This window comes from Haemaphysalis longicornis, unplaced genomic scaffold (genome assembly GCF_048455015.1).
Source record: "Haemaphysalis longicornis isolate Haplotype H1 unplaced genomic scaffold, Haemaphysalis longicornis Haplotype H1 scaffold_4, whole genome shotgun sequence".
Lineage (NCBI taxonomy): Eukaryota > Metazoa > Arthropoda > Arachnida > Ixodida > Ixodidae > Haemaphysalis > Haemaphysalis longicornis.
Window position 1 is genome coordinate 148,868,464 of NW_027526361.1, and position 72,089 is coordinate 148,940,552.

At 48.0% G+C, this 72,089-nt stretch overlaps 1 protein-coding gene across 3 annotated transcripts; it reads right to left on the reverse strand.

Annotated features, from left to right (window-relative positions):
- Nucleotides 1–28,041: 28,041 nt before the first annotated feature.
- Nucleotides 28,042–44,358, reverse strand: LOC144179429 (uncharacterized). 3 transcript variants are annotated; one of them, XR_013324226.1, is made up of 6 exons: nucleotides 43,170–44,358; nucleotides 42,342–42,393; nucleotides 38,283–38,393; nucleotides 32,218–32,309; nucleotides 28,686–28,848; nucleotides 28,043–28,114 (listed from the first exon to the last, which is right to left on the reverse strand). XR_013324226.1 is itself a non-coding variant. In XM_077707780.1 (5 exons), the coding sequence occupies exons 2-5, from the start codon at nucleotides 42,356–42,358 to the stop codon at nucleotides 28,057–28,059; spliced, it is 330 nt and encodes a 109-aa protein (XP_077563906.1). In that variant the 5' UTR covers nucleotides 42,359–42,393; nucleotides 43,170–44,358; the 3' UTR covers nucleotides 28,042–28,056. The 3 variants fall into 3 exon arrangements, 1 of the variants encoding a protein (XP_077563906.1); XR_013324225.1 differs by having other exon boundaries at nucleotides 38,283–38,433; XM_077707780.1 differs by lacking the exon at nucleotides 38,283–38,393 and having other exon boundaries at nucleotides 28,042–28,114.
- Nucleotides 44,359–72,089: the final 27,731 nt, after the last annotated feature.

Below are 72,089 nucleotides of genomic sequence, written 5' to 3' on the forward strand. Positions count from 1 at the left end.
GGCCTATCCGCAGCCTAGCCAGGGCGACTTCAGTGTATCTGTTGTGTGAGTCAGTTATCTAGCGTCCAAGTTGTGGTTTCATTATGTGTAGTTTGTTGTCTGTTTGTTGACTCCAGTGTAATTGCCATGTGTTACGAAGCTGTCGTCTGATGTGTGTCTTTAGGTCGGTGTAAGGTACTGTTGTAACGTCAACTGTAGTCATGAGAGCAGCATCACCAGCCATTTGGTCGGCGGCCTCATTGCCAGGGATTCCACAATGCCCTGGTACCCAGCATATAGTTATTTCAAGATTTGAGGCATATGCAGACATTAGTACCTTGAAAAGAGCATTTATGACATAGTTTTTAGATGACCTTCCTAATGACAGTGCCTGTACAACGCTTTGAGAGTCTGTGTACACAATGGACTTGGGAATTTTATGTTTGATGATGTGGTTTGTTACGAGTAAAATGCCATATGCTTCTGCCGTGTAAATACTGTTATGAAAATTCATTGTTTTGCTTACTCTAAAATTTTGTCCGTGCGCTGCACAAGATACCGTAGAACCAGTTTTCGACGCGTCGCTATAGAATTCTGCGCACCTGTACTTGTCCTGCAGGAACAGGAAGTGCTGCAAAATTGCAATCTTGGGTACCCTATTTTTTTCTACAAGAGTGAATGACAGGTCGCATGATACAGGACGAAGATGCCATGGTGCGATGAAATTTTGAATGGGTGTCTTGTGCGTGTCTGAAAGAGGGACCGTGAGTGCAGAAGCCTCCTCCCTAACTCTGAGAGAGAAAGGTAAGGAAACGGATGGCCTGTTTAAAAAGAGTTGCAAGTTTGATGTATTGTTCATGATGGGATTAAAAGGATGGTTGGTAAGGGACACAATCTTAGATGCATACAGCAGGTTAACATACTCCCGCTGATGCCCTAGACACCACTTGTCGCACTCGACATAAAGGCTTTCGACAGGGCTAGTGCGGAAAGCGCCGCATGAGAGGCGAAGGCCAAGATGCAGCACTGGGTCGAGCATTCTCAGTGCGGTCTTTGTCGCTGACCCATACACGACACTGCCGTAGTCGAGCCGGGACCCCACCAACGCTGTGTACAGGCGCAGCAGGAGTTGTTTGTCGGCCCCATAAGATTGATGTGAGAGAACCTTAAGAATATTCATTGCCTTTAGGCATTTACATTTGAGCAGTTTGACATGAGGAATGAATGTAAGTTTTTCATCGAATAAAATGCCCAAAAACTTGTGCTCCTTGTTCACAGGAATTGGCACATTCGCAAGAGTGATGTCTGGGTCCGGGTGGACCCCACGCTTCCTGGAGAATACAACACAAGAGCTCTTTCTGGGATTAATTTTAAAACCATTCTTGTCTGCCCAGCCGGCAAGCTTCTTGACGCCGAGCTGGACATGACGTTCGCAGATGGACATATTACACGATTTAAAAGATATCTGCACGTCATCTACATACATGGAGTAAGAAATTGTAGGCGGCAGTGCCTTCCCAAGGGAGTTCATTTTTACTATGAAGAGAGTGCAGCTTAGAACTCCGCCTTGCGGCACGCCATTTTCTTGCACGTGTACCTTTGACAGTGCAGAACCAACTCTGACGCGAAAGGTTCTTTCCGACAAATAGCTAGCAAGGGTGTTAAACATATTACCAGAAACACCGAATGACTTCAGGTCAGTAAGGATCCCATAACGCCAAGCGGTGTCATAGGCCTTTTCTAGGTCGAAAAACACAGTTAAACAGAACTGTTTATGCACGAAGGCATCCTTAATATACGACTCTAGTTCCACAAGTTGATCATTCGTGGATCGCCCCGCCCTGAAGCCTGCCTGGCAGCTCTCGAGAAGGCTGTTATACTCCAAAAAGTACACAAGCCTCCGGTTTATCATCTTCTCGAGAAGCTTGCACAGGCAGCTGGTCAGGGCAATGGGTCGATAGCTAGCGGGAGAAGGAGGGTCCTTCCCTTCTTTCAAGAATGCTACAACTATGGCATCCCTCCAAGACTTTGGAATGTGCCCCGAAAGCCATATCTTGTCGAAAAGGTGAATAAGTGTTACAAGAGTGTCCGTGTGTAAGTTCTGTATCATTGTATATGTAATGTTGTCTGGGCCTGGAGCTGAGGGTTTACACGTGCTCAGAGCAGTCCTCAGCTCATGTAGTGAAAACAGGGAGTTGTACGAAATCTGTGATTTGTTGTTGTCGTGTAGGGACTTCTTTTCACAAGAGGCTTTATGTTTCAGGAAAGTGTTCGTGTAGTGTGCTGAACTGGACACGTGTTGGAAGTGTTGTGCGAGTGTGTCAGCCTGGTCTTCCAGAGTGTCCCCTGTTGTACTGACCAGGGGCAGGCTGTGTGTCTGTTGTCCTTTGAGTTTGCGTATACGTGTCCATACTTTCCGTGTGTCTGTGTAGGAGTTTATTGATGTTATGAATGTACGCCAACTCTCTCGTTTTGCCTCACGGCGCCCACGTTTTCCTAATGCCTTGGCCCGTTTGAACAACAGGAGGTTTCCCGACGTGGGGTACCGACGAAGGATACCCCACGCCTTGTTCTGGGCCTCTCGCGCCCGCCTACAGTCCTCATTCCACCACGGCCTCCGCTGGTTGCGCGGGGCACCAGAGACGTGGGGAATGGACTTTTCGGCGGCGTCGAGGATGTGCGCCGTGAGGAGTTGGGTAGCTTCTTCAACGTGTAGGTGTCCTATGGATGTGTGGTGTAGTTTGGATGTCTCTGTAAATGTATTCCAGTTAGCTCGTGCTTCATTGAACCTATTATGGGAAGATGGACTGCATGGCCCTTTACCTATGTATGTGAGTGAGGTGGGGAAGTGGTCACTACCGTATGGGTCAGTGCCCACACCCCATTCAAGACATGGAAAGAGAACTGCGGAGCCAATCGCCAAGTCAAGACATGAGTATGTGTTGTGTCCTATGTTATGGTATGTAGGCTGTTTACTGTTGAACAGGCATGCTCCTGAAGATGTAAGGAATTTCTCTATAAGGCGACCTCGGGCATCCGTGCGAGAAGAGCCCCAAAGAGTGTTGTGAGCATTAAGGTCGCCTGTCAGGATGTATGGTTCGGGCAGCTGGTCAACCAGCGCCTCGAAGTCAGAGTTTAAAAGTGAAACATCAGGAGGAATGTATATGGAGCATACCGTTATCAACCTATTAAATATTATCGTTCGAATTGCCACAGCCTCAAGGATTGTGTTCAAGGTGACAGGGTGGCATGCTAAGGATTTGCGGGCGATTATGGCCACACCGCCAGAAGAGTGTGTGCAGCCAACCCTGTCCTTTCTGTATACCAGGTAACTATTCAAGAAATTTGTGTTCTTGGAATTCAGGTGTGTTTCCTGAACACACATTACACTTGGCTGATTAGCATGCAGGATCTCATAGACGTCGTCAAGATTACTTAGAAGGCCTCTGCAGTTCCATTGAACGATATTTTTTCTTCCCATTATTATGTATTAGAGCTACTGGAGTGTGACTATTTATGTAGGGTCTTTCGGGGCTTGGACTCTTGGACGGGGTTTCTTTACCTCCTCTGGAGGTTTAGATGGAGGGACGCGTTCCTTCCGCTGCGAAGCAGACAGGAAGGGTCCCACATCCAAGTCATCATCTGATTTGGAAGGGGTACCCGGCGTACCGGACCCCCCGGACCTGGCACCCTTTGCGGTGCCCTTCGTTTTGGCCGCGACCGCCGAGGGCGTCAGGAGCGCCCCAGGTGGCACAGGCGGTGCGGCGGAGGTGGGAACTGCTGCGGTTTCCTCCAGCTCCAGCTCCATCTCCTCCGGGCCTTCGCATGTGCTTCGGGCCGGTGGAGAGGAGGAAACCGAGGGTGCAGCAGCATCCCCAACGGACGTGGATGCCACCACAGCCGCTGCTGACTTAGCAGGCGGTGCGGTGGCGGGTTGGGTCGCCAGAGGCAACCCAGGGGGGGGCGGAGGCGGGACCAAGTCCGACTCGTGGTACTGGGTCCCCGCCGAAACAAGACGCCGCTCCGCCCCCCGGCGAGCTGCGTCGGCGTACCTCCCCAAGGAGAAAGAGGCGAACCTCTTTCGCGCCTCGGGGAAGGAGATGTTCTCAGTTACTTTCACGTGGATGATCTTTTTTTCTTGGTGAAACTTCTCACAGCTACGGGAGTATGCCGCGTGCGGCCCCTGACAGTTTGCGCAGGTGAAGGTGGTGGAATCACATTTTTCAGTGGGGTGGTCGTGTGCGGCGCATTTTGCGCAGGTCTGTTTGCCGCGGCAAGAAGTCGTCGCGTGCCCGAACCGCTGGCACTTGTAGCAGCGGCGCGGGTTAGGTATGTACGGACGTACACCACACCTAATGAAACCAGCATTGATGTGATCAGGAAGTTTTGAACTGCTGAATGTTAAGATTATGTGCTTTGTGGGTATTTCTACATTGTCGCGACGGATGGTGATTCTCCTGACAGCTGTTACGCCCTGATCCTTCAGACCTTCTAGAAGGTCGGCCTCTGTTTCACTTAGCAGATCTGGTTGATATATCACCCCCTGCGAGCTGTTGAGGCTGCGGTGGGGTGTGACAGTGATGTCCAGATCTGCCATGCGGGTTTGGGTCAGGAGATTTGTGGCTTGCTGCTGCGTCTTGACTTCAACCAACACTTCGCCTGTTCGTAGTTTTTTTGCCTCGAAAGATTTGCCAACAATTCCTTCAAGGAACTTGGAGGCGAGGAATACAGATTGGGAGGAGACGGGTTTGGATTTGTCGATTGATTCAAGGACCAAAAAACGGGGATAGTTGTCATGTTTCGGAACGTTGATAGTTGGTAGGGGTGGAAAGGAAACTTCGGTGCGGCCCCTCTTCGGGGGCCGATCACGTCTGGGGGGGGGGGTTTGAAAATTCCATATGATACATTGGAAAGCAGGGAGACGGGGGTACTTTCTCCTTTGACCTTACCCTGGTAGTCAAAGAGGTCCCGGAGCTCCCTGCCTGGTAGACAGGCAGGGAGCCCATCGGCCGGAGCTTGACCAAGGTTCCGACGGCCACCGTTTACGGCTTCTACCCTTCACATTAAAAACACCTCGCCACGGTTGGACACGGCTTATGTTGGGAGCTCGGGGTCCGCGGTGTCGCTGCTCACCGTCACCATGAATACTCAAGGTGCCCCGTGCGGGGGCAAGAATAAGTAGAACATCATTCGTTGCCTTATTGATTCCGACGACAGGAGCAGAGTGACGCAATGACAAAACCTAAGTATGGTTCTCCATCAGTTTCGCTTCACAGACAAAGAACTAGTAAAGGCCAATCAGGGCCTTTATATTGTCAACTCTGCCGCCGAGATACTGCCCCCCTACTTCCCTAATCGGGCCTGAATGACGCCCTCCTCGATGGCCTTATTACGTCGAGCGAGGTAAGCCATGACATTTCGGCTTTGCACACAAAATCCACTACAGGGCTGAAAATCATCACAAAAAAAGCGCTTCCTAATTTGGATGATGTACCTGTGGGGGCCCTCACGCGTTACTTCGTTGCGTGTTGGGATAGAGGTCCCAGTCCGGAACAAATGGAAATCGCTAAAATAGTTCTCATCCCTATACCGCAAACAAAAGCTTCGCGTTGTAAGCGTCCACCCGATACCCCTCACCTCGTACAAGAACAAGCATCTTCAACATTTGAGTTTTAAGAGGGTTAATACCTACGTGAAGGAAAACTCTCCCTTTCGGCATGCTATGATTGATTTCAGGAGTAAACGTTTCACAGAGGACGTCGTGCCTCAACTAAAGCATGAAGTCATCCATGGGTCATCGCTAGATACTCGCGCAATTCTTGTTCTCGACCTTACTAAAGGCCCTTGGCGTCAAACAGTCAGCGATATTAGGCAACCTAAATACTGTTGGTCTCGGCAAACGGGTGCACGATTACACTCAAGGATTCTTTTCTATTCACCTGCCGTGGTGGCTCAGTGGCTAAGGCGTTGCGCTGCTGAGCACGAGGTCGCGGGTTCGATTCCCGGCCGCGGCGGCCGCTTTTCTGATGAAGGCGAAAAGCAAAAACGCCCGTGTGTACGAGATTTCGACGCACGTTAAAGATCCCCAGGTGGTCAAAATTAATCCGGAGTCCTCCACTACGGCGCGCCTCATCGCCTGCGTTGCGTCGGCGCGTTAAACCCTACAATCAATCAATTCTTTTCTATTCTAAGGGTATTTCTTGCAGTAGGTGGACTACAATCCGGCATCATTATCTTAGGCGGTAGGGGAACGCCGAAAGGGTCGGTTGCACCAACTTTCCTCTTCAATGCTGCTATGATCGTAATACCCGGACTGATTAACCATGTCAAAGCTTTCCAACACGGTCCAGCGCCGACGAGGTAGCGCTCTGAGTCTCTAGAGGTAGTGACGTCTATACCCGGCCAGCCCGCGGCCTCAGATGCTTACCTGAGAAATCGGAACTCTTGCTTTACCGCCCAATCAGTCATGTAAGCAATCTCCGGTCTCCTACGCGTTCTGTTATAGCCTTCACGACAGGTTGCATTGCAAGCCCATCATCTCTAGCATTCGTGTTTTACGACTCGCTATACAAGGGAATGGCCACAACTCTGAAACGGTGCTGGCTCACATAAACGTCGTACACCAGACCACCGGGTTGGCATCTCGAATCGCCAGTCGCCATCATGGAAAGAAGGAGGGAACCCTCATTCGTTTGGGTCCAGGCCGCCGTAGTGAGCCAAGTGACCTACATCGGTCCTTACCTTCGCGTTCGCCGGGATGAAAAAATCCATATAGATACTCCGCTCAAAAGAGCGTACAAACAGGCCACCGGCATACCACCTAGTGGTTTGGGGCTCTCGTACTAACTAAGAGTTTCGACGACCTCAGTGAGGTCTAAAGGTTAGCGCAGCACGGGCGTTTATCTAATAGCCACACCGGACGCCGCAAAGGCCTTAGCCGAACCTCTGCACAAACACTACGCAAAACGGTGAGGGCATAGTTTATATGAACTCGGCTGAATATTTTGGTCATTACGCAATGTCGCTTGCTGTAGTCAATGATCAGATAGATTCTATTGCCTCCGGCTGTCTCCGCACTATCTTTTCAATGGTGGGCGAAGAAGCGGCCATAGAACTGACGATTGTAGCCTCCACAAAAATCAGAACAGTAATCAGTGACCCCAAGTCTGCAATCCAAAATTTTACCCTAGGGCAGATCGTCAAGGAGACGTCCGCAAAATTAATTACCGGTCTCAACCCGGAGGACACTGCTAATCTGGGCTCCTGCTCTTTCCCCATAATGAGTCAACGCACAACGTCGCTCGAGGCTTCACATTCTGAGCGAACGTCAATCTGGACGAGGATTTTATCTCACTGTCTGGCACGGGCAGAGTCGTGTCCTAGAGGTATATTACAAAGCTTCATCGGCTGATGCGGGCCCGCTTCCCGCCTGCGCATCCCTCCCTAATTAAACGCTAGTCCGATGTCTGGTGACTCCTCCTGACTAATTTATATCCTAGCCTGATTAGCTGCTGTTACCCAGGGCCTAACTCCTCCGAGTGCCACAGAATGCAGGAACGAGCGGAACTAGCAGACATGATGTGGCAATGATCGCAGGCAGGAACACTAGGCCGCAATGTTAACAGTGAGCAGTTGGATACCGTGCTGCGCAACTCCAAGCCCCAGGATAAACTCTGGCCAGTCCAACTGGCTGAAAACACAGCCAGAGCCCAGAGGCTTCTGGCCGAAGCCTAGCAAATCTAGTTGCAATAAAAATAAAGTTTTGTTCTCTGTCTCTGAAGCCTTGCTTTCCACATGACGCACACGAACCCGTGGGTGTGAGCATCGGGCGGCCCTTAGGTTGTAGGCATATTTAGGTAAGGAAAAAATTATATGAGCTTGATGGCCTTGACGTCGCGAACGCTCATGGCACAGAGAAGCTGTCTGGTGCTCCGGAATAGGATCATCAAATGAAACCTCTGCAATCAAAGCGTTTTAAAGCCAGCGTGTCGGTTGTGCTGCGTATCAATTCTTTTGCGTCGTGTTGTACTTCTGGCGCTTTCTGTTGAACTCTTAATTTGCTGTCATCTTTAAACATTGCCACGAGAACGCGCCGCGACCGCTTGGTGTGGCTTCAGGTCAATGCATTTTTCACTGCGTAGTGTTTCAGTTTCTTCCGCTAAAATCATGCAGTCCTTTTTTTAATGAAAATAAAAATACGAATATCGCCTATGTTGCGATGTCTTCACGCAAACATGCCGAATGTTTTTTTGCGTAAAAATGCTGATGAGCAGATGCATTGGAAATCAAATGTAGTAGGTTAGAATAGGTTTGCCTTTACAAATGTACTGTTCAAGATAGTGTCCTTTGCTGTACGTGTGCTTGGCGACTTCTCTTTCCCTCGCAAGGCTATGCCCTCTCAACATGGCTGCGCCCGCATTACCACGCCTGCTCCAATGAAAGCCTCGACCAAAAACCCCTACAACGTCAAAAATGGTTAACAAAGGAATCTTAACCACGGAGGCTCAAACACATTCAGGCGTCTCATTTCTCTTCGATGGCTCCTTCGTTCCCTCAGTTGAAAGGAGGGACGACGGTGCCGGGAAACCGAAGGAACGCGCAATTTTGTGCTGCAAACTAACTCCCAGATATACGTCCTTTCTCCCCATCCCCGTCAATGGCCCACGTGAACGGCCAGACTACCGATTCAAAGCGGGAATGGTTCGACACTCCACGGACAAAGGTTAGTCAACCGTCCATTACTGGCACACCGGTGGTCGTAGGGGGAAGTGCAACAAGCTCTAAATGGAGAACGTTCTAAAAATTTAGAGTGTACAAAAAGTCGCAGGACACATCGCCACCAATATAATACACCTCTTTTTAAACGAAAGTGTTTTATGCCGGGATACACCAAGATTTCACTCACGTCATAACCGTCATGGAAATTACGCCAGTACACCTTTGCCGAAGCGACCCGCCAGCACGATGTCGCTCGCCAAGCACACCCCCAGGACAGCCGCCGACCCGCAAATAATGCTGAGCTGTAGGTTTCCCTGCGAATTTCACTTTTGTGTTTTAGTGATTTCCGTTTAGAGTAGAATCAACCACAGTTTTGCAAATTTAACCCCTAGTTGCGCATTTCGCTTGTCACAGCGAACCGTCACTGTGGCATCATTACGGAAAAACATTTGAAAAGTAAGAGAAGGAGAAGTATTGGCTTTTGCAAAGCAACCTTTCGGTTGTAATGCGCTAAACACAGGGTAGAATAGTTAGGTGTAGGTTAAAAGATTTATTCAATGTGTGAAGACTAAAAACAATTTTGTGAAAGAATTTAGTATATATGTAGCTAAAACCGGCGTAGATGGCCGGTTTCTTCACGATATTCGATAAAATTATTAAAATACACCAATTGTAAATCACTAAACTAAGTAAGAGCATAGGACGTAAAGGGATGCACAAGGTGTGTGAGGCTGGAAAAACTCTGATGCATGCTGCTTTAAGGTGTGCGCAGCCTAATAAAACACGCAGTAGGATAACAGGATCTCTACTGTGATGGTAAGCTAGTTCTGTACTTTTTGCATCAGTAAGGTGTGTGGGAGCTCATTGTAACATATTTGCAGCAGGCATAAAATATCCTCAAAAACGAAAATGGTAAAAAAATAACCTAAAAATGGTATGTATGGTTTCACTAGGTATAACATATTTCCGGTTTGCCTATCCCGTTGAGTTTTCTAGAAAATGTGATTCACTTCTGTTTTGTGTTGAGAAGGTCTTTGAATGGAGCTTAAACATTGTTATTGCACGATGCTTGGTACTATACGCTGCTCTTTTGAGTGTCATTCTTTGGAATACCAATGTTGCTTTGTATCCAAAAAAACACAACACGAACCCCTGAAAATGTAAGGGAGCACCGTACATGTTTTAGCGTACCTACAGCTGCACACTTTTAAACGACAAGTAAGATTGTAGCATGTATAAAACTTAAGGAAACAGTAAAAATGTCCAGTATAACTATTCCATTTGCTATTAAGTCTTTATAGCGGAGTTTATGCCGAATATTTCTGCAGTGAAAACACTTTACTCGTCACCAGTCTCCTCTGCTACGGTAACCACAAAGTTTAAAAAGCGTAACAAGTGTGACCAGCAGTGTTAGGGGCGAAGTTCCTTTAGCTCGGGCCCTGTCCCGGCCGTACACGGCACATTGTACACGGCACATTGATGATGATTGTGGCAGGATACCTGTAGGGATTGGCCAACCAAAGATTGGCCGAAGAGGTGCAAACGTTCAACGGGTTCATTGCTACCTAACAAGGAGGAGAGGAAGAAGAAGAGGTTGTCGTTCGTCGCCTGCGAGCTGAAGACACGTACCGGGGCTATGCGACACAAGACACACACAGAAAGTGACGGCCAAGGTGGCTAAAATGTCACACACTGAATTCGCCAACTTACCCATGGAGATTCACATCATCCCAAACAAGCCCTGCATAATCATTGTTAAATCTCGCGCTGGGTTCTTCCGTAATAATCACCACGAAGTGGTGATTATTACGGAATCAACGAAGTGGTGGAAAGCTTGACGTGTGGAGAATGCTTTACGGTTTACCGATAAGCATTTTAGCTCAGCCCCTCTCATCATCAGTTAATGCGTGGAGATGGCGGGATTTGTTTGAAGCATAGGTGAACTAGTGGCAATAGCTACGGAACCTGTCTTAAAGTGCAGAAAGTTCTTGGCGGACAAATTCGTTTTTTTTAATTTGTCATATTTTAACCGATTTATCACATTTGACGGCTCCGTTTCGGAGGGGGTTACGGCGTCCGAGAAACTAAGAAGAGTGGTCGCGTATACCTTGAATGAAAGCACAGACATATACTCCTCTAAAGGAAGGGCCAGAGGGCGGACCACTCCCAGCTTGTTTTTGTACAACTTCTTTTATATATTCCCAAACAATTCACCACAACGAGGACGATCATTTACGCATAATATTTTGGCAACACACTTAGGTATGCTCGGCGGTACGGCAGGGGCCACTCATGGAACACAAAGTAAAGCCTATCAACACGGGAGGTACGGTATGCACTTGAGGCAAGTCTGACTTCCAGATCGTGCACTAGATTCAGTTAGGTGGGAAAAACTGGCGCACTGACCCAACACACAACGCAGCCGTAATAAAGACGAGACCGTACACGGGAACCATACATTCCTACCATATACATAAGGCCGGCACCCCATTCCTTGTGCGACCGAGTTTTCAATATGCTAAGTGTCCTCAAACCGGTCATTTGGAGTTTCTTCACGTGCTCCAAATGCCGATTTGGACTTATCAATATTGCTTTAGAATTTGTGCTCACTGAGAACTGGAATGGGCATATCCCTTGTCGCTTGGTATGAATACCTAGCTTTCGTCTAAAACACACATATGCACACTTCTAAGGAGGAAAGCAGAAACAATTGTCATCTGCCAATTATTTTAACCATTTGAAAGCAGTCTGGACTTGTTTTCCACAGACTGGCTTGTTTCATTACGAAAAGGCAATCTGCAGGTCATTGACGTAAATGGATTACATAACCGGTCGAGGGATAAGGTTTGCCAAGGCATCTATTTTATATTATTAAACGGACTCATAAACTGAAACCCTTCCCGTTCCTCCGAGAAATACGAGTAAATAAATACATTGAAAATGGATGTTTTGCTTTAAAATTAAAAAATTGTAAAAAGGTAAAAGATAATTATCACACTTGCAACGCTGCTATGAGGAACTTCATTTTCCTGGCAGAAAGAACGGGAGAGTGCATCGACAAGTCTCGCAGTAAAGGTTCGTTCTTGAAGAAAATCTTGTACGTATGAAAACATTCCCCCGGTGATTTCCGTATGCAGCCATATCCTGCAGAATCTCATAGCGCCAAGTGGTATCACAAACCTTAGCCATATAAAAAAATCCCGCCATATCCACGACTGAATGATGATCAGTGGGGCGAAGCTACAATGGTTATCGGTAAAACCATGAAATATTTGCCCACACATCATATAAAGACTCGACACGTTGTTATAGGGGTGATTGTAAATACACTTATATACACAATGTTTAATATTTGCATATCGATGCAATTATCGATGCATCGATGCACTTATTGATTCACTGATGCATATTGATGCATATGCATATAAGTGCATCGATGCTTATCGATGCATCTATATACACGCAAGACGTAATCATTTACATATCGATGAAAATATATACAAGGACCCCTCTAACTAGACTGCGCACCCGAGTATTTATCGGAGCAGCGGAGACGGATGAGTACCGGTGTGTGCTGCGCATCCTTGAGCGGTGGCGCGTAATCTAGCGGGGGACCTATGATGATGATGACGATGACAATGATGATGTTGATGATGATGTTTGCTATTGGTTTCCCCTTTGAAGCGGGGTGATGACATTTCACCTTACCAAAAAGAACTAATATAACCATGTTTTACACTCTTGGTTTAATACTAGCGCTGCTTAGGGCAGGCACTAAAGCTTATTAGGCACGAAATACTTTTTTTTCCCTGTTACAAGTGGTAACTGTCCTACGCAGTATTCCCCTCTCTTCATTTCGTCCACCGGCATTCTAATCTTCTATTCGTCCCTTCGACAGCCATGATGTTAACTTCCTCTATGATACCCTTAAATCCTAGGGCTTCTGGAAGCCAAATATTACCTTCATGTAGATTTGGATGGATACCCTCACATTCTAACACTATGTGCCGCATAGTTTTTTTTTTGCCGCAGACCACGCATACCTCATTATATTGTGAATACTTCCCGACAAAACTCTTTGTTCGCAGGCAACCTGCTCTAGCCTCAAAAAGCAAAGCACTGCCCTGGGAATTATCGTAGAATTTTTTTCTTTCTGATGTTAATTTTCTCAGTCATATACATCTCTAACGACGTTTTAGCTTCCATTCTTTCCCTCCATTTATTCGTTTCAATCTGCCTTGCCTCTTTTTTTGGTTACCTTGGCTGTTTTGGATTCTCCATTGTTCTTTCCGTATTTCATCGTTAGCCTTCAAGTCTTTCTTAACCACTGCGTGTCCACGCTTTTCAAGTATAGGTACCTAAAAACCTTAGCTGCCCACCTTCGTTGATCCATTGTCCTCAACCTCATCTCAAAGCATATTTTACTATGAGCTTCTCTAACTTCAAATGGCGCCCAGCCCATATCTCCCTGAACTGCTTCGTTAGTTGTTTTTCCATGCGCGCCTAAGGTCAAACGTCCTACCATTCTCTGGTTTACCTTAAGGCCTGATAGAACGCCTGATTTTAGGCAGAGTACAGCATTCGCAAACGTGAGACCTGGAACCATTACTCCTTTCCACATTCCTCTTACTACTTCATATTAGTTATACCCCCACAGAGCTCTATGCTTAATTATAACTGCGTTTCGCTTTACCTTAACCTTAAGGTGCTCCTCGTGAGTTCTTAAGTAGTTATCCCCTTCGTTTATCCACACTCCCAAATATTTATAATCCTTCACTCTAGGTAATTCGCTTTGCTGGATAGACACTACGTCAGTGGTAGCGTCATTGAAAACCATTATTCCTGATTTTTCTGCACTGAAATTTAAACCGAGGTGGGTGGCTTCCTGGCCGCCAATATTTATTCGCTGCTTCATATCGGTTTGGTTATCAGCTAAAAGAACAATGTCGTCTGCGTATAACATTCCCGGAATATGCTGTTGTACCACTTCGCCTTGCAGCTGATGGGTTAGGCTAAACCCTACTTGACTTTCATCCAGTTTCTTTTCTAACCCTGCCATGTGAAGCATGAACAGTATTGGGCTCAAAGGGCATCCCTGTTTCAGTCCCCAGGTGGATGTTGACCTGCGGGGCGCATTTCTGTCCTTCCTAAGTAGGGTGCACTCTATTATCTTTATAGTTTGCTATAAAGAACTGTACCAACTCGTCATCGAATCCCTGGAGTTTCAACATTCTCCACAGCCGTTCTCTGTTTACGTTGTCATGCGCCCCTTTATTGTCCAAGAACGTAATCCATATTGGTATATTCTGTGCTTTCGCAATTTCAATGCATTGCGTTATCACGAACAAATTGTCATCCAGCCGCCGGTCTTGTCTAAATCCATTATGCAGTTCCCCAAGTATTTCATTTTCTTCCATCCATGCTTGAATTTGATTTTAACGCCTGCATTACGAATCTATACACCACTGACGTTACTATGAGTGGTCTGTATGAATCAATACTGGCTTTGTCTCCTCTGCCTTTATATATAAATTCATCCTACTTTCTAGTCAGTCCTCTGGTATTTCTTTGGTTTCTATCACCTTATCTATTTCTCTCATAAACTATTCCTTACTTTTAGGTCCAAGCAGGTTGATCAGTTGCATTGCTATTCCGTCTGGGCCCACAGCTGTCTGGGGGGAAACCTTTTCCAATCAAGGTTGCTCAAACTTATTTCCCTTTCCGCAGTCTTCTGTGGCGCTGATGTTATCGGTGCAGGTTTTCCTACCACTATTGTCCTGAACTTCTCACGAATCACTCGATGAATATGCGCCACCGCATGCTCTCCTTCTAAATGTTCCCCCTCCTCATCAATCAGGAGTTTTTGATGGTTATCGTTTTTTCAGCTTAGTGATTTTGCATGGTTCCAAAACTTCTTGGATGCGCTTTGTCCTTCTTCCGTATTTCTGCCATCCATTGCTCGCTTTTCAGCTTGATTTTTGCTTGCACCATTTTCTGCACTTCTAGTTTTTTCCCATGGTAGATATCCCATTTCGCCTTCACTACCTCCGGTTCCATATCAGTTCTTTTTGCTTCTCTATGTTCTCTCGACGCCTTTCTTCGCTGGTCAATAGCCTCTTTTATTTCCATATTCCACCAGCTTCTCGGCTTTCTCTTCCCTTTCCATCGGTTTCTTTGCTTTTCTTCATTCATCTTACCCTTTATGAACGCAATCATTTCATCGCAATCCCAATTTTTGCCTGGATATTTATTTGATTTCATCTTCCAATCTATCAGCGATGATCTTTAACTGCTCATTATTCAAATGAGTTCCTCGTATTGTACCTAATTCTACATTTGTCCGTGTTGCGCCTCCATAGTGCAAACTAAACCGCTGGTGGTCGCTTCCTAAGCTGTCTGTTCCATTTTTATCTATCTTCATTTCCCGCAGCCTTCCGTATACTGTCTGGGATACTAAACTGTAGTCTATGCTGGACGGTCTGTTATGGCTTTCCCACGTTATTTGTCCGTCACACTTGCTTTCCGTGTTTACTATTACAAGCCGGTTTTCCTGACATAGATCTATCACTAGAGAACCCTTGCGGTCTGTGTAGTCATCCAAACCTTCTATATGGGCATTCATATCTCCAACTATGATTATTTCGCCCGAATCTTTGAACTAGTTTATATCTCTTCTCAAACAGTTTACCATTTCCCCATTTTCGTCCCTAGCACTACTTCAGGTCCACAGATACACCACTCCTAACCATGTATTTTTCCCCTCTTCCCAGACATAATTGCTTATGATAGGTGGGGCTTCTAGGTCGCGGAGGTGAGTCTCGGCTAAAGCGTACACGCCTATTCTTTCCCGTTGAAGTTGCTTTTAGATTTCCACCCACTTATCGGTCTTTCTGCTTCCGTGCATATTGATGCAGCTGAATAAATATTTATTGTATTTGTTTTTCCCTTTCCGCTTACGGAGTCTGTTTTTGTCTTTTATAAAATTGTTCGCTCCATTGTTTCCACCTAAATCGCTTCTGTCAACGCTCTCAGTTACGTCTGTGGGTTCTCCATTTAGCTCTAGGCCTGGTTGCCTCCCAGCGATGAGTGTGCATGTGTCCCTTGCTTCCCCTTGGTCTCCTAGTTTGCCTCCCTTAGCTGGCCGGGGCCCCCTAAAAAAGCTACCGCTCTCCTAACAAAACACCACCCCACCTTGTTTCCTAGCCTGGGGCTGAAGTGAATCCCGTCCCACTGAAAAGCTTGCCTATATCCGATGCTGCCCGCTACCCTGTTCACGTCTATCACTTCAAGCCCAAGTTCCCAGCCGCACATCACGATCTCGCTGTTAGCAGCGAGTACTGCCCGTTCAGTGTGCACGCCCTGCTTCATCACCTCCGGCACGGTGCAGACTGCAATGAGCACATTTGGGGCCGTTGCCCGCAGGTCCTTTACCCCCTTTGCTATCTCCTGGCCAAGTTTTCCCTCCTCTCCCTTTAGAACATCGTTAAGCCCCGCGGCAATCACCACAAGGTTTCTAGCTTTACTAGACAAGGCCAGCTACCCTTCCCTGCATCATCACCGTCTGCATCGTTTGACCTGGGAAACACCCCACCTTCACCCGCTTATCCCCCTTTACCCTTTCCACTATGGCAGCGCTGCTCCTCTTCATATTAGAGTCACCCGCAATGATTACCACCCTATTATCTGCCACGTGCCGCTCTTTACTGATGCCCGGCTTATCGACTGGTTTTGCTGTCCTATCTTGCAGCACGTGGGAGTAGCTGTTGCCTTTCGTTGCTTCCACCCTGGTGTCACCTCGGTGCATGCCTCCGCTTCGCTGCATGGGCCGAGGTGTTCGTCATTTGTTGTCGAAATGACGCTCCTTTCTAGCATCTTCTCAGCTGCTTCTAACTTTCCCTGAATGGTCATCCGTTCATCGCGCTTGTTACTTAGCGTTGCCTCCAGTTCTGCAACCCGCTTAGCTAACACGGAGTTATCCGCATCTACGTGTTCTAGCCGCGACAACACTACGCATAACCGGCACGTACCTGCCCCTTCGTCTGCCTAGCCGCCATCCCGCTGAAACTCTTCTGGGTCTACCTGCAGCGGACAGCTACCACACTGTACCAGCTTTCTACGCGTCATCTCGGCTGAAAAACCAGACACAACGAGGAAGAACCGTGCAGGTAAATACTCAGCTTCGGCTGTCCTCCGCTGTTGCACAGCTGCGCCTCTAGCGGTCGCCTTTTGAACAAGTGTACAGGGCGCACCGAGGGACTTACCCCGAGCAACAGGAGCTTCGGACACGGTGCGCCGAGGGACTTGCGCCGAGCAAGAGGCGCTTCGCTCCCAAAATACGGCAGAGCAAATGTCATTGCTAAACCAAGCACCTGGTATCATTGTTTCAAGCCGAACGAGGGGGTCAGTTGTACACCTCCACAGCCGGAAGCCACATTGAAAGCTATCTAGGTAACAATGACGTTCAAGAATGAAGGGCGATCTTAAATTTCTTATCAGCTCAAATGCCTCTCGCGCAAGCAGCTGGTGAAAGTTAGGGGTCGGAAGCTTGATGGGCAGTCTGGGTGTTTGCAATTTTTAGTGACCGAATGCGATGGCATTCTTCAGGGCTATGGGGAGCCTACCTGTTTTCCGTATTTTGAGGCATACTGTAAGAACTTGCTATTCAGGTGCTGCAATAAGGCGAACGGAATAACGTGAGGGCCGAAAGAAGTAGCCTTGCTCTGGGCTAATGCTCATTTAAGTTCCTACAGTGTAAATTCTTGGTGATTGTCTCCAGGGTTATTGCGACTATATTTTATGAAGAGCTTTAGAGTAATAGCCATTGGTCTCACAAAACGTTGTGTGCAATTTGTATTGCTAGAAATGTTTGAAAAGTGGGCACGAAAAATAAACGCTTGCGTTTGCAACAAATCGTACCCACCATCGGTATAGTAAAGTAGTCTATTAAACCAGTATGTAGCTGCCTTTGAATTTGCGCACATGGGCCGAGACCATTCTTGTGAGAGTGGTAGTGTTTATTGCGCTTACAAAGCTTTGCCACGAGTTTTTTTAACAGCGAAGCTGTTTTGCAAATCGTAAGTTTTCGTGTCCGCAGATACAAAAGCCAAGAAATTACCTAGCGCGCTCAGGTGTGCGTGGGCCTCACGCCGACCTCCCGGCGATTAACGAAACAAAAAAAAAGCCTAGGGCTCGTCTGTGCGTGCCTCGCCATGACTTCCCAGCGTCCCCGGCGCACGCTTTTCAAGAAAAGCATACCAACTTAGGGAGATTGGCCTAGATTGTGGGGACCACCTGCCGATTAAAAACACCAAGAAACTGCCGACCGCTCGTGGGCGTGTTTCTCGGGGCCACCGTCCAGCGGCTCCGGCGCACGTTTGTCAAGCCAAGCATACCCACGTAATCATGAAAACGCTTGATCGGAACGAGAAAGACATGTCTACCATACATGCATCCAAAGTGATGTCCAATAATTGACACTTGCAAAAAATGAAAGAAGCTCACACGTATTGCAACAATGATGGAGTGAAGGTCGTTGCTGCAGCGAAGCAAAAAAAATAAGCTGTAATCGTAGGCTTCAACCTTCGTGGTGGTCGCGAATGTTGCGTACAGCTTCCCTACTTTGAAATCCAACGCATTGGTGCGAACTCCCTAATTATTTGTTTGAATCTTTTTTATTTTTGTGGCAACAGCCTGGGCAGATATAAAGCTCAGGCAGTTCTCCATGGTATGGTACCGTCTGAGCACACGCAAGGCCTTTTACTGCTTTTTAAAGACTTTGCGACCGGCATTGTTACACCACGGCTTTGGTTGCTTAGGTATTCGCCCAGATGTTTGTGGGACGAACACGTCACCAGCTTTAAGGAGTTCCTCCCAGAGGTAGGCATTTTCCTTTTATATCGACATAGGGCTCGTGTCAGATACTAAAAACTGACCGCATCCCTAAATTTTCCCGTGTCTGCTTTTGAAAGCCACAATAGGTGTTGACACCTTTCGAGGGCAGGAAGAGGCTGCACTCGTCGCAAAAAGGCCGCAAAGTGGTTTTTTCTGTGTGGATTGTTCACTGTGCTCTTCTCAAAGTATATTTGGAGGTCTGGCTACGCAACACAACGCTGTTCGACGGAAGAGCTTCCGGTAGTCGTAGGAAGTGTTTTGTCTTTATTATTGAACGCAACAGGACTGTTAGCAGTTACTCACTGTTCGATTACTTTTCCCCAGCTGTCAATTTTGTAATCAGCTTACAGGCGTTATTGGGCAATATATAGGGTCACTCAATGCAAGGGGCTTAAAGTAAGGGCCTCCCAGAGCCTTTAGAAGGTACTAGTACGAAAGACGTCGAATGCCTTTCATGGTGCTTTCCGGCCCTGGAAGCGAGGAGGTAGAGGGAATAACCTCCACGTCCTCCTCCACCACAGCAGAAGGGGCAGGTTCGTGCACAGCCCCTGGTGCCAAAGCACTTGCACTCAGGTATAGCTGTGGTGTCTGCTGCATATGGGAGGCTGGGCCGGGGTAACATCAGCGAAGCTAACCTGCGTCCCTACCGATGCCAGAGGCGGGGGAGGGGGCGGCCCCCCGGCGCTCCACCTCAGCCAAAGTGCCTGTTCGCACAAACGAGAAGGGTCACCGCAATTCTTGAATAGACATAATTTTTGTATCTTAAGACATTTAGGGCGCTATGTCGGGCGAGAGGAAGGAGCCTCGGGCATTACGACCGTTCGTCGGCAAGAACAAGGAGATTCTACTTTGGGAGCACACCGCAAGACACCGTGTCCTCGTGCCCTCGCGCGGCCGCGCCTGTCCCGCCATGTCGCTTGGGCTGCCGAGCGAGGTGCGGCGATCGATCTAGCGATGTCGCTGGAGCTGCTGCTACAGGGCTCCCCCCAAGAGAGGAGCGGTAGTGATGAGCGAAAAATTCATTCGTGTTTCAAGTGGACACACCGAGGTTGTCTTGCTAAAGGGGGCGGAGCAGGTTCCAACGAAGTTTCTTTGGGCGGTTCGAAGTACGCGGGTTTCATGCGTTCAATTGCGACGGTGTCTTGAGAGCCGTTGATGTCCAGTACGAATGTCGACGCGCGGAGGTGTAGGACATGGTACGGAACAAGGTAATAAGGCCGCAGTGGTCCTCGAACGGGTCCGTAACGAACGAAAACGTGCGTGGCAGTTTTGAGGTTTGGGTGCGTGTAAGCCGTCTGGTACTTTGCAAGGCGAGTTGGTTGAAGCTGAAGGTGCCGAAAAACCTATCGTAGTTGATCGACATAGTCGCTTGCAGGGGCGGGTTGTGAAAACTCGTTCAACAAGTCCGCTGGCAAACGCAGAGAGGTACTATAACGAGCTCAGCAGACGTGCACGAGAGGTCCACTTTGTACGCGTACCGGATGCCAGAGATCGTCAGGGGTAGTTGTTGGTGGTACCGACCGTAGCGCTACCAGGACTGCTCTGAGCTCGTCTTAGGGCTGGGGCTCCGGGCTTAGGCAGGGTGGAGGCTAAGCTTGACGGTAAAAGCTCGTACATCAGCGCGTAACGGTCCTTCTGGGCTGTGAAGTGGTAGAGATCGAAAAAGCACTCCACCTGCATAAGCCAAACCTCGGGGTTCTTAGGGTACAACGGTGGGTGGGGTTGCAAGGTCGCCGCACTGAGTGCCGTGGTGGAAGCACTTTGGCTGGAGTGAATGGGCGCAGCCGGGTTGCAGTGACCCGTAGAATGACGTTCAGCGAAGCCTGGAGGTGGTAGAACGCCTCTACGCGCTTGAGTCGGAGAGTCGTCTTCAGGGTGCGATGGAGGCTAAAAGCCGGGGAGCGAGGTTCCCATTCCGTCGTGAGTCACGGTGTGCGAGAAAGAAGTGGCAGGAGGCGATACAGTGTCATTGGGGGGAAGGACTCGTGTAGAGGCGCGCCATCACGTAGGCCTTCAGTGTATCGTAGGGGCGCTCGAAGCGTTTTAGGTTCTCACCGCGTAGGTCGACCGGAAGCAGGGCGGTGGTGATGCGGTAGCGCTCGACCTGTGAGTCTATACGGCTAATGAGGAAGTGCGCTTCCATTACGAAGAACCAGGCTTGGGGGTAGGGTCGCTCGAAGGCCGGGTAGGGTGGCAGAGGGCTAGCTAAGTGGGGCTCCATGCTGCCGGCGTCCGGGTCACCAATTATGTAGGCGGCCGAATGAAGTGGTGAGGCCTACCCGACATTTATTCACAGTTGCGTCAGGACGACAACATGGCCCGGGAATCGGAGAGCGCCCATGGAGTGGGCCGAGCAGCGCGGAAGCCATGATGTTCTGTGGCGCGTGGCTCGTCCTGCGTGTCGACCACGTGCTGCTGACGATGGCACAGCGGCCAGGGCGATGATAGTGGGATCTTTCAGCCGATGGCTTGGTGGCCATGGCGAAGTGGCCGCTACAGGTCCTGTAGCGGCCACTTCACCATAGGCTGAAAGCGCCCACTATCATCGCCAAGGGCCGCTGTGCCATCGTCAGCATGGTGTGGCTTCGACACGCAGGACGAGCCACGCGCCACAGAACATCATGGCTTCCGCGCTGCTCGGATTGGATTTGATTGATTAAACTTTATTTAAGCCGGCAGAACGGCCGCACTCCACGGGCGCTCTCCGATTCTCGGGAGATGTTGTCTTCCTCATTCAACTGTGAACAAATGTGGGCTAGGCCTCACCACTTTATTCGGCCGCCTACAGAGACATTGAATATTTCTCATCTTAAGATTTCTGACACTTTCTTGAATGCGCAAGTGTGGCCCAGCACTGTTGGCACACTTTCCCTCCAGCACTACACGTCTCCTTGCCAGGACAAATCTGCATGATATGGCCCTAACTTCTGGCACCTAAAACACCGCTGCGGGTTTCGGGTATATCCACGGAGTGGATTGGCCACGTAGTCAAATTTAAAAGATTTAGGAAGCTTAGTATAGTTTAACGTCAGGACCAGGGCGTTGGTATGAACTGATTGATTGACTCTCAGGTTTAGCACACGTATTCTACAGAGATGTTGAGGCGCGCCGTTGTTGATGGCTTCGTGAATGTTTAACGTACTTGGAAATCCTGGGTAGGTTGGTAAGGATGTCTATGTTGCTACATCGTATAATGATGCGCCTGACGGCAGCAATGTTTTAAAGCTCAGGCACTCCAGGGTTTCATCTGACGTGCGCTCTGCAAAGTCAGGAACCATAATTACTCCTTGGTATGAGTTGAGGCTTCGGTGACATGAGACTTTGCACCTACATTTGCTAGCCTTTGTATTGATAGCACTGCATCAACATGGGCTTTGTTTTCACTTCAATGAGGCTACGTCAAGATGACAGCTTCGTAACTTTAAATAAACCCCTGAAGACAGCTTCAAGCTCTTCCACTACTACAAATGGCGAGGCCTTTTGTAGCGTGCGCTGGCTGCCAGGGAATTCAATGGCAAGAAAGTTTGCCAAGCTTCTTCTTGTAGTGGTAAAGATACCCATTATACATGGCAGTTTACTACTCTAGGGAATAGTTTCTAAGGCTAATTTAGAGAAGGTTTTGCTGAAGCCATAGACAAAGAATTGAACATTCAGCAGCCATGGTGGCTGCCCAACTTTGTGACTTACGCGGGAACGCATCCCTGCGTTAGCCATAGGTTGCCACTATAGCCCTGGCTAAAAAAAACTAGGGTGGGTATTCACACTGCTTTAAAACCCTTGTCGGCTGGAAGTGGAGATGAGAAAGCAGAAAAATAGAGAGCAGTAGAGATGAAAAAAGAAGACAGAAAAACGAGGGAGTCGAGAGGGGGATACTAAACACACGCCTTTTTCGGAGCATTTCGAAGAGATTAAAATGTGTTCAGCGCAACAGGAACACCGTGAAACACCAAAGGGGAACCAAGAAACACTCCAGAAGCATCGACACTTTGAACCAATTTGAGACCCACCCATCGGGCGTTCAGTATACTTTGCCATCGTGGCAACGCGACATCGGAGGGAATTCGTTTGGCTAGGACAGAACTTCAAGACTTGATAACCAAGATGCCAAAACGACGACCGTGAAAATGGCGAAGCTGGACGGTTCTACGACAAGCCTGTTCCAATACCCCAAATAAAGCTCAACCGAAACGCTTGATAAAGTACATACTGATAGATAAAAAATTAGCAGTGGCTAAGCAACGCTATGCCACTGAGTATTGAATATCCTCAGATGAACCGGTATTATTTAGTTTTACTCCAGTCCCCAGTATCCCGTCCAGTACCCCGTTTAGTCCCTCCAGTGCCTTTAGTTGCATCGCCTCTGTGTCATCCAATTCTGTTTTGTAAATGGAGTGTCGTTGGAGCCGCCGCGCGCTTGGCAATAACAGTAAGTCCTAGTGGCATACAATAACGCTGTAGAGAATTAAACATCATAAGGCCAAACTTTCCGCTAGATCATGAGACTTCTGGAATTATGCTTAAACAACAGGTCAGCGTAGTGAAAGAAAAACAAACTGGCCCATGGCAAGGTTTTGTATTCAAGGCATTTAAAACGAAAAAAAAATGCCCGGGATCTATCTCATTGGTGGTTTCTCAAGCATGCGGGGGATTAGCAGGAGCTTTGACCATGGCAAACACGTTTGGTCATTTTTTTTAGGAATATCCTTCGTGAGTTGGAAAGTGGTGTACGGGAATGCAGCTGGAAGCAAAACAATACAACGTTTCAACATATAGAGTGTATTTTCCGGAGCACGTTTCTGAAGACTGTCGACTGAACCTTGGTGCCAAGAAAAGGCAGCCCGTCATTTGAAGGCTGGAGCAATACGTCAGCCGCTTTGGGAACAGTTCTCTGTTGCCACCACTTCACGCCTTTTACAAAGGTAGGGCGGCCAGGCGATATTGGCTACGGTATTTACTTGGGCTCTGTCAAGGCTAATAAATAAGGGAGGGTGTTGTTGTATTCCCTATTTTGAAAATTCCAGAAAAAAATCGGCAGGGCAAAATATACGTGATGATGAGCCTTTATTATTTCATTTGACAGCACTCACTGGGGTACGGCTTTGGGCCTGTTGGTATGACATGACGGAACCATGAAGCGCTAGGACACAGGGACAAGCGAGTGCGACACACAAGGCGCCTTGTGTGTCCCACTCCCTTGTCCTTGTGTTCCTATGCTTGAAGGTTCCGTCACTGGGGTAACCCCCGATCTGCTTACAGATTCGCGTTGACTGATTCCTCTTCATCGCCACTGCAGCAAGCTGTGGAGTTCCTACACAGCCTGCAGCTTGTTGGCCACCGTGGGGCCAGGGTCAATTTTGTAGAGATGGGCGTGGTTGAAGCCGCTCCGCTCTTACGCCGTAACAGATCAGACAACTGAAGCGAAAATGCTCCCATTGCCATAAAATAGCGAACTAAAGAAGAAAATATCCTTAAACACATCACGTATCAGAGAAGCATCAAGGCATACACGCTCCAAAATGTAAATGCATTCGGTGAAAAAAACGACTTCAACACGAGAAAATTAGCTCCAAAATAAAGCAAAAAACCTTGCACAGGGTTCTTTTTGCATGCGGTGCTATAAGAGAAGCACTCAACTTTGAAAAAAGGTTTACTGGTAGGGTGGGAGAAAATCGTGTTTTAAGAAAAAAACTAATTTTAATGTCATCGGCACAGAGAAGAAACAAAATAATTCCTTATAAGACCACTCTTGGTGAAGGAAGTGCCGAAGCTGACGCGCTGACCAACCTCCATTGCGAACGCACGGCTGATTGAAGGAGCTCAAAAGGTTCACGTTTTATCTGAGAAGCATTTATCAAAAAGTAGAAGGCAAGCAAGTTGTCGTATCTGGGAAATAACTTGGTATTCATGCTAGTCGAAACACCAAACTGTGTGCGCTGACAACGAGCGTCTCCTCGACTTTAAATATGTTGCCGTAGGGTGATATATATCATATGGAGCCACAGTCTCGCCTGCACTTTTTAAGTTCTGGATTGTCGATACATCCCGGGAACCCACTGCGAAAAACCTCGGTCCTCGCATCATCTTCTCACACAGATCAGTAATGCTTTTGGACATTTCACGGAAAGCATAACCCCAAAGACGCTGTGGACACGGGCCTAGGCAAGATCTTCCAACACCACAAACTGACGACTGTTAAAGTGTTTGTAACATGGAATACCTCGGCATTCAGGGTTCTGAAGTGCAGCCAGCCGAGGTCCAGTTTGCCGTGAATGGGAACTGAAGGATTGAACGAATGAAGGATTGCAAGATGAAAGTTCTTCCCGTTCCTTTCCATGGGACGGGCACCCACAACAATGTAACGTCCTAGATTTTAATTCGAGGAAGTCCATATATTACGCTGTCAAGAACATCGGCAATGGGTAAGGCAGTCCAGAAACCAAAGTGGAACCCTGGTGGTCATGGTCCTCACAGCGTAAGCGTCATGCGCTATGATGACCAGACCATTGACCTGACCAAGGCAGAAATACAGAGTTAGAATCCTTGCCCCGAATCTTTTTTCATGTATTCACCGGCCACCAATGTCATGCGAAGACTGATGAACTTAATGAATACGATTGACCTAATTCATTGTGCACTTTACTAATGAATGGGTCATGCCCTCTCTGCTTCCACTACCACCTAAGACGCCAACGTGAACGGGCACACTCGTTATTCAACAACTTCAGCATGAATCCTCAAGGTGGAGTAAGTTTCTGTGAGATAAAATTTGACATCCATCCGAAATGCTGCCGAACGCAGAAGAAGAAAGCCTAATTGCTTTCTTCGAATCATCGCTGTTGAAAAAATACTCTAGAACAGAGCGACTTTTTCTTCAAATGCAAAGTTTCTGACAGAGATCAGTAATTTCACAATGTACACCCAAGCAGCACAAGCCTGTACGGCTTAAAATCAGCCGAAGAATTTCAGCCAGGTAATTTCTGCCCGGCCTTTCTCCAGTCAAAGTGTAAAGCGCGCACTCAAAGGTGGGCCTCTGCCGTGTGTTTAAAGTTAACTGCTGTACACCCAATGGCCACTCTCCTTTTACCAATTCACTGCAGAGGGGTCCACAACGGTCTCCGGCCGTACAGCTTTGCCGGAGATCAGCCATTACCTTTTGCCGGAGGCTGGCTGATGAACTATTGCCCGAGGCCGGCTGTTAAACTTTTGCAGGAGGTCAGCTGTTGACCTTATGCCGATGGTCGGCCGTTGAAATGTGTCTAATCAATGGCCCATAAGCTTTTGCCGAAGTACGGCCAGTCAGCCTTCCCTGGTGAGCGGCTGGTGCCTGGCTGTTCAACTTTAGGTATATACTAGCTGTTCAACCATAGTACATTCTGCCATTTACATCCCGGCTGTCCAACCCCAGCAGCTTTCAGTTCGAATTGCGCACATGGGTTCCTAAAAACGGGACATGCTGTATATTCGTAATGCATGCATAAGCATTTGTGCCCTTTTAAAGAGCACTGTTTGCCCTTTCAGGGACAAGTGTAGTGATTTACAAAGTCTGTGGTGATTAGGTTTTTTGACTTAATTTATTTTGCTCAGTTCATGCTGTCCAGTGTCTTCCGGTTCGTTATTTTGCTCAGTTCATACTGTCCAGTGTCTTCCGCTTCGTGCGGCCGCCATCCCAGTCACCGGCGGAGTATACGCCTCGAGCGCGGCCTGTATGGGCGCCACTGAAATCCCCCTAGCGGCCCGTTTCGAAAGCAGGCGCGGGAGTCCGCGCCCCGCTCCCCAGTGCCGCCGCTGCTTTTGCGGCACGTTCACGACCGAGATTTACCGTTTGTGGCCGTTTGAAATTCATGTTTGTGTGGAGCAGTCACTCTGTTCGAAAATGGGGTGTGTTTACGAGAGTGTAAATGTTTCCGACGCGACCTTAGTGTGGTATTTTCGGTCTGTATAAGCGCCAGGTGTGTGTCACAGGCCGGCGTCGCGGAACCGGCGTATCATGGAGCCGATTGTAGTTACACTGACCTGAATTTACTAGCCGTGTCTCCGTAACCACCGGTTCCTCAGATGTTCATGCTACGGCTATACACTACGATTTAAATCGGTTTTGTGCGCTTACATATTCAGCGGAGCACTCATACCTGACAGCACACCAGTTACGTTTGCCAATATTATACCGCAGATACTGATCACCACCATTTACAAGCCAGTCTGTGTTAATTTCGGGAATATTCAACAAAAGTACGATGGACAATGCATAATTATACTCGGGGATCAGCACACGACAGAGTCGTCTTGTTGTGAGGTGCGCGCCCGCAGACCTTCATTTGCTACATATATCCTCTGCGAGGAGCGCGGAGACGGGCTTACAATATAATCCGCGTCCGCGACTAAATGCTTCTTCGAAATATTGTCATATGACACAGGGAGCCTGCAGAATAAACCAGAAACTGAAATCAGAGGGCATTATCACATACCACACTCTTCCAACGACACATTTCATCGCTTGTTGAACAGCCTACCCTGCCAAAAATGCGTCCGCCGTACGATCAGCTCTTCGTTGAAGTAGAAAAACAAAAAGAAAGTGCACGTGAGATTTATGTGTGGGATTACTAAAACGTTCATTGCTTGATTCCGCTCCGCATTTGTACACGGCGTCCCCCTCCCCGCCCCCCCCCCCCCCCGCACCCCTTGATTTCTCGCGAAATAGCAGTGCATTTCGCGTATAGTTGGTCTAGTGAAACCTACCTGGCTTAAGTTTAGACGAAGGTCTTTAGCATGCCAGAAGCTGCGCTGTTTTTTTTAATTTCCGTTAGAGCTATTATGTTTCTAAATTCCGCATTGGCACAGCATTTATTTTTCTGTGGTTTCATTTCCTTGGTTCTTGCTATATGGCGTGTGTGGGCACATATTTAACGACGCACAGGCTTGGAATATACTACTTTACATTTTCGCATAGTTTATATTATAAAAGGCATAAGTTATTGTCCGGGATTCGGTAATCACATCCCCGAAACATATTTTTTTGCGGCGTATATATGCGAAACGAAGCCGCATTCGTTGTCCACGCTGAAAAAAAGCCAGCCTCTCATTGTGCCAGTATCAGGTCTAAACGAGGCGTCAGTAGAATTCATTTGTGCCTGATGTTTTGGAGGTGACATGGGTGATATGTTGCTGCCGTCGCCGACGCCCGGAAGAGCGGCGACGAAGCGCGCAGAACCGCGTCCCCGGGTAGCTCTTGCAGGCGATCGCGTACTCTACGAAGACGCAGCTGCTTTTTAAGTGACGTAAACGTACTCTTTGCCTATAGTCGTCACCATAACAAGTTTTTTTAGGGCGCGGAAAGGCGAAAAGAAGCGAAATAGAACCAAAACACTGCACGAGCCCCTATCAGTCACGCAGCGCAAATCCCGTCAACGCCGCGGAGAAGCGGCGGCAGGCGGCGCAGCGATCGCGAAGCTCGAGGCGTATAGCCGTTTCTTAACAACAGCTGCCACAGCGACCTTGTTTGCGTCGGGGTACCTGGGCTGTATTGACACTGAAACAAAATTGAAAACAGACAAATAAGTAACATACTGCACTGTAAAAATGTCCACAGGCTTAGCAATGGCCTTCCTGAAAAAAAAAAATTCAATTGATTGATTGATTATGAGGTTTAACACGCCGAAACTACGCAGGTTATGAGGTGCGCCGTAGCAGAGGGCTCCGGATTAATTTCGACCACCTGGGGATCTTTCACATGTGCCGAAATCTCAACACACGGGCGTCTTTGTTTTTCGCCTCCGTCAGAAAAACGGCCGCCGCAGCTAGGATCGAACCTGTGACCTTCAGCACAGCAGCACAACGCCTTAGCCACTAAGCCACCGCGACGGGTGAAAAAAAAAACTATTACAAGCTTGCTTAATGCAATGCCTCTAGTTTTCACAACGTACAACTATTCCGGAGAGCCAATATTTATTACGCATTACCAAACAGTATCTGTATTCATTCCTGTAAACAAGAACATTAAAAATAAGCTCTAATGGTCGAACAAATACCCTGAAATAAAGTAGCCCCTGAAAATATTATAATGAATTCCTTGTGCATAAAATAAAATCAGGGCAGCTTACCAAGAACAAGAGACAATGTTGTCTAGCTCGTAGAAGGCCTCTTTCACCCCCTTGGACCCTGCCCAGCTGCAGGACAATGCCACTGGCTGCCCAATCACCATGCCCAACACCGTGCGGGCCCCGCCTTGAAGTCGTAGCCACCCATGTGGCAGAAGTACTGGGCCTAACAGGAGAAAGGAAATTTGAAATACACTTGTAAGTTGAATGCATCGAGGCTGAACATATGACGCAAAAGCATACCTTTAACGTGAGCACATGAGAAAGCAAACAATTTGTTGTCGTAGATAACACAATCAGTTCTGCTGCCTTTTGGTTATGGCACGGCACAGAGCTCTGGCCTTTTCTTTTTAACAGCAGAGCTGTCAAGCTTGTGCTCCTCGGAGGGATGTTACCAGGGCGCTACAGCACACAGTCCGGCAGCCGAGTTTGCAAGGGGGAGGAGGGAGGAGTGGAGACGAGGACCGGTGCACGTACAAGGGTCCTCGTGCAAAAGGTTTAGCCTTGCCGAGCGCACATGGTATGACGTTAGCAATGACATCAGCATTCCGCGCATAACTTTCGCGAGGCTGTTTGCGACAGCAAGGCCACGCCTTTTCTCGCCTCCAGATCATTTTCGCGGGTCTGCACCTTGTTTCCCGCAGCGGACTACTTCGATGGCGAGTCCGCCGGGATGATAAACCCCGGGACATTAGTTTCCCTCTCGGAACGCGCTTTGTCGGGCCGCGCTCATGTTTAAGTTGCTCGTCGCAGTTCCGGGTAAATACTACGGCGTTGTCGAGGTAGACTAGGAAGGTGTACCATTTTCTGAGGCTTCCCCTCAGCTCCACTGGTCACTGCTGTTTGCAATAGCAAAGCCACGCCTCAATTTTGTTCATAATGTTTTTGAAGTCCACATTCTATGAAAAAAATTCTACATGCGCAAAAAGAATGATCAAAGCGGCGCAGATATGAGAAAGTTATTCTATTTTTTAGTCTAAAAATACAAGCACATGCAGTACTGGCAACGTCACACTTGAGGCCTCCGGATATGACGACAAAGAGCGGTGGCCCTACAGTTGGCTCAGCTTGAAAGTGTGTATATACCATTATTTTGACCAAACGAGCCTAAATGTTGCCTTACTGCTTGTTTTCTTTAAAGTAAGCATAAAAGCTTAACCGTGGGCTCAAAGAATACCAAAATCTATAGAGACAGTAACAGAGCCGCACTATGGCTCCACTTCGAGCACGTGTGCCTTTCCATGGCGTGTTACGATGCACCACTGTTGATATCGCCTGGCGTCAGCGCGCGTCGCCGAAATACACGCGAACTCGTTCATTCGCACGCCGTATGCTGATGTCTATTCACGGCAGATATTGGCATCGATGGTAGAGGAGGCGTGGTCAGGGAGCATAGCAAAAGTGGACGGCAGCTTCCAGGTTATCAGTCCGTCTCTATGTCTGGGGACATGTTTTAGCACTGGGAAATGCTGTTTCGTTCACTGAAAAACAGCAACATTTTTTTCTCTAGCGGTGATTGGCTGCCTTGAGACAAATTGAACCAAACTGTTTTTGTTGGCAAGCTATTATCCCTTGGAGACAGATATAATTCTGTGTGGCACATTCTGTACTTCGCTACCTTTGCTTGCGTCGGAGAGATTGCGATCGGGTGATGCTTGTTATGAGGTAAATATGGAAGCTCTAGCTACATTGCTTCTAGTATTAGCAAGATGGGGGTTGTCTGCAAGATTGGTGCGTGAGACACAAGCATTCTCACTGCCAGAATTTCACAAACATGACAAGAAACAGACACTGCTCAATTTTTGCAAGCCTCACAGCTTGTGTATATGGTCGAGAGGTAAGAAGCTGGAGTACTGGTTTGCAAGTCAGTGGTTCTAATCCCGCGTTTTGTTTTTTTGCTGCGAGCGTTCTATAAGGTTTTTTTTACCAGAATATGCAGCTGTTTCTTTAACCTTTCTTTGAACCCACAAGTGACGTTCACATGAAACCTCAATAGCAAGGCAGCGCTGAACATGGCTTCACACTAAATTAAAGAGAGGTAAAGATGGTACAGAGTTCAGACAAAGAGACATAGCAACACCCATCGACGCAGCAGCAGGCACGTCACTTTGCTAGTCTCGTGTGGCTGCTTGTCCTCTCCTACTTTCCGGCACAGTACCACTGAACGACAGCGTCACGAAGCGCGGAAAGGAGCTTTCCAGGTCAGGCCACCCTGGGCTTAAAACTTCCAGGACGTATTTTTTGCCGCCCTCATTTGTCCCGCCATATGACATCGGGGTCAGTGAGAAAGTGAGCAGCAGATTTCCGGTTTTCGAGAAGAGGGCAGTGCTCTATTTGCTTGTATTTTTAAATTTAAAATTAAACAACTTTTTTATTTCTACAAGGATCTTGGCAAATTTTTTTGCATCTATCTCTGCACGACACCAAGAACAGATGTAGTGGCCAAAAAGTACCTGAAAGAAATGTGCTCGAGAAATTCACGAGGGACAAACCCACACACAAAAAAAGGAAGCAGACAAAATGAGATTTGACGGACTAGCGATTGAATTTTAATCATGAGTGATAGAAAGATTCCACTTTCCTGCAAAATGTCTTATATAGGCAATTGGGGCGTTGCTTTAATTAAAGGTTTAAAGAGCACCCTGCGCAATGAGTTGAGGGAATGATTATGTGCATCTTGCATCGCACGTACCTTCCATCATAGCGAACATATTTTCATGATTCTTGTGGGAGGTGATTGCTGGGACAATAGACTACCCCAAAATACATTCCGAGTAGTCGAGGGAAAGTGCTACGGGTCCCTTTGATAGGCAAGGGTGCGAGAAAAAGCCCACTAATGCCTACGCAAGTTGCTGTGTAGGGACATTGTTTATGAGATACCTCTTTCATGTGGAAAGGTCTGCATTGGGCACACTGGAAGGTGTGTGAACGTGCGATTGCGTGAACATGAACATAACCTCTCAGTTGAGAACTGCACAAGTGGGCATAACCCCATCCATAGCTCTGCAAGCGCATGCATGACGCTCTTAAAAAGCAAGTGAAAATTGTCCAGGTGCAGTGATACATGAGAAAGGGAGATACAGGAAGCTTACCACATAGGAAAGAACGGATGCGATTGTGTCAGTGACATTTCAACGGGTCTCCATATGAAAGAGCGTATTTATTAGGCTGTGAATTTTCCTTATCACAATTTTTTTTTGCATGCAAGTGGAGCCACGTAACTTTGGCCTGCAATTATGTGTTCTTACGCTGCCTAAAAGTTAGTTGCTAGTCATTGCCTGTTATCACCAGCTACTTTCTGTGATTGTCAATATTTCGCGCCAAGTTCAAGTATCGTTAAGATGCACCAACTCGCCAAACACATCTTTCTAAGCTTGGAAGAAAGGATGAAATAACCTAAAACACAAAGCAATCACACTGTGCTTCATGACTATGCTAAAGAACCCACCAGTAACTATTAACAGCAGGTATTGTCTAAAGCCTAATAAACTGCATGTCAATTTCCTTGATTTTAAGATGCAGAAATCCCACAAACCTTGTGAGATTAGCAGCAGTGATGCACAGATTTCACCCACTCTCATCCACAGCGTTTGTGGCAGGATCAGTAGTAAGAGCTCATGCCAGGCACTGCAAGAAAAAACAAGACCACACATAATATACGGTACTTTGAAAATGAAAAACGGACAAGCAACCAAAACGAATAGAAAACCGGGCAAGCATTTTGATTGCTTGAGCAGGGTCACAAACTGTTAAATTGTAAAAACAATTCTTTCTTAAGATCTTTGCAGCAGCCAAAAAATTTTGGAATTTGTTAGCACCAGGAAACTAGACTGTAAACAGGTCCTCTGACACAGGGGTCCCCTCTCACAAGTGTTGCAACGTAATGAGAGCATGCTTGCCAATCTTCCCACGAAAACCTGCCTTGAGTTGTTCGCAACACCCAGAAAGCTTCCATAGATGCCACCCATCCCTGTCACAAATGAAGGCATCTAGAACTGACAACCTTAGGTTGTCCTGTGCTTCATGTTCAGACGATATACGAAAATGCTATAAATCAGGGGTTGGCAACCCGCAGCCCATGGGGCAGTATTATGTGGCCCCCGGCACAATGGTAGACCCCTTCTCCTCTGTCACTTTCTACCTGAAGGCCGACATGGCAGTTTTGACCTCAACTGGCATGAAAGCTCGTGACATTCGTGTTGGAAATAAACATGATAAGGATTGCTATTCTAGTTTTGTACACTGCTTTCAATTTCCTCCCCAAAATTTATTTGCCTGCAAAGCCCCCCTTCCCCTTCCAACCAATGTGCCCTCCGGCCCCCTCCGTGTCCATTGCATTAAACCCGGCTCTCCGCCTGAAAAGCTTGCTGACCCCTGCTATTCAGCAAAAGTTGCAAATTTTTAACCTGTCACTGCTTGTTCAATTCGAAGTGAATGAAAATAAGTAAGATCTCTCCTTTGTATGCATCACGCAAGCATACAAACCCATTAAACCCTTCGTAATTTCAATGAAGGGCCCATGAAGACTTGCTAGGGTTGAGGCTAGGCCAAGTTGATTCTAAGTTGAAAAAGACGAGACTGCAAAATGGGCGAGATACATCAGACAAAGAAATGAGGAAAAACACAAGTGCTGTTGTTTCTACTTATTTTTTTGTCGTTTGTGCTGCCTGTTTTGGACATTTTTTTAAAGACGGCTGTAGCTCATGTCTCTCGGCAATTGTGTTCAATAGAAAACACTGGCGCCATCACTGAAGGATCCGCGTTTTCTCAGAAGGATCAGGCAGAGTAGGCCACCTTGGATTTGCATGGGAGCCCTGACATAGGCAGTTTGGGGAGAGGCACACATGGCATCACACTGATGTCGATGTCGAAAGGAAATCCATCCTTAACTTTTTCGAGCATGCACATATTAAAATTGACTTAAAATATGTTCTTCCGAACACTTAAAGGTTAACCTTCCTGAGGGGTATCTCTATTTAAAAAGAAAGCTTTTTATGTAGTCATCTGTGCTTTGAAATTTTGTGCCAGCACTCCTTTAAGGGTCAGATTGAAGTTTTCACTATTCTCCACACTATAATGTGGCAAGGGCCCTGTGACACACTGGAAGGCAGCAGCAAAAAAATGGGCAGTCAGCAAACTAGATTCCACACCATTGTGATGAAACCAAATCTTTGGAATCGCTGATCAAACAACCTTGCGGAGCTTATCAGTGTTTTAAGTGCTAAATGATATAGCCATGGTATTCGTTCTTGCTTCGGGTGCTGACTCTGAGTAGAAGCAGGCAACTTAAGCTCACCTGAACCCTCAGGGAGTTCCAAGGGAATGCCAGGCATGATTTACATGATTTTTCTTTCAACTTTAAAAGCTGCCATGCAGTTAAGAGCCATCCAAAGAATGGTGCAACATCCTACCATTTGCAAAACAGCTTTCTTTCATTTTATGCTGCTCTCCTTATGCAACTGCATTGCAGCTGTTTGTCCTTCATGTTATCATTAGAAAATATTGTTAATTTTGACATGGAGCCCTAGAAGTTCTGGCAAAAAGTCAACACAACTGTTTTAATATTCAAATATTTTGGTTGTCCCCACACCATACCTTAATTAAGATTAATACCCTAGTTACATGGCGGAAGTAACTGTAGTTACGTTTAACGGTGGTTACTAAATTTTAACTGCGGTTATCGCAAACTGCGGTTTTGGCTGTTACATGCGAAATTCCAAGTGTGTCGACAGCGGTCACTTGGTTGTGAGCGTAACAAAAATAAAGTAACAAACTTTTAACCTCACGATAAAAACCAAAGGCGAAGCAGTGTAGACAAAAAATATCGTTAGACAGTTGCTTCAGACCCAAACGCGACGCACTCGCGCACGCCGAAAAAGGGGCTTCCCCAGCAGCTCGAGAGCGGCTTGTTCTCGGGTCGGTTTGGTGTTGGGAACTTAGGATCGTGGTAGATATTTGACCGGCGCTATCTCTACAACTGCAAATTACAATACATAGCACAATTTTTAACCTTTATAATATCCACTTTGTCGCATGTGGAACTTCTTTTCCGCGATTGATTTCGAAGAGGGGCGACAAGCTGTTGCTACCGTGGTCTGGGCTGGTGCGAGCCGCTTTCAGTGCAGTGCGGACAGACGCGCCGGCATGTTTGCAGGAACGGCCGACGTGCGCACGGATCGTTTCCGAGTGCTGAAAACACTTCATGATTGCCTGCTTTGTCTATTTTTTTTGGCAAACGATCAGCAGAATTTACAAATTTAGGCTTTTCTCATAGTTGATCGGGTGGACCGGGAAACGAGCTGCTGCTCACGCGCGGTCGTGCCGACTGCGAGAGCGACGCAAAGAGCACAAGCTCCTCTTGGGGGCAGCTTCGAGGGCTCCCGCTATTTCAGGCCTTCGTCTTCTGCGAACGCCAGGTGATTTTTTTCGCCTACGCTGATGCGCCGCCACTTGTGTGCAAACTGAACACTGTGGCAGCAGCAACTGCGGTTAGCGTAACCGAACTGAGGTGGCCAAGCTCAGTTTGCGTTAACCATGGTTAGCGGGGTAACTGTGCCCGTGTAACTAGGGTATAAGGGTCCCAGTCCACTGTGGGAAACTAGAAGGCGAGTTTTACTCATTACATAACAAACTGAAGTGTGTGTTAAAATAGGCCATTTCAATCTCTCATTTGGAAAAACAAAGCCCATGAAATGTGTATTTTGAGAACACTTATTGATACAGTTCTGTCATTATTAAGCATCATACTACATTTCCCCACCTGTAACTTTATCAAATTAAAGCAGTGCATCTCAGCCGCGCTGCAGTACATTAGCATTTATTCGAATAATCACTAAGATCAAAAAGCCTCATAGCAGCCACTGAGTAAAAATGTTTGTGCGAATGACGGGAAAGGAATGCTTCGATCATGAAAATACAAAACCTGGACCTCGTACTTATATTATTGCACTTTTTACAGCCTACAAACCGTTGGCTTTATTTCAGTTGTCTCAATTACGACATAGTACCGCATTTCCTCTTTAGTCTTGTGTAATAAAGCAAGGATATTGCAAGAAGCACACGCCGCAAAATTCTGCGCATAGGTGTCCTCGCAGTGTTGAACCTCAAAAAAAAAAAAAAAAAAGCACACGCAATAAGAAACAAACAGGCCCAATTTTTTGCACTACGGCTATGAATGGTCAGTTGCCTAGATTGTAAAACTCTGCTGCCCCAATATTGTTGAGGCCACGGAAATGGCAGGGGACAAACTCAGTACGCTCGCACAAGCTTGGCAGCCACAGAAATTGCAGCGTGCAGTCGTAGTTGACAAAGAAAGATGCCAAAAAAAGGTGCGTATGTGTGTGTAGGGGGGGGGTGAGGAGGGGGCATCAGTAGTTGCTCACTAAAGCCACCAGCGGTTGTCTTACAACTAAAGGTAAAAAAACTATTTTCTGCCAAAAAAAAAAATGCGTGAATGCATTTGACTTCTCACTGTTTAGCCGTACAGCACTTTCCAAGCTCACTGACGACTTATTTATAAGAGGTTCACAGCACTGTAGAAAGCCACGGCTTCTTTCTTAATAACTACAACTTATCTAAAATTACAGCCAGGCTGCATTCTGAACTTCTCTACCAGAAATACTGTTTTGCGAAGAACAAACTATTTGCCGCAGTGTTTCACTCAGCCTCATCTTTACTGCTTTCAAAACAGCGGTTTATTTGTACTGCAGAAACGGCTTCCTTGAATATTTCTTTTTTTATATTAGCTTTCTAAGGAAGCTTTGCAACCTTCATTTAAAGGTTAGCAGTGTACTGTGTTCGCAATAGGAAAAAAAAAAAAAAAAAAAAACGGCAATATTTATGTCTTTGCTGCGGTGCTCACAGGATAGCGGCGGCCCATGCACTAGCCCAAAGCTGGGAAACATGCACGCACCACCGTGTGCAAGCAAAATGCCTACAAGCTCCTAGAGCAAAATCTTCTGAGAAATGTCATCACATCTAAAAATACTTTTTTCGTTTCGTGCAAGAAAATGCACTACAATTTCCTACTATCTTAACTGGACCTTTACAAACCGATACCTACCTCGACATCTTAGAAGCTCTTGATTGAGGAATGCATTGTGATAATTGCTTAACGTTATCTACCTCAGCACTGATTCATTACTTCAGGCACCCCTGTCTCCAGGGACCTGCCAGGAGAAATGCACACATGGCTTTTTGCACATTGGCATAGTGAATGGCAAAAAAGCCGCTGCCTCTTGAGCTACTGCCGCAGCACTGACAGGAACATTGTCAGCTTGTTCTTTTCCACGGTTATTAACACAGTAAGCTTCTAGCCAACAACAGAGGTTAGAAACTTGCACAGGATACTAAAAAAACTGAGCAAGCCTTGTCTATACAGTACAAGAACTTCTGAACTTGTGCTTGGTTGCTGCAGTGAAGTTTCTGAGGAAGCATAAATAAATGCTGCTTAGGACACAATAAAGACGAATTTCTGTTGAATTTACATTGGCAATATTTAGTTCTTTGTATGATTATAATTTATGTTTCATCCAGCTGCCCCCAAGTAAGGAAGTTTTTAAGCGCAGACTCGATTTAAGAGCACACATCGTGAACTTGTGCGAGAAGCTGCATCTTTCACGGTTTTCGATAATGCTATGAACTTTCTAAAAATAAAGCACCGATGAGCTTAGATAGTGCCATTACCATCAAACAGTGCTTACTCAATTGCATTCCAGACGATTTGTCTCAGCACCAAGGTTTTGGCAAGTACAATTTTATTCAACGAGTCAGCACCCTACAGTTTAACAGTGCACTAGAGAGCGCACTCATGGTGAGCGAGAACTAACTGCACGGCGGGTTTGCCCATGCTGTGCACAGGCTGCAAATGCCCCGTGTTGCATGTTGTCTTATCAGATTCATGGCCTCTGAGTGGTATATTTTGTCATGGCAGTCCTCTTGAATATAACAGCTGTACCCACATTTTTCAGACTTTTTTTTTCCTCCAGCATGCAGGTCGGCATGCCTTGGGTGAAAATGTGCAAGGCTGCTTGTTTGAGCGTCACTGCACAGTTGTTGAGTACATAAAAAAATAACAAACACAAGATCGTTATGCATTAAAAACCATAACTAAGATTTTGGGGGTCCCTGAGTGCTTCCGCAAATAGATTATCACGCCAAATTGAACATATTTGAATGTAGCACCTTTGCAACAATACGCGCTGTCGTATGCTGTTTTTAGAGCCCAGTTATTGATTCCAATCCCATTATCTATCGCTAATTTCTGTTCGCTACAGGTTAGCAGTGTTCATTTTATAGACGAGAAACAAACAAAAATCAACCCTTTTCTAATGCCACAGCTCAGCTCTGCGGGGACGGTGAGACGCACAGCTAATTCGTAGGGTATAGGAGTCGGGTGCAGCAATTGACTGGAAAAAGTGTGGCACAGAGAAATATAGCTCCACAAACCGCGATTTCGGTGAGAACCACGCAAAGCATGGTCCATTTGCAGCCTGTGTACAGCATACGCAATCCTCGCATGCAACTAGCTTTCACTCGCCTTTAACCCACTTTCTACTGCACTGTAAACTGTGGGTTGCAAACTGTTGAATATGAACTTACCAATTTTCAAATCAGATTAGGTGTCCGAAGCGGCCACACGATACGCAGTCCAATGCGGCTGGTGGCATGTGGCTGGGGCCGTGGCTGCTCCCGCTGTCCCCCGAGAAATGCCTGCACAGCTCCACACCAATCCCGGGCAAATGGCGCCACCCTGAGAAGGTTGTAAAATTGTGGTCTATAGTCAGGGTGCCTACCAAACTGATGCGTCAAAATTTCCCTAGTTTTTGCTTCAGCAAATTGCCATGAGCAACATGAGTTCATTCATCTCTAGGCAGTCTCAAAACGTCACATGATGCTGTCATGATCAAGTATGCTGAACAATCAAAACAATAGAGGAGGTGAACAAATATCATACATTTCTTAAATTGAATTTAAATAGTTAAATACAAATACGAATGTTACTGTATTTAGTCGATTATAACACGTTTTCTTTTTGCAGCCTGAAGTCAACCCTCGCGTTACAATCTGCCTAAAATTGCAATGATGCACCCATTTGTCATCAATGGCTACAGTTCTGACCATTTTGCAATCTATGTCAGCAAGATGTGTCAGAGTTGTTCGGGTCCACTAAAAGCTAAGATCAACTTTTTTCGTTTCCTTGCTTTTTTTCTGTGGTGGTTGACAGCGTGCGCAACTTTTTTCCTTTGTTTTCGCGCCGTACTTTAGTATTGAGGCATAGGTAACTTTCCTTGCCCTGAAGTGTTTCAACACCGCTTCAGCTCCCCTTGTTACGGCAATGTGTTGCACTCAGTATGACCCATGCTATTTTAATGGCTCAAGAAATTGGTAATTCGGCAGCTCCCCGAAGAGTCAACATCGACCGTCTGTGGATGGCAGCTACTGCGGGAGCGCCTTTTTACATGCGAACCCTGCCCAAAAAGTTTCCGAGGGCCTTGCTACAGCTGCCACGTCGAATTACAAAAGGGTGTTGCTGATTTCGTCACCAAACAGTGTAACCGCCTTTTGGCGGTCAGTGTTGAGCTGATACAGCTCAAAACAAGTGATATCGCTCGACAGATGGGCTTCCTGCGAAGTTATAAGTGTCAAAGGTGGGCGCCTAGCCCAAGTGTTTGAAAAATAAATGTGCTTTTCCATAATTCCACTGGCCTCACGTGAGTACTTTGGCGGCTGTTTTTTTTTTTGGCACAACAGAAAGTTACCCTTTGAGTTACTTTAGTGGTTTTAATTTTTCTTTTTTATGCGATGAAGTCACCCCTCACGCTACAATCGTGGTCGCATTACAATTCAGTAAGCACGGTACGGGGTTGTCTTTGGCATTATTATTGGAAGGGCAAAATTCAAAATTAGCATACACTATGTTCTCTGTGCTTTTTTTAGACCGATCTTGATCAGAAGAGCAAGACTATAAGCAACAACGAAATGAAATCTTATTTGTGCCCGATCACCAATGAGAGAAGCTTTTGAGGTATTAAAAAATGATGGACAGTTTCAGGTACCCCTGCTTGGTACACAGGGGGTTGCGGCCAAATCATTAGGGAGCACTGCCTTGCTGCCCCAACATCTACCTATAGTAGACCATGCAGGAGCACAAGCCAGCATGGGCTACTTTAGGTAAACCTACCCATCCGTACCTGCCGCAGTGGCTAAGTGGCTAAGGCATTGCGCTGCTGAGCACGAGGTTGCGGGTTCGATTCCCGGCTGCTGCGGCCGCTTTTCTGATGGAGGCGAAAAGCAAAAACGCACGCGTGTACGAGATTTCGGCGCACGTTAAAGATCCCCAGGTGGCCAAAATTAATCCGGAGCCCTTCACTGCGGCGCGCCTTATTGCCGGCGTTGCGTCAACGCGTTAAACCCCCCAATCAATCAATCATCATCATCTACCTATCCGTACCATTGATGCATTTTATTTGCCAGGGCTATCGACGTTTGCCCCCTCATCCCACCAAAAGGCTCTGATAAAAATCACGTGATTACGTTACGCCGTCGGATTGACTGATTGCAGGGTTTAACACGCAGAAGCTGCACATGGGCTATGAGGCGTGCAGTAGTGGAGGGCTCCGGATTAATTTTGAGCACCTGGCAAACTAACTTATGCTGAATCTCGAGACAAGGGTGTTTTCGCTTTTCGCCTCCATCAGAAAAGCAGCCACCGTGGCCAAGATCAAACCAGCATATATGGGCTCAGCACCACACCTTAGCCACTGAGCCTAGCTGCGGGTGCATTATGCTGTCAGTGTCTCAAGCTTGTGAATACAGTAAATGCTGCTTAGGTACTAACATTACCCTATAGTGCAAAGAACAAAACTTTTGACTGCACCTAATTTACATTGTTTTGGTACAATTTGTTTTTTTCACATCCTTCGCACACTATCTAGCCAAATATATGTTCAATATGATGACCAGGCGGTTGATGCCTCGCCAGAATTACCACCCCATCAACATGTGCAGTCACTTTACTGGCCCGAAAGAATCTAAATTGTCAATTCTTACGATTCGAGAAAGCGAACTCATGATCTTGAGTAGCATGTGGCTATGCCTCATTTAAAAACAGAACCCAGCATGTAAACGTTTGTCTGCACACATTTAGAGGCACTAAAGCCATTTTATATAGATGAAAAAAAATATATATATTTTTAATTAATGAGCAAGAATAAACAAAATATGGCAAAGAAAGCCCAACGGTTCGTTTTGCTCCGACAAAATACTATTTGGTTGAAATGATTGATTGATTGTAGGGTTTAACACGCCGACGCAACGCAGGCGATGAGGCGCGCCGTAGTGGAGGGCTCCGGATTAATTTTGACCACCTGGGGATCTTTAACGTGCGCCAAAATCTTGCACACACGGGCATTTTTGCTTTTCGCCTCCATCAGAAAAGCGGCCGCCGCAGCCGAAAATCGAACCCGCGACCTCGTGCTCAGCAGCGCAACGCCTTGCCACTGAGCCACCTCGGCAGGTTATTTGGTTGAAATGAATTTGAAATCACACAACTGAGCCTGTGCGCATAATGTAAGCACTGTGCTTACAGCATTTTGAGCAGTCACAGTATGCCGTCGACATAAAGAAATGAAGCATAAAGATGCCTCACTCCAGGTGCCACCAACAGTGCAGCTCAGTAGCATAGACATGATCTTATTTCAGAGAAAGGGGTGGCTGAGTTTGAATGCAAAAAAAGGGAAAGAAATTCAATTGACAGATCAATTTACAACTCAAGTTCACAAATAACTTTGGGACCTTGCACGCACACCCAGCATAACCTCCCCACTGTTTTTTTATTTTATTTTGCTTAACCCATCGCAAAACAGCTGGCTGATTAACTGACCACTGACAAGGAAGCCATGTAAATTCAGTGCATAGGTAGCGCGAAAGGATGTCAGGAGTCTGTATTCAGAGAAAAGAACAGTGCCTTCCTGTATCTGCAAGAGATTCAGCTTGACTAGCTCACATTCACTGGAAGCATGCAGGCTATGCTGCCAGAAGTGTCTGCTGAGAGCACCATCACTCCACTGGCGCGGCATCCAACATCCAATGCATAATGCTCAGTGACACGGTAATACAGAAGGGTCCATAGGTATAGAGGGGATATTGTGGCCGATATGCATGTGTATATGATATGCTGCTGTCAGTTACCGCTGGTGCAGCTACACAGACCCGAGTTTGGCCCCAGCTCCAGCATTCCAATTACTTCTTGCGGCACTGGGACTGCACCTGCAAGATCTAGTGCTTACTCACATTACTAGCATTATGACATAACAGCTGCCCAGCCTCAAGCAGATGTTGAAGGACTCTTCACCCAGAAAACCTGGTTTGCACAGGCACTACATCGTGTGCAAAAGAAATATAAAACAGGAATTCACTTTCTGCACGTATAAAAAGCTACATTCAACATAATTCAACTGTCCTAAACATGCAGAGCATCCTACCGCTGAAAGGGCTACCTACTACTATTATTCCTGTGGTAATGCAAGAATAAACAACTCCCACAAGTTAGGTGGGCATAATTCCTGCTGCAAAGGCCCCACATCACTCAAACGCATACTTATAGGTCCAGTTTCTATTTCTGGGTTCCTATATCGGCAACATAAATGCAGTACGTACCTGTTATTGCTTTTCATCTTGCCAGACAGCCCCCGTCCTGAAGCTCCAGCCACTTTTAAATGAAAAGGTTGCAAAGAAAAGTTACATAAGCACAAACGTCGTTACCTGCCAAAGTTAAAAGCTCACAGTACACTACACATTCCGAGAAGTAAGAACACTCACTCAATGATTGTTTTATTATCAAGACAGTTATGTCAAAAGACCTAACCACAGAATTGATGAAAGGTGCTTAAAACCAATGCTATGTAAGCGTAGATAGCGTTTACAGCAATGTGAAATATACTCCGCCTATGTGCTCCTGAACTACAAACCGTTTGAAGAAAACAAATAGTTTTCAGCCAGTAACAAGACGATAAAAAAATATCAAAACACTTTTATTGCCAAGTTAAGATTCTCAAACTATTTAAGGTTTTCATTTTTCTCAAGGGAAGTTTTACGTCCGATAAGTTAAGCAGTCGCACATTGCCGTATTTTGCTTTGTTCAAAGTGGCACAGCTATCGAAATAAAACAAAAGCACGGTGAAACCGCACGGCCGCATATAGAAATAGACCTAATGCGATAAAAACCGCATACGAAACAAAACACGTCGATTCCTCACGATGTTATCAAGAGCACCGGCAATTATTTCAAGCTTCCTAAGGCCCTCCGCTGCGCCCACCACCTGTCCGTCAGCAACGCTAGACATATCGAGCAGCGCCAGCAAATTGCATTTAGCTTGCACGAACCACAGCGTGAGACTGAGGCGGAAACGAGAAATCAAGCCAATAACACGTTTCTGGCACCGAACCTTAGTCGCGCTACAAAAGGTCCAGCAAAAAAGAACTTACCGAACTTCTTTGTCCGGGCACAGGAAAACGCCGCCGTTCTTCGATCGTTTGGCGCTGTATTTCAGCTTATCCTTAACCGCACGTGTTTCCAACGTGGCAAGCAGGCTTTATCCACAAAGGGCGAACACATTTTACGACGGTATATCGCACAAAAAACATGAATAACAACACGGACAACGCGCAACCACGGCCGACCTCGCCGCCACCACTTGATGGAAAAATTACATCGGAAACGACCGCAGCGCCGAAACGGCCAAATACATGAGCAGAGTTACGACTTTAAATTTTAATTCAAAGTGATCATACAACATTTCCAAATTTTTCAATTTTCAAAGAATCATTTATTCAAAATTGTCATTGCTTTTGGTGTTCACCAGTATTTCAGTTTAAATAGAATCCTGATCGGAAGCGACTGCAGCGCCGAACAAAAGAGCAGAGTTCCCTCTTTGCATTTTTATGCAAAGTGATCACACAACATTGCGAAATTAATCAATCTTTAAGGAATCATTCATTCAAAATTATTATTGCTTTTTGTGTTCACAAGTATTTCAGGTTTAATGGGCTCCTGATTGCAATTTTCCCGATCGCTGCCTTCTTGCTCCCGGTCTTTTCCGATTGGCTGCCAGTTTTGTCCAGAAGATCTAAGCCAATCAGGCTGTATTTTTGGCGCATGGCAGCGCCCTGAAAAAACCTTGAACGGGGATGATGATGGCGAGTAAAAGTCTTTGAATCGGAGTGACGGCATGTTCCATTTCACCTGTCTTAGCTATTTATTTTACCTCGGACTTGTCTTAGCTGCCGCTATCTCTGGCTCTGATTCCCTGCGCCGTACGCGGTCTCGTGGACTTGTCTCGGTCATAACCAGACAAATAAAAATTCACGTGTGCCTTACAATGCTTTTCAGCTCGGACAAAATTTGGCGTTCGGCCTGCTTCAGCGCAGGCTTGCACGGGAGTCCTGAATCATTCGGCTCGCGCGTTTGCAGATCGTGATGTTGCATTAATCATTTGAAGGTGTGATCTGAGACTTCAGGGTGCGTAATCATTACCGAGGGAAATCTTTGTCGCAGGTGTCGCTAGCCTTACGCTTTTTCAACCACTTGGTTGGTAAATCTATAACTTCTCGTAAAAGGTACAGCGTTTATGTGAGTCTTTACTGTACTCGCACAGGACTATTCACTAGCATTTCTTTTTTTTTTTGTCGGGTGTTTTCTTCGTAACGTCTGCGAGGAAAACTGGGAGGGAGGAATACCTTTATGATACGGAATGAAAATGACGACAAGGAATGAATACACCAGTACAGAAAAACGCACGCAGACACTATAAGTACTCTAGAAACGCAAATCTGAAAGACGCACAAACGCGCACACAGTGCAAACGTTCACAGAATTTCCTCAAAGCCGGTCACGGAGAAAGGCAAGGCCTTCGCAGCCCTTGTCGCAGACGCAGTCGAGGGCTGTGAGCCTATGCTAACGCTGAGTTTCAGCACACAGTGCAGGTTCAATGTCCTAACGAACACTACAAGAGTGACAGAGAGGTGATACTCGTCTCGTCTTATGCATGCAGGTAGTCGTTGGCGAAAGCGATGTTGAAGCTTCCTCACGTTTCCGTAGGTCATGCTGAAGTAACTGGAACTGGCCCATGCAGCATTCGGGGAGCCCAGGCGGGGTCATTTCTGTAGTGGTCGGTTGGCAGTTGTAGCTGCAGCGGCGGCTAGCTGTGGCTTTTTGTGTGTGCGTGACAGCTTACTCACCCCGTAATTGCGCATATTAGGTAATAGACCCCCAAACGAACGAGTTCCTCTAAACAATTACCTTTGGTTAAAGCTAGTTTTGTATAAACGAAGTTATATGCTGTCAATCAAAAGTATTAGAAATCAAACATAAAGAGCTAGCTCTTCTCAAACATTGAAACTGCATTGCTGACGCTGTCATACAACTACACTTCTGATGAAGGCCAAAAACGAAAACGCCCGTGTGTTCGAGATTTCGGCGCACATTGAAGATTCCCAGGTGACCGAAATTAATCCGGAGCCCTCCACTACAGCGCGCCTCGTCGCTTGCGTATCTGTAGCGTCACCGAGTTAAGCCACATAATAATAAATCAACCAATCTCAGAAATTTACGTAACAGTTTTTTTTTTTCAGGGCTATAACAAAATACGCTCAAATTATGCACCGTTCTTACTGGTCACGTCTCAGGGGTTGTAAAGATAAGATTGGGACCACTTCGCCTTCCACAGAAACAATGAGGAAACTAAAATTTAGGATGCCCACGTGGTCTAATTAATGAATCGTTGCCTTCATATTTAGACTGCTATCATGGCTTCGGCTGGTGAAATCCTCGTTTTCTTGACGCGTGAAAAAAAAAAACGTTATCTCTAACCTGAATTTCGGCAATTTTTTTAGTGGGAGGTCTTATCGGTACATAGATCTGCTGTCATGTTTAGCGTCCGCTGAGCGGCACATTTGTTTGCACATAGCTGCTGTCCTTTTCTCAGTCCAGGAAGCCACGAGCTTTCGCCACTGTTCGGGCCCATGTTAGTGCATTTCTTGACTGCTACTTAGGTGCTAAAGCCTGGAGCTGGTTCAATAGCACATACGATTTTTGCTTCTTTCCATCAACACAGACGGCGAATGAAAAGGGTTGCTTGATGGCACGACATGGGCCAGTTGCATGTAATTACTGCTATCGCGATGAATGCTCCAAAATACAGATTCTATAGAATACACATTTCCGCATACTAGTATTAGGTCGCTTGTACGAGCAAGGAAACTTGCTGACAAACGTTCTGCGTACAGTGATTTTGATGTCCCAAGAAAAAAAGAATGCCAAGAGACCGCCAAAAGGGCGGTCTTTTTTACTCTAGGTAATATGCGTTGTGCGCCCGGAGCATTGATCCTTAATCTCCTCGGCGTCGCGGTTCGTCACAAAGCTTACGTTTTTAACTTGTATCAAAAATTGCAATACCAATGAGGTCAGCGTCTGTACCAATGCGGTCAGTGTCTATGCAGGCTCGCAAAGCACGAGTTGTTTTGCGCGCATTTCTTCTTTAGTCCAAAAAAGTGACATTCATTTTTGGTTTCAAGTCTAAAGAATGGCCTAAAACGTATAATGGACAAATGAAACGCGAACACGAAATTATGAACCGGAACACACAAATAGCGCGATTTCTTTCCATGCAAGTGAAATAATCGCGCCGCTATATAACAGCAGAGTCTAAAACATTGAAGGACTCTGATAACAGTAACAAAGATTGAAAATGTGTCTTTCCAAATATACCACTAGCGAGCCATTGTTTTGCATTCACTATCCATATTCTTTCCTCTAGAGCGTTCGGTTTAATATTTTCGTGTTTTCATTCATTCGTCCATGAGTGTACATGTATATACAGCACACTGTGTTCGGTGGCTAAGCGCTAGCCCACGCATGACCTTCGGAACTCCGGTGATTGGGCAGGGGTGGTGCTAGACCTGTGACAGACATCAGCCGTTCACCTTTCGAAGAGCAGGAGCGTGATTTGGTTCCGACTGGATTAATGCGATCGGGAGCCAGACGTTTTCTTGTCGACTTTTGAGCATTAACTGCCATAGGAAAAACGAGTACTCGGCTACGGCATCATAGCCGTTCATCTTTTATACTCCGGCAGGCGAAAAGAGGTTGGCCGCTCGGAAGACGTGTACGTGCTGCTCATCTTTTGATGAGCGGCTTTCAAAGAAAAAAAGAGTACTCGGCAGCCGCAAGCTTGCCGCACGTCTTGTGATCAATGTTGCGGGAGCAAGCGCCGTTCCTCGGCGGCGGGTGACTTACCAGAGAATTTATAAGCAACCCGCCCCGGGCAGAAACCGTGGTTACGGCAAACCAGTGAAAGGCGACCAACATATGAGCATTGGCTGCCGAAAACGTTCGAAGGTGACGGCAGCCGGATTCGTATCGTCCATTTTATTATCAACGGCAGCCAATTCGTTGCCTCTTGCCGAGCATGCCGGAGAACAGCCATAGGATGGCCGGTCAAGAAACGGACTTTCCGTGCTGCCTGGGCAGCTGCATTTCAGATGGATATGAAGGTGAGCTCTTTCAGACACACTTGTTACTTATTCCGTCAACGACCAAGCACACGGAACAACAGGAAATGTGAGAAGAAGCAGACGGCGCGTTAGAGATAGAAACACGCCACCTAATTCAAGACTCCGATAGGAGATTAGGGAGCTACACATACTCGAGGTCGTGTTTGTTACGAACGGAGAGAGATGCAGTTTGGGCGATCGCAGCTGGAGTAAGGGTGGGTGTCGGGGTTCGACGGGGTGGACAGAGGGACGTGGAGGAGAGGCGGTGTGGAAGGGAAAGAGGTTGGCTTTTCAGGAAAAGGACTGCGTTTAGTCGGGGAGCCAGGTGTGTGACAAGTGTGTGGCGCCCCCCATCCCTGATATTCGTCGGCCGCTAAGTTCAGTGGCCCCACCAGGCTCGGTGGGCAACATTGTGTAAGGCTGGTGAATAAACACCGCCGAGCACGGCTGCTCGGGGTCAGTCACCATCACCACCAGCACGCTGCATGTCGTCTCTCAGCTGGAGGGTACCCCTACACTCCCAGGTTCACGAACGCGGAGCTAATTCGTGACACTGGCGACGAGGGAAAAAGCCCGCAGAGCGGCCGAAGACACAGTGAACGCAGCCACGGAGAACGCTGATACACCGCACCCTCAAGCCAGCCGCCATTACGCCATGCCGCTGTACGGGAGGCTCCAGCCGTTCGACTGTGAAGGGTCCGCCTGGCCGGTCTACGAGGAACAAGTCGGCATGTTTTTCCGGGCGAACGACACACTTAAGGCAAAACAGCGCGACATCTTCCTGGCCAGGTGCGGGACCCGCGTCTTCACCCTCCTGCTCGACCTGCTCAAGACGGCCTCGCCGCATGACCAGTTGTTGGGTGAGCTGCTCGCCACGCTGCGCTCACACTTCAGCCCGGCTCCGTCGACGCTAATGGAGCGTTTTCGCTTCAACAACCACAGCCGCCGAGACGGAGAGACGCTCGGGCACTTCGTCGCAGCGATGCGAGGGTTGGCGAGCGGCTGCGCCTTCGGGGAGCAGCTCGACTCGCTGCTCCGGGACCGTTTCGTCTGCGGCATCAACGACCCCGTCATGCAGACGCAACTCCTGGAGCTTCCCGACCCCTCGGTGGATGATGCCGTGAAGGCAGCGCTGGCGATGGATGTTGCGGCCAAGGACGCGGGCGAGATAGCGCGTGCGGCCGGCTCACCGTCGACGGAGGCAGCGGTAAACAAGATGGCAACATGGCATGGCAGGTGCAGTCTGCAGTGGTGACCACCCCCCCCCCCCCTCACTGTGCCAGTTCGCGCAAGCGGAGTGATTTGCGTGCGGAAGAACTGGGCACATTGCTCGGGCGTGCCAAGAGTGGACGACGGCGGACGGACGGAAGCAGCAGCCGGCGTCGAGCACAGGTTCCGCGCCAGCCCACGGCCGAGGAAGTCGGCGCAAGGGTAGGCGGTGGGGGCGCGCGGCAGCAGCTTCGGGTTCAGCGGCTAGGCTTCACGTCGTGGCCGAAGACCCACAGATTTTCGACAGGTTGCACGCGGGCACAGGGCAGCCGTCGGTGCCATCATACATGCTAACCGTCGAAGTCTTCGGGCGCCCCATCTCCGTGAAGCTGGACACGGGGGCCAGTGTGTCGGTCATGGCCGGGAAAGCCTTCAAGCGCACCTTCCCTGGCGTGGCCGTCGGGGCGTCGGGCGTCATGCTGTGCAGCTACTCCGGACAGCTCGCCCAAGTCGAGGGTCAAGCCCAGGTCAGCGTCCGCCTTGGCGACAGGGAGGCAACCCTCCCCGTGTACCTGACCAAGGGGCCGTCACCGACGCTGTTGGGCCGGAACTGGATCCAGGCGTTGGGCGTGCGGCTGCAGGAGTACCAGGAAGCAGTGCGTGCGGTGGAAGACGTCCCGAGCCTCCTGATCAAGTTCAAGGCCCTGTTCCAGCCCGGGGTGGGCACATTCACCAGCACGGCGGCGAGCATTCTTGTGCCACAGGGAGCCCGGCCCCGATTTTTCAAGCCGCGCACGCTGCCGATTGCCCTGAAGGACGGGTTAATCCAGGAGCTGCAACGGCTGCAGCAAGAAGACATTCTGGTGCGCGTCAAGTCTTCGGAGGGGGCCGCCCCCATCGTGCCAGTCCTCAAGCAAGACGGCAGTGTCAGGATCTGCGGGGACTTCAAGGTCACCATCAACCCCGTAGCTACGGTCAAAAAGTACCCGCTGCCACGCATTGAAGATCTCTAGTCGGCGCGGTCCGGGGGACTGAAGTTCACCAAGCTCGACCTCAGAGATGCGTACCAGCAGCTGGGGCTCCTGGAGTCGTCGCAGAAGTATTTCACCATTTCGACAACGCTGGGACTCTTCCAGTACACGCGCCTACCGTTCGGCGTGGCCTCAGCTCCTGCCATTTTCCAGAGGGAGATGGACAACCTGTTCAGGGGCATGAGGCACGTGGAGGTGTAATTGGACGACATCGTGGTGATCGGTATTGACGACGAAGACCACCTGCAGAACCTACACAACGTCCTGGCATGACTGCAGGATGCCGGGCTGAAGATCAAGCGGGAGAAGTGCGTGTTCTTGGCCCCCAGCGTTGAGTACCTGGGCCACATCATTTCCCAGGCAGCCCTGCCCCGGCACCCCGCAAGGGTGAGGCTGTGCTCAAGGCGCCCAAGCCCCAAAACAAGAAGGAGCTGCAGAGCTACCTGGGCCTGGCAAGCTTCTACAGGAGCTTCCTGCCGAACCTGTCATCTCATCTGTAGCCGCTGCATCTTCTGCTTCGAGATGGACAGCAGTGGGCCTGGAAGAAGGAGCAGGACTTGGCCTTCCAGCGCAGCAAGGAACTCATCATCAAGGCTCCGGTGCTGGTGCACTTCGATCCGGCCAAGCCTGTCGTCCTGACCGTAGATGCGTCACCGTACGGCGTGGGAGCCGTCGTGGCCCACCGGGAAAAGGATAGCCAGGAAGGCTCTGTATCGTTTTCGTCCCGTCGGCTTCACGCGGCAGAGAAGCGGTACAGCCAGCTGGACAAGGAAGGCCTGGCCCTCATGTTCGGGGTCGAGCGCTTCCACCAGTACCTGTGGGGCCGGAAGTTTGAGGCGGTCACGGACCACAAGCCGCTGCTGGGACTGCTGGGGCCTGGCAAGGCGGTCTCAGTGCAGGCATCGTGTCGAGGGGTGCGCTGGGCCTTGAGGCTCGCGGCCTACAGCTACCAGCTGGTCTACAGTCCGGGAAAGCACCTGGCACCTGCTGACGCCCTGAGCCGACTGCCCCTGAAGGAGGTGCCTGCTGCAGTTCGTGAACCTGCTGAAGTATTCATGCTGGAGCACGCTTACCCGGAGGTGCTGTCCAGATCGGCAGTGTCGCAAGCAACCAGCCGGGACTAAGTCCTGTCGCAGGTGCTCAAGGCGGTGTCCCGAGGGTAGGAGTTGGCTGAGTGGACATACAGCCACAAAGCCGCCGAGCTGAGCCTGCAGCAGGGCTGCCTGTCGTGGGGCTCCAGGGTGGTGATTCCATAAAGCCTGTGGTCCAGGGTCCTGCAGTTCCTGCACGCAGGTCATCCAGGTGGGGAGAAGACCAAGATGGTTGCCCGGTCCCATGTTTGGTGGCCTGACCTGGACCAGGACATTGCTCGCATGATGCAAAGCTGCCAGGTCTGCCAGGAGAACCAGCGAGCATCACGCCATGTGGAGATCACCCCCTGGCCGTTCCCGGAGAGACCCTGGTTCCGCCTGCGCGTGGATGTCGGAGGCCCCTTCAAGGGCCACTACTTCCTGGTGGTGGTGGCCGACTTCTCCAAGTGGGTGGAGGTACTGCTAGTCACCACTCCCTCGGCAGGAGCAACCATTGCGGCGCTGCGGCAAGTCTTCGCAGCCCAGGGATTGCCGGACGTCATCGTATCCAACAACGGTCCCGCTTTCGCCCGCGAGGAGTACCTGGCCTGGCTAACGAAGAACGGAATCCGTCGGATGATGGTTCCGCCGTACCACCCTGCGTCGAATGGTTCGGCCGAGCGGGTGGTGCAAACGGTGAAACACAAGCTCAAGAAGAGCAAGGCTGGAGATTTCGGACACAGGTTGCCCGGTTCCTCTTCCAGTACCGGACCACACCCCAAGACGTCACGGGCCATGCCCCCTGTGAGCTCCTGTTGGGCCCGATGGTGAAGACACCGTTAGACGTGTTGCACCCAGACCTTCGGTCCACAGCGCTCCTGAAGCAGCTGAAGCAGAAGCTGGCGGCTGACCGAGGTTGCCGTCCTGGGCCCTTGCCCAAGTCTGGGGCTCTGGTCTTCGTCAGGAACTTCGGGCCTGGCCAACCCTGGTCTGCTGGGCACGTGGTCTCTCCTGCCAGTGCCTCGTCGCTGCTCGTCCGCATGTCGGACGGAACCACGTGGCACCGGCATGCTGACCATGTGAGGCCTCGCCTGGTGATCTCAGCCGCACCTTCAGGAAGCCAGCAGGCAGGGGGGGCAGCTGCACCGACCGCTGCCAGCACAGCACCAGGGGCTGGTGCTACTTGCGCAACTGTGGCGCCACCTGCAAGCCCGGTGCCACCTGCAAGGCCCACAGCTGGTGCGAGTGTGACCCAGGCAGCACCTAATGCTGCCACAACGGCTTCGACACCTGTGCTCCTGCGGAGTGAGAGACAGCAGAGACCGCCCAACCGTTACTCTCCGGGGTGACAGGTGTTGTTTGGTGTTTGCGTAGGACAAACAAACTTGGGGGTGAGGGGTTTGACAAGTGTGTGGCGCCCCCCCATCCTTGATATTCGTTGGCCGCTAAGTTCAGTGGCTCCACCAGGCTTGGTGGGCAACATTGTGTGTTGCTGGTGAATAAACACCGCCGAGCACGGCTGCTCGGGGTCAGTCACCGTCACCACCAGCACGCTGCATGTCATCTCTCGGCTGGAGGGTACCCCTACCTTCCCAGGTTCACGAACGCGGAGCTAAATCGTGACAAGGTGCTGGCCTCCTGCTGTGTAAAGTTAGGGTATGGGAAATATCAACTACGGAAGAGTCAGTAGCTCTGTGTGATTAGCCTGAACGGGAGTGAGACGTACCCGGAGTTGGGACCGCCATAACTGTGCTGAGACACAAAGCCTGCTCGGGCAATCGTAACTGGAGCTTCTCGGTCGGCAACCTCATCAGAGCGTATTCCTGTGCTGGCGGGGACACCCATTTGGAACAAACTTATTGCCCAAGTATTTAATATGGTTTTTTCAAGCGAGCAATCGGAATCTTTAACGAACATGGTTCGGCTCGGGTGGCGTCATAGAAGCATTATCTTTGTGACAGACTGAATAGTATATGGCAAGAAGGAACGACATAAAAAAGCAATATGGTGCATACCAGTAATATCAGGATCGCAAGACCGGGATTCACGAATTCAAGAGCACATCATCACTATTCCCAAATCCCTTTCTGTGCGACCACATTAAAAATCTTTAATTACCTTGCTTACCTTTTTGTTTGCTTTTTTGCTTTTTTGTTTTGCGGCTGGCCCCTATTATCGTGACGTTGGAATGCGCCAACGCATGTTTGAGCACCTTAACGTTATAAAGCATATATACACTCCACAATGCGAAGTGAGGCACTTTTTTAAAAAACTTTACTTGAGCATGTCACCATACGCTTCCATGCCAAATATGCCAAGCCATTAAAACTCCATAACTGGTCAACAGTACTCATGCTATGATTACGTCTTTGTGTAGTGCTTGCCTAATTTACAGAGGAATAAAAGAGCTCGTGTGTCGTTACTGTTTATTTTGAGATTTTATTGTTTGCTTGCACTACAAAGTTCGGTAGAACAATTTTTACCCGCAATAGAAACTAAAAGCTTAGAAACCTTGTTGTTAGTATCGACGTATCATCCCAACACACATTAAATTTATAGCTAAGCGAACATTTTTGGTGGCATCTTTGTACATAGTACACAATAAAGCTTTCGCCATATAGCGCCATAAGGCAACCGAGAAGGTGTTCATAGAATTTACCCTTTGACTAAGGTATTGTAGAAACAATTTTACAAAGGATGCACCATTTCCCTAATAACACTATTGATAAACAGTTCCTATGCGTAATTCCCATTTTTCTCAATAGAAAGCTTCAGAAATATAAACAAAATATTGAAGCCTCAGTTTACCAAAAGCAACATCAGCTTTTTCTGCGTTAGAAGGGCATACCTGAACTCATTACTTTCGAAGTACGTTTCATGGTTTCTGTAGTGAATTACAATTTTTGTCACGTGGAAGAAACCATCTTACAATATTTTTTAACTCTTATTATTAAGGCAGAATTGGACATTAAATGTAAATGCATTAAGGGAGCTTTAATATGTAAAAACGTAAAAATAAAGCAAATATGACTACGGATGGTTCTGTTCCGTCGCCTTGCAGATGTGGGAAGCGTTGCTGGGACATTTACTGCTGCGCTGGAACGAAACAAGAAAAAAAGTAATCAGTACAGTAGAACTTCCTTTGTGCAGCTGCTATTTGTACTTGCATTATACGGAATCATACCTGCGTCGAGGTAATCGTGCATTCGAAACTGATAGTCGAAATTTCACTGCACGGCCTGCAGAGCCAGTATTGTGCCAAAAGATGTCTTTCCAGTAACAGAAATGGCACAGGTAAATATATTTTTGTTTTACAGTACGAGGTCTCGAATCACATCGTACATATGTACAGTCGGTAAAACGCTTGTCTATAACAGCGACTTCAACTTCAACCAGCTGCAACCGAAAACTGCCGAAACATACTCGGTCCAAACATGTCGGAGGCAAAAGCAAAGGGCCAAGTCTTCAGAATTCCTCAGTAGTTTTATTCAAATCCCGCTCCGGCGGGGCAGGATAGGGCTGAGAGTGCGAAAGCTGTGTTATAGACAAGCCTTTTACCGGCTGTACATTCATGCATACATACATACATATAACACATACACATGCATAGCACATACACATAAAAAATGAAGTATTACTCGCATGCTATCTCTTACGGTACCAATCTTTGGCCGCAACCCTATGTGAATACGTGCACACTTCCAGGTCAGTGTAAAGCAGCAGAAAACAGATGATGAAGAACGCGAAAACAGTGGAATGGGAAAGTGGAAAAGGCTACCGCCAAGACAAAGAAAGAAAGTAGAGGAAGAGATTTGCCAAAGCAGCAGCATCCAGGCAGTATACCGCGAGAAACAAGATGTACGGATTCCACTAGTACACGAGAAGCATGGTAAGATTTTCGCCGTTGACTTCATCGTTGCGTTGTGTATGGAGAACGTCTACCAATGCCATTATTGAAACCTCACCGCTTTATAACGGAGTTCTATCTTTGACGGCTAAGAGAGATCATAGAGTACGACGAAACGTATATAAAATTATACCTCAATGTATAGAAAAAGCAAAACACTTTATGAGCTGCAATGAAACTAAATATTTAAAAGTATTGTAACTATTAGTATACTTTTGTTACGCTCTATGAAGTGCATAACAATATTCCCAAACTACCGAGCAGCTTGAGCTATTTTCATAATAATAATATTAACTGCGAAAAGGACTTCCGACATGGCTGCTTTTTCCCTAACTACAGTAATAGGCCAGCTGTTTCCGTAATGAGCTCTTATCTTCACGAACGCAATTTGCGGACGTCCTCACAGCCCCACACGTGCTTTAAAGCCCCTTTACTGTTTTAAAAATGTTATAAACAATACCCATGTTTCTAAAACGGGGTTAAGTACAGTTCCTGTCAATGTACTGTTCGCCTGCTATTGAACTAGAAAAAAAATGCACTGGTTTGCACTACTATTTTTACAACAAGCTCAAAAACATTCCCTTCTTATATCGTTGCTCCTTCAATAGTAGGAAAAGATTCATGCTTAAGTCGCCTCGACCGGCATTACGTTACTTTGGGCGAGCCTCCTTTTTTTTCACTGAAAAATGCATTGCGGCGCCACTTTGAAGAAACGAAAGTAGAAGAAAACGGAGACTCCATTAAGCCACTGGAGTGGCGAGAAATTGAAGAGCGGAACACTTTGGGGGAGTACTATAGCTCCGCAAAATTGCTGGGCAAGAAAGAAACCTTGCCTTTATTATCGCACCTCTACAGAATATTTTTACAATATTAACTAGAGAATCACCAATGTCGATGTGGAACTGGGCTGGCGCAAAACACCTAGGCAAACGTTCACTCATGAAATTGAAATGCGACCTTATGGTTTCCCAACGGACTGGCTTTTTCTGCAGTTCGTCTCTTAATTTGCTCCTTCATTGAGAATAGCGCAACTATTCTGGTGCAGTAACAATATCTGACGCAGCATTGACTAACAGGTGGGAAATGTGCTGCCCTTTATATGTGCCTTTTTTGTTCTGCCGGGTTGAAACTCACCTTCCCGTCTCGAATCTTGGTTTAAGCCGGCCTGAATACACGCGACAGCATTGGTTTCAAAATGTTGGCCGGCTTTCTTTTCAATGTTGCGTCTTTCATTTGTGATTCATATATTCGTTACAAACATAACATCTTCAAAAAATTACATCACTCACCTTCATCACATGTTCCGTTTGGCGGAATCTTCTATCAAATGCAACATATTAAAATGATGAGATGTGTTACGCGGGACCGCAGTATTGTTCCCTCGGGGCCACTGGTTTTTAGTACGTAGGGGGTCCACGTTGGAAATTTTGGCATTTGGAGCCGAGAAATTACAAACATTACCGGCAAGCTAAATTTTGAGAATCTCGAACAATCTTCTGTCTGACCCACTCCTTAGAACGTTACTTCTATTAGTTATTTAGTTAGGCCTGCCGAATGAACCTTGCTCACCTATGTAGGCAGAGCGTAGACTGCTAGTTCCGACAATGGCGCAGAGATTTTGGGGCTGTTTGGTTGTGACGTCACTGCCCTTCGTACGTTTACAGAAGGCCGGCTAGCCATTGTTTGGTGTGAAGTTTATGGCTCCTTCGACACATTAAACGCTGCTACTTAATCAAGGGTATTATTTCAGCGTTAGGAGGTTTCTAGAAGGAGAATCTTCGAGTGAACGCATACACGGTTATGAGCCCCATTTTTTCCCCTTATTGCCAGTTTGTGGATAAATTACAGCTGGGTTACAGATTTGTGTACAGAGAGCAAATCCCCCAATGTACAATATCATCCCGCGTTCCACCAGTACCTCTAGTGTGCTCGCCATAGTGGCTTCCGATCAACTTTTTTCGAGGGTGGACACGGGCTGTGACGAAGACAGGGGTTTTTGGCAAAAATTACGTAGTAGTGTTGTTGCAGTGACACGCATACGTAAAAACTTTCACAATTTTTATTCCTGTAATAGACAGTGAGACCACCTTAGATTTCTCCACATCATACACCCCACAATGTTTCCACCAACACGCCTAAGCTGCAGCGAAAATCCAACACTGTACCATACCACATGGGCTTACTAAAACACATCGGCGGCACCCATTATTCACACCCCACCTTCGAGCAGAGCGAGGCCACGCTGTGCGGCCCGAACCCCGAGGACCGGCGAAAGTTGGTGTACAGGCCACGTAGGACAACAGCCGCCGCAGGGGCCCTGGACTGAGGGCTTCTTTCGCTTTGAAGAGAGGACCTTCTATTGTAATAAATACTGTGCCACCACCACCAACACTGAAATAGCTCGTCCGAAAACAAAAACACGCAAACGAAGAAAAAAGAAAAACTGGCGGCTGTTGAGGGGCAGCAAAAAAACTTGCAAAACGGAAACAATTATTTCAAAGCGTGTATTCAGTACTTACACCTTCACGGGAGGATTAACCGAACGAAGTAGTGCGACACATGAGGTACCGTATGTATTTGAGTGCAGTGTTGTATTGAGATGTTGAAGCAAAATGTATTTAAGCCTATTACCATAAAACAAATTACATCTTCTGCACCCTGCAACAGATTTTATTGCGTCGTTCATAAAAGCGTACTGTGCACGAGCCACCTTTCGAAAATTTGTTTGTGGTCGTTCAGGACGTCGTTGAACCGCCGTTAAGAACGTATTAGACATGGTCATAACGGCAAGGGTAGAAGAATATCTCAGCATTCCCCGAAGCACTTCTGCATCAATGCTTTATACTACAGCAAGTACCCTTTTCCTGAAGCAGAGTTTTTAACTGATATTTCTGAATAAAGTAAAGGACAGTTTTAGCATCGAAATAACCGGAGGAAATCACCTTAAAAAAGCACCAATTACTAGTGTAGGCACAACAGCACTACCAAATCTGAAGTTATTCAGTTTTGGTCATCTAGAGGAGTAAAGGATTGCCATTAGGCGTCCGAGGAATTTTTTTAAGGTTGTTTCAAGAGCTCACGAAAACACATGACATCTCTGTCTTCTAGAAAAAAATTTAGTGCGCTTCACAGTGTGAAGAAGGGAACCTTGTGAAGCTGGGACCAGTTCATGGAGTGCCCGAAAAAAAAACGTTTGCTTGTAATTTGCAATCGAACGCACTTCCTAGTTAATTAGCTGATTGACACGTGGAAGGAACTCGAGCTTTACTCAAGCACACAAACATAGGGCTTTCACCATCACGCATTGTAGGCCTCTTACTGTCTCTATAACGTGCCTAATCATTGCGCTCTTCCATGCAGGACGCCAGCCAAGCCGCAACGGATCGTTTCACGTTCAAGTGCGTGCACACCCCCTTCCCTCTTTTCACTTCCCACCCGTGCACGCATCAACCGTGAACCAGTGATGTGAACATGCTTGAAGTGAAAAACACTGGCGAAAGACTCGCAGTGAAAGCCCTCCAAGCTACACAGAGTATATTGGCTGAGGTCGGGGAACCATGTGTGGAAGTTCCTGTTCACTCTGCAGGAATCTGCAGCTACTCGGCGAGCTGAAATTCGCGGCGGCCATGACGGTGCCTGGGGTAGACAGGTGTTGTCGCGCGCATTCGCGCTGCTGTGCGATTCTACGCTCCTTTCTTCAATTCTCGCGGTTTTTCCTCCGAGAAAATGGCCTGCACAAGTCTCATAGCGAGTGAAAACCTGCAAGTGTTTGAGCTATAGTGTATCGGTAAAACATGTCCGTTTTCTTATCTTTTCAGAGTTATCTTACTGACACTGCAACACACCGACTGAAATTAAAAACGCTGGACTGTGGAGGACACTTGACAGGCCGAATTCAGAAGTAATATTTGCACGTTTCAATCTCCCGCCAGCACCAAGGGCATGTCAACTGTAGGGGCATGAAACCTAGCTGCATGTGCCATGCCACTCCTTCTGTCTTCGAACTGGTAACCCATAAACCGGCTACCAGTGATTAGGTGCGCAATCAGCAGCGAAAATGTCGCTGAGAAAGCCTTTCAATCTGAAGAACAATTATGAGCTCACTTCGGCCTTCGAAGCGGGCACGTGGCGCTAACACCAGGCGGTTTTGCGAAACTGCTACACCATGCAAAATTTCAGGCAGCAACTGTGGCGGATAAGCTTTCAGCGGCAGCGGCTATGTCGGTTTGGCTCCCATTCGCGTTTTTGTTGATTGTCCCCTATCATCTGGTAACAGGGCTACCAACGTTGACAGCGGTATGCATATCTTATGAAAGAGGCATCGGAGGTACAAGGGGTACAACAATTGTGGCAAGGGGTCCGCGGTGGCGAAGAGGGTCATTGGAGTGGCGCTTAGTAACTCGGCTACACCGAGATGAAAACTGGGGGTGGAGTGGAGCGCAGTAAAACATGCTCAATTCTTGTGAATTTCTTACACCTGCACTTCACAGCCAATTCAAAGTCCTTGCAAAGGCAATTTAACCATTTGTTTTGGTAGTGTTTCATAGTAAATATATAAGACGCAATCTTGGACCAGCTTTTAATTGTCAAAATACTGTTGTCGTGTAGCACAGGCATTATACTACAAACTACGTTGTTCATGGCAAAAACAAACCATTTAGTGCGAAGTATGCGCCAAGCGGCCAACGATTCTATCGCGACTGTTGGCGTCAACAGAAATCCCCCGCGAAAGAATTCAAAAAATAACTGACACCGCCAGAATTCCAACCTGGACGCCCGTTGAGCAACGGAGCGACAACCCGTCGTTCTACTGACTAAGGTACGCCCACTTTTTTTTTCTTTTTGCCAATCTCGGACAACAGCACCAGGTACCAGGTGCAATAACAAATAAAAAAGCACAGTATCTCCACCATGACCCCAGGGCCGGTGTTGTCATTTAAAATTGCTTAAGCGTAGTTAGGGGTTCAATTTTAGACGACCACTCTGGTGTAGAGTTCTTCGCTCTCTGACCTTCAAGTGTGCGCGAGTGCCCGCGGACCTGGCCCACATCATGTGGGGCTGCAACGAACAGTGCGCGCGCGACGGAGGCGACCGCCTCCCGCCGGACATTCGCGAGTTGATCGGCTCCCCGGAGCACGGCAACCAGCTCAGGGCCGTCCAGCGGCTCGAGGCAGCTCTGGCGCTGCAACGGCGAAAGGAAAGCCAGCGCCCCTCGCCTCCCGGCCCCCGCGGGGGTCGAGCGGACGGCGACGGCGGGGGCGATCCGAGTAACCCGCGCGGCCGGCCGGGCACGACGCCTCGGGCTCCGCCCGCTACCTAGCGCAGGTAGTTAGACGAGGTGCGGCGAAGCCCTGCGTGGCCTGACCCACACCTTTCTCGCAGGACGAATTTATAAAGGTCATTTCTCTCTCTCTCTCTCAACAAACTATTACACACTTTCTATAAATTACTGTCTCGTTGGTCGCGCGTCTAAATCACAATGCACCCAAGTAATGCGCGAACGCCAAATGCTGTGAAAACCCATTAACATTACACTGTCAAATGGCACACCGTCTTCTCTATCAATGCACAAAAAACGTATGCCGTGTGGGCTAAGTGGAAAATCTTTCTGGATTGACCATTGGAAGTCATCGCAAAGGAACACTGCGGCCCAACAATGAAGAAAAACGTGCTCCACAGTTTCAGGTTGTTTGCAAATAGGACAGTCGGTTCACCATGACATTGAGAGGCCCCTTTCTTTCATCCAAGTTGCGACTGAAAGTGTACCGGTGTGCAATTTAAAAAAGAAAGATTTTGTCACAGGTGAAACTTAGATTCGCTTCACTCTTTTTAATATATCTTGTCCTGGACCATTGCTGTACAGAGCTCTTTACAGTGGCACTGTGAAGACTAAGTCACATACATACTTATACAATTTTTTCCTTGTTACATTGGCCAGATATTGCATTAAAAACGCATTGCTAAAATCGGAATGACAAAACAATTTCTTTAAAATATCCATGGATACCACCTGGCATGCAACTTTAAAAAACCAGATATTTTGGCAAATCACAAATTAACCGAACTTGCATTACAGCGCGTAGAAAATTGTTCTGTACATTGCGTAGAAACAAAAATTGGTTTAAGAGCTGCCGTACAAACCGATGAAACAGTCCTAGTCCGCCGTCACGGTTTCGCTGAAACAAATTCGTCCTGCTTCTCTTCTCCCACGAGTACCCCCACACAAAAAAGAGCAAATACGCGATGTAGCTTCTGGACATTCAAACGCAAACAATGTAGCCCTTCCATGACGAACCAAACTTTGCCACGAAGAAAATATTACAAGTCGTGGCTCCCGGGAACAATGATAGCCAAGTTGCTTTCACTTTTTCCGCTTTCTCTTTCAGTGTTTGTATCTGCCCCCGCCAGTAGCGCTCACTGTCGCGATACTCTTCCAGTGGGGTTCCGAAGTACTTTTCTGGGGTGGTTACCCAAGTTACACTAGCAAAGATCGCTGGCGTTGGCATCCATTCACCGTGCCAAAACCCATGGCACTTTCCACAATTTACCAAACTCGCCATGACCTCCCCAAAATGCTTCACTGTTTCCACAGAGAACATAACTTTTTCTTTGTTCGAGAAAACAATGGGAATTTCATCAGCATAGGCGAGAAGTTTGACCTCTGTCTCCTCTAGTTTAAATCCGCTTATTTTACCATTATGGATGATCAGACGTGATCAGATCAGGCACAGCGCTTCCATGTATACACAAACCAATAAAGGGCTAATGGGGCAGCCCTGGGGCAGCCCTGGCGCACCGAACGCTGCACATAGATGAACGCTCCCAATTCCTTATTCACTACCAACCGTGTAGTGAAGTTCCGGTACGCCATCGCCACTCCCCATCGAATGACAGAACCAAGGTTAATGTGCTTTAAAACATAAAACAGGATCTTGTGGGAGACGCAGTCAAAGCCTTTCTCCAGGTCGAGCTGGAGAATCGCCACGCCCGAGCCCATTGCATCGCAACATTACATCACGCTCCTCACATTGTGGATATTTGTAAATATGTTACGACTCTGATGCCACACGTCTGATGTGGACCTACAATTTTCTGGATTACCACTTGTAACCTTTTCCCCAGAACCTTCATAAAAATTTTGTAATCAACATTTGTTAGCGAGATTGGTCGCTATGCTTTTACATCCTGCAATTTTTGCTTGTAATCTGTTTTCGGAATTATTATTGTATGGGAGGTAGAAAACGGTGGAGGAAGCGCTGCAATTTCGTAGGCTTGATTGTACATGTCGGCAAGAGCAGGAGATTCGAAAGATTTCAGATGTCTATAGAACGCCGTACTAAGTCCGTCAGGACCCGGTGACTTGCCTGGACTCAGGTTTTCGATGGCAGCCTTAACTTCCTCGGTAGAGATGTTTTGTTCAAGCCATTCCTTTGTTTTGTCATCCAAGCGTGGCAACGCACTGATAAAATCTCGCTTGGATTTTTCGAAATCAGTTTCTCTAAAAGCGAACAGTGCCTTATAGTAACCGAAAAATGCGCCTTCCACTTGTTCTTTTTCCGATGTAACATAACCATTGGTTTGTATTGCTTTATTCTTAATCCACCGGGCTTGCGTCTTTTCTATTCCTAATGCCCGTTTTGTGGGTGCATCCCCGATCGTTCAATGTTCCGGCCTCGCGCGAACTAACGCTCCGCCATAGTGGTTGTTAACGGAAGAACGACCGAAGCGAGACCGAAGCCATGGCTGCTCGTTACGGGGATGACAGCTTTACTAGCACGGGAAAATGTACATGATGATGGTGATTATGATGATGACTGGCGCATAGCCAGTGGGAGATTCAACATCCTCCCGGCCCACAACGTTCGTATCTGTCCTTCAGCATAAACGCTTTACCACACACCGAATGTTCTATCTGTCCAACAGCTCACCAGCTGGCGCTGTGTCTCAAACACATTCTTGCGATGTAGTCTCTGGTAGCGCTGCTTCAGTGAGTTCATTTCTCTCTCTCTCTCTCAGTGAGTTCGCCTCGTGACGATTCTCGCTCAGTGAGTCCCGCAGTCCATCCAAAATCTTGAGCAGCAGGTGGGCTTCTCGTAGCAGTATGCATGGAGGCGCGGTTTTGCCATGTCTTGGACACCTCTGAGCTGCGGCACCTCAAACGTGCGTATCCGATACACGCCGTCTTCAAGTAAGGAAAGCTTTTCTTCTTTGGCGCCTTAGGAAACAAAGGTTTTCACTGCCGCGCCACGGCTCTGCTGCGTCGTATGGCGACCGGAGCCAAACGGTGGCCAGAAGTTTGACTGGATGCTCGACCTTCAGCTTACCTCGGAGCTTGCCGTGAAGCTCGCTGTGTATGGTGACGCCTTCTCCGGTGTGCGGCTCAGCAGCTGCGAACAACGAATGCTTCTTTCGTCGGCCTGCACGAACGCGTGGCGAAACGGCTTCTCTTATTCCCCACTCCTACCCGCGAGGAAATCTTTGCGAGGTGGTACACTTACTCCGCAATCTTAGTATATTGGTTTTCCTTGGACAAGTTAATTTCTTCAAAAGCTGCCCTGTAATGCTGTCACCTCTTTTGCTTCTAGCGGTGAATCCGCCGCCTCGCCGCTTTCACGACAGCCGAGCGGCGCCAAGCTGAAGCCTTCGACGACAGAACTGGGCTCCAAGCTCGATGAAACGTTGCCAGTCCCGTATCCTTATAAAAATTGTAGTGGCGGAGTTGTCGGGCAATTCCGAGGTCTTCGCTGCTGCGGCAGCTCTGGTACAGCGAGCCGAGCGTTGTTTCCAGATCAGTCTTGCGCATTCCTTGTGTTTGCTTTTCTGTAATTGCCGTTTCCGATTCTGGCGAGCTTGCTTCTGTGCAAGGTATCAGCTCAACATGCGCTACGGGTGTTGCTTGTCAAGGCTTCAGTGTTTAGTTACATTAACCCAAAAATGTTACCAATAGTGGCTCAGTCTTCCTAACTACCGGAAGGCAGAACGAGCCAGACTCGAACCTGGGAGCAGCGTCACGCTCTAACGTGACGAATGCTGATAGCCGGATTTTAGGAAGTTGCGGTAAGTCTTCCTCATTCATGAAGCCTGGAACGAAAATATACTCGAACGTGTACGGTGCTGGGGCTCTATGCTTTCGTTCACGTTTTTTACCTTGCCTTTTTTGTCGTCTGGTTGGGCGGAAGCAGCTGAGTAATCGTTGTCTGCAGCAGGCGTACCCTCGTGTTCCGCACCTCCTTCCTCCATTGAGACGCTCGACGCTACATCGGAGCTGGCTCCCACGTTGACAATATCTGGAATGTTCGGGCGGCTGTGGTCCGTCGTCTCGACATGGCTCAAAAACCCCTTGCACCCACGTGGCTCGCCGTTGAACGTTGAAGCCTGCAACTTCGCCAGGACAACTTCCGAAGCTGATGGGTTTTAGCCGCAGTGAGGAGAATGGTCTGCGTGGGTGGCTGGGTGTACACCGTTGTGCACGACGGTCAAGGGTGGAAGGTAAATTGGCTTGCCTGCAGTGCCGTTGGTAGGGACTCTCCTGCCTGGCGCCTTCCGAGAGTTCAAGACCGAGCGCAGGTGGTTTAGGACACTACATATGCTTGCTCGATACGCCAAGGCGTCGAAATATTCTCGCTCAATTTCATCACGGCCCAGAAGCTCGATTACTTTCTTTTCGGTCTCGTACAGTGTCGCGTCATTACTCTCGAGCAGATCAATAGCCGCTTGAAGTTCATGCAGATGCTGTGAGGCGGCTTCCAGAAGATCCGTCGCTGCCTTGAGCAGTCGGGTACCAGCGCCGCGAAGAATACGCTGCTGCCGGCGCAGCTTATCAATCGCACGCGTTCGGTCGGTCGTCACTAGGCGGTCAGGGCCAGCCATGCTGACCTCCGGCTGAGGGCGGGGCTGAGCAGCGTCAACAGCAGTCAAGGGAGAGGGTTTCTGAGAACCTCAAGCCGGAGGGGACGTCGGTGGTCTCATTCGTCGCATGCGGTCGTCTTCCCGGGTTTAACGGCACCAAAATGTTAACGGAAGAACGACCGAAGCGCGACCGAAGCCATGGCTGCTCGTTACGGGGATGACAGCTTTACTAGCACGGGAAAATCTACACGATGATGGTGATTATGATGATGACTGGCGCATAGCCAGTGGGAGGTTCAACAGTGGTCTTGATCAATGGCTTCGAGTTCGTGCTTAACCTTAATGTCGTCTTTGAACATTCCTGAATTTTCGTGCTCCAGAGCAATCAACTTTTGTAGGTTCGCTCGCAATGGGTTTTCTTTTCGTTTTTTCTCATATTTTACACAGCTAGACCTTTCTATGGCTTTTATGTTAACATCTTGCTTATACATTTCCCCCTTCTCCCCGATTTCACCGTTATGGCATTCAGCTATTTCCGTAATTTTTTCTATTACAAAACCCATGGACATTTGGTCTTCTAACAGCTTGTCATTCAGTTTCCACAGATCATACAAGAAAGGTGGTTCTGTTTTTTCCTACCCAGTATGCATTTACCCAAACAGTACCCGCCGACGTCCCCACAGCGTTATTTACAGACGCGTATTAACTCGACGTGAAACGCCGCACCATGCACTCGGTCTGTTCCTCCCCCTCCACCTTCGTCTCCTAAAGTGCTAGCACACCGATGTCCTGATCTAATAAAAAGGGATATACCTGGCTTTGTTTTCTCTTTGCAGCCACACCCTGGTCATTTCATGTTGCTACAGTCAGAGACCCTTCCATTTCGTTTCCCTTTAAAAAAATCGATTTTGTAGAATTCAAATTTTCGCCCTTGGAAGACCGCCTCATAGCCTCTACAAGGGCAGAGGCTATGAGGCGGTCTTCCGGTAGAAGTAGGAGTTCCTGTATAAACATCCCCCCGGGAGGGGCACGATCAAATGCAGAGCATTTCCCGGGGCGCATGACGTTAAGTAGTTTGCGTTACGTTAATGTTGTTGCACTTGTGGCAACTGCTGACGAGAGAGCGCTCGTCAGCAGTAATTTGAATAAGTCAACGATATAAGGCGCGTTAGTAGCGTCCCACTCTGTGTCGGCTTTGTGGCGCAGTGGGTAGAGCACTATGTACATTGCGTTCCGCCCGCAGGGTCGAGGGATCGAAACCTGGCGCTGGATAGTATTTTCTTTTTTATATGGTACGGAGAACGATGGTGCGGACTACGGACGTCAACGCGGGTGACATCGTGAGTTACTGAAATGCTCTGCATTTAATATTAAAGACCGCGGGCATGGTGCTTACCCTTTCGCGTCCGCGTTTCGCTAGACGCAACCCTCCTCCGCCGTGGAGACAGGGGGTGGCTGCTGCGTCGACGGTGTTGCTGGTGCCGGTTGCTGCGTTACCGGCGTTCCTGGGCGTCGGCGTGTGGTCACGACGCTGGGACGCGGTTGCACCGAGGGAGAGCGTCGCCCCGGTTTTGTTTTCAGCGGCGGTTTCTTGCTGCTGGCCGTGGCTCCATCCATCTTCCTCTCCCTCGTCCGTCTTGTCAAGGCCGCGCTTGGCGTTGTTCCCAGCGCTTGCTTGCCCGCCCGCCTCCATCGTCTCATCCGCGCTTGGTTCGGGCTCGACTTCAGTGGGTTTTTGGTTCTTTAAGCTGTCCGCTGGAATCGCAGTAACACACGCGGCCGCCTCCTACTGGTTCTTTGGCTCCGTGTCTTGGGAAGGACTTGAAACACTTGGGGTCGTGTCCAGCTTTTCTAGGTTTCCCGTGCCTTGGGCTGCTGCTTCCGCCTCAGCCACGTCCATCAAGTGCTCTGATATCTCTTCTCTACGCGCAGGCCCCGTCAGGTTGGCGTAAGTGCGGACGCAATCTGCGGTTGCATGGCCGAACCGACGCATTTCGAGCAGCGAGGCACCTTGCAGTCACGGCGAACGTGACCAGACCCTTGGCAGCGCAAACATTGCAAGGGCCTGCCTGGCACCACCAAGAGGGCCAACTCGCCTGCGACCCTGATTTGATGCGGCAAATCTTCCACCGCCAACCAGGCCTTGAGCTTCAGCGTTAGCGCCCGCGTCGTGGACCCCTTGCCCTGCACTCCATGGACGCGCCATCTTTCCTTGGTGACTTCAATGACCTTGCCATAAGAAGCAAGGGCGGTACGCACATCCTCGTCTTCAACGCCATGCAGCAGCCAGTGAAGCTTAAGCTTCACCTGCTGGTCCCGCAGATCCACGACAAGGCACCGTCGTCCCTTTACTTCCTGCTCGCCGGCCGCCAGCATCTTCTTTGTAGCCTCGGCAGTTTTGAAGGTCACTGCCCACACGTGGTTGATCTGGTACGCCCCCAACGTCATCACGTCGGAGAGCGTACCAACACGTGCGAGCATGTCACTGAAGTCCTCGACGCGGAACGATCTGGCTTTCCTTTCCCGTGAAGAAACACCGTATTTAACACGATGCGTCCTGTCAGCAGATGGGGCAAAATAACTTGGTATTCGTCATCGCCGTTCACTTCAATCCTGAACGGCGCTCCAGGGGAGCTCATGTTTCCGCGTCCATACGCTTCGGTGGCTGGAAGAGGAATGCTAAGCTACGCCCACACGAAGAGACGGGGAGACAGACGGTGCATTCAAAGAACACAGCGGCGGGTCTACCACCTGTGCTTATTCAAAGCCATCGTGTTGTTGTTGTTGTTGTTGCGCCTTTAGGTATGGCACATACCCAATCAGGGGATCGGCCAATCAACAGAGGATGGTTAAAATGAATGGAATTCTTATCTAATCACGAGACGTTTAGGAAAGATAATTTAGACCGGTTGGAAAAACTCTTGAGAAAAAAGGAAAAAAAAACCTGAAAAATCAAAGCGAAGGTGACCAATCGCAATCATAAAGAGAATCGTTTGAAGTCATCATCTTCATCGTCATCGTCATTCTTATTGTGTGAAGTATTAAGAGCCTAATGTGTAATGACGGCGTTCGCGTGCCTTGAATTAGAATCGAACGGAACAGCGTCTGAGGATGGGAAGGACGCTCTCTGGCGGTGACGCCTGAAACATGCTGGAGGGGAGGCGGTGAAAGAGATAAAGGTTCCGAGCCCTGCTAGACTTTTTAAAAGACACGGGGCTCTCGGACCGGCTAAGATGCCGTCAGTACTGTCTATGCGCGCGGCTTGTGAACCTTTATCTTATTCTTGTTTTCTACCTTTTTCTGTTTAGACTCTTTCCTTTCTATCCCACTCCTAGACTCAGTCCTGATTGAGGTGCCCGTAACCCGAGAGGCAGTTATCGGCTGAGTCAACTTTCATTTCTCTTCGAATAAAGCAACTCTCTCTCTCTCTATGCTTTCTCTCTTCCTTCATTTCTGCGTTCAGTCGTCTCTGGTTTCACTGCTTTTAAATCCACGTGTGTGAATACCATTGACGTCCCAAGGGTACTCATTTTGGGTGTCGTTTACAGCTTCGCTGTCAACCACCTTAACAGCGTGAATTGAACCAATGTTTTCGAATCTATCTGCGTTTTGAACGCAAGGGTAGTTAGACGAAGTTTAAATAGACAATTTTCCCACACCCAGGGGAAATTATATTTTAAACGCGGCACTATACGTCTTGCCCTGGGCCGCTCTTAGTGACATTTTTGGAGATATCGGAACAAGAAGATAACCTTTTCAGGTGATCGTTCAGGAGTTTATTTTAAACAGTGGAAAGGCTGTTCAAGGAAGAACCGTCTGTAAAGAAATCTAAAACATGCAATGGTTTTCTGCAAATGTTTTTAAGGAGTAATGTTGCTGCTAATTTGAGTAACAACAAATTGCGGTAGTGGTTCCTCCATGACAGTCTGCGAAATTGTACGAACAGAAGTTCACTTGTATCTTGAAGAAATATCAATGTGTTAAGTTGCCGTAAAAATAAATGCGATAACGTCCTCCTAGCATCTGCCCCCTGTGGAACAGGTTTCTTTGATTGGTCCTTTCTTATGGAGCACCCTAAATGAAAATGCCGAAATATTGTGTAGTTTCCGCACATTAACGCGAAAGCATCACATGGCACACGATAGGCCGAGAAAAAAATTGGCCGCGCATCTGCTCCTTTCGTTGCAAATTTCGTCAAAAGACGATAGTCTTTGTAGACTGTTACCAAGGAAATGCACCTCTTTGCTTTCCCGCTCACCTCTCATGTTGTTCCTGTACCGTCGCGCTCATTCCAAGGTAAACACACTAAAGGTTTGCGCAAGGCGATTTGAATTTACCGCGTTTCACTGCTACAGGCCGGGTTCCTCGATGCCGGCGCTGCAGTACGGGGGAGACGTGGTTGAATGGAGGTGGCCGACTAGAAGTTTTATAGAACCGCGTGGCCGTGCTCCACGTGAGTTCCAAGGAGAACGTGGAACCTAGCTAGTGGAACCTTTCGTTGCTGTTGCCGCGTGATTTTAAATGCATAGCATTTTAGTAACTCACAATGTCACGCGGCGTTGGCGTGCGCTGTCGTAGTCCGCATGCGCGCCTTGTCGTAGTCCGCATGCGCGCCCTGTCGTAGTCCGCAGGCGCGCCTTGTCGTAGTCCGCAGCCAGGAAGAAATAACAGTTTCCGGCGCCCGGTTTCGAACCCATGACGCCGCGGGCGGAACGCAAGGTGCCCGGCGCACAACCGACCGAGCCACGAAACCGACACAGATTTCGATGCACCGAACGCGCCTTATATCCTTCACTCATTTCTCGTTTGTTTCGAAAGCGCCACAAGTTGTCCCGCGCTTCCAAAAGATGGCGACACGGGTCCCGCGATCAAGAGATACGACTTGCCGGCGCACCCCCTGGGAAATGCTGTGCATTTGATCGTGCCCCTCGCGAGGGGGATGTCTTTTTTCATATGCCGCCAAGAGGCGGCGGTTTTCTGCAGTAGATGCAGAATATCATTTGCTATCGAAATACCAAGCAGCTATGAATTATTTAATAAAGGAACACTGTAAATATCCCTTGTGTACCAATTTCCTGTCTTATATTTGCGTAATGTCTTGTTCTTGTTCAACAAAGTTGGCAAGTATGAACATATAAACCGGGCTTACACGTTTACATGTGGCTGTGAGTTTATAAGACTATTGCGCAGTATCAGTTTTACTTTGGCCGAGGGGCTGAATCGAGTCACAGACGGACAGACAGACAGACACACAGAGAAACCAAAATTTCTGGGTGTAAGTAGCGCAAGAAAGACTATCGTCTTTAAAACACATTCGAGACCTCCGCACGAGCAACCGTCGGCTACAGACGCTGCTCCACTGTTGTCTTAGCAGTAGTTCTAAACAATAGAACGTGTGCTAGAACAGAACCAGTAGGTGGCGCTGGGCGTGAACAGGAAGGGTGAAATGGTGGTGGAGAAAAAAATATTGGGCAGCTCGCACTAGTGGCGCGAAGACTGGGCAAACAGCGTAGCTGGCGGCCCCACCTAGGTTATTCCTGGTTTGGCTAAGTTAACGCGGGGTTATTTCGAGACTCGGTAAAGTTAAGTCGTTTCTATGTTTTGCGAAGTTGCATTTAGGCTCTGATAAGTTATGCGTGGCTGGGCAAAGTGTCATTTCCATTCCGGTCGGTCTCCCACAATTTTGGGGCTGTACCCGGCCAAGCAATGACTCAGCAAACAATGACTTGACATGCAATGATTCAGCGACCAATGACTGAGCAAGCAACGACTGGTAAAGTGAAGACCCGTCAAGAAAGCAAAGCCAAGCCAAACTGAGTAAATAACGTATTTACAATACTTTATTATGTACAACTTTCTTCAGTAGCAGCCATCATCGTCACATGGCCGATCTTCCTCGTCATTCGATAGGGGAGGGGGCAATGGGTGGTTCTCGTGGAGCTCATCCTCGCCGTCGTAGACCTCCACCTCTTCTTGACGGTGGGGTTGTGGTCAAGGCTGCACGTGGGGATTATCAAGGGATGGCGTTGGACGCGTGCAGCCATGAATCCAGTTCCCCATGATAGCGCTAAGCGAGTCCACGGGTCTCCCACCAGCCTTCCACTCAGGCGTGTTGCTAATTCTGACCATTACTACCTTGTGATCACTGTGGTAAACTGCCAATGGCTTGCAAATGTCGTCCAGGCATTTCGAGTCAAAGGTGGCAAACACCAAGTCTATACAAGTTCCTCTGACTAGTTGGCAAGCAGCCCCACTTTAGCGTAAGACATTCCATCCAAACGTGGTGCACATGTATTCCACAAGCCACTTCTCCTTGATTAGGTCGACTTTAAATCTCCCATCACAATGACGGGGCCCTGCTCGCATATCTTTTGCGGTTGAGTGCTCACGAACTGCTTCACCTCGTTCTGAGTAGCGTTAGGGGCAATGTAAAGTAAGACTAGCGTGACCGATTCGTACACACGTATAGCCAAAGCATCGCCCTTCTCGGAACCACCACTTTTCCTAAAGATCGACTCGCTCGACAGGTACATCGAGCCCAAGCTTCACGTAAACGCCAACGCCCCCGGCCTTTCTGTCCGCGTCAAACTCGTCGGCAACGCACAGGTAACCGTCGACTTGCATGCGGCCGTTCCACGTCTCTGTAAAGCACAGCAAAGTCGGCAACCGCAGCAGTTCGTCGTGGTTAACGTCCGCCGCGTGCTTGTGAAGCGATCTAGCATTTAGCAGGGCGAACGTAAAGTCTCCCTCGCCCAATCGTCCAAACGTAGCTCGACAGTCTTTCCTGATAGTGTGGAACGGGTATCGTTTCAGTCGTTCAAACTCGTTCGCCAAGCTGGTCCGGACACCATAGCCGAGGTGTCCGGACGTTTTTCACAACCTTGGGATCCTTAACGGGCGCCGAAATCTCGTACACATGCACGTTTTTGCTCTTCTCCTGCATCAGGAAAGCGGCGTCTGCGACTGGAATCCAACCCGCGTCCAAATTGGGTGTCTGTAAAGTCATCCCAAATATTCGATTTCCTGCTTGGGACATCGAGTTGGTTCTTCCTGAAAAATGTTGCTTCTACAAATATACACAACGAATATTAATAGCTTTCTCGGTGACGTCACTAAATAGTGAAAACATTTGTCTAAAATTAAAGTAACACCGAGTCAAAAAGGCGTGACATTTTATTATGAACGTCAAGAAAAACTTCTGGTTACAGAAACCTCCAATTCAGGAACAAATTTGTACTATGGTGTAGAAGCTGAATAAGCGTGAATTATTTTTATAAAATCACACTCCTCAGGGAGTCACGAACGCGAAAAATGTGTTCCTCAAATTCTTGTTTTTATCGCCGGCCCATTGAGCTATCGAACTTTTGATGGGTATAGCTAACCAATACTAATGTGCACAAACCGTTTTGCAAGATTGTTACATAAGAGGCATGTAATAATTTTTTAAAAGTGTCACTTTTATAAGAACCATTTTACATAAAAGCCATTTATTAATTATAACCACAGCACGTATTGGCCTCACACTGCAAGGAGTGTCCAATCACAACATTTTTGGATAACACTGTCATCCTTCTGAAGCGTCTCCGTGAGGATTGGCCACAAATGTGCAAAACTGTTGACCACGCGCAGCCTCATCAAAAGGTGAAGGAAGAGTATGTGCTCGAGACTGCGAGCTCACGAGCGGACAAGGACCATGGGTGGACCTGCTGTTCCTGCATTCCACTTAAAGCGTCAGTGGTTGAAGGCGCGTGAGTCGGGGCCCGCTAACGCGTGTGGTGCCGGCAGACGC

Coding starts and splice junctions, on each gene's coding strand:
- LOC144179429 (XM_077707780.1), bottom strand. Junction 28,849..32,217: donor ACTGCTGCTAATCTCACAAG/GTTTGTGGGATT, acceptor TTCTCCTGTTAG/GCCCAGTACTTCTGCCACAT. Junction 28,115..28,685: donor AACATTGTCTCTTGTTCTTG/GTAAGCTGCCCT, acceptor ATTTTGTTTCAG/TGTCAATACAGCCCAGGTAC.